Source organism: Typopeltis vanoorti, chromosome 6, assembly GCF_054136105.1.
Source record: "Typopeltis vanoorti isolate ZY-2024b chromosome 6, IOZ_Tvanoo_1.0, whole genome shotgun sequence".
Taxonomy (NCBI): Eukaryota; Metazoa; Arthropoda; class Arachnida; order Uropygi; family Thelyphonidae; genus Typopeltis; species Typopeltis vanoorti.
The window spans coordinates 147,632,950-147,705,038 of NC_143554.1; the positions used below are offsets into that span (position 1 = coordinate 147,632,950).

The following is a 72,089-nucleotide window of genomic DNA, read 5'->3' on the forward strand; positions in this document are numbered from 1 at the left end:
CACTCGATGAGAAAGTTCCACTGTGAAAAAAAAAACTTCAACTTACCCCAACAACTGAAAAAGGAATTCTCTCTGTTGTGAAGATCAACTAAAACTGAAAGTAGAGAAATATGTTTTTTATAGGGGTTATCTATAAGTGATTATGTGTAAATAAAAGTAATGTGTAAATTATAGCTGTTTATTTTCCATTTTGTTATATTAATCAAACCAACTCAAACAAATAAAACTCTTGAAAGGTAACTCAAACTATTCTTAAGAATGGTTTCAGTTTTATTTGTACAAAAACAGAAAACAAATTGCATTCTTTCTGTTTTGAAACGAAAAACACGCGAAACAGATCGTCTGCGCTCTACAGATGGTAAAAATAAATACTTCATTCAATGTAAGCGTTGAAATTTCTATACGCGCACTGACCTTTTCATCTCCTGGTGAAATGTCACCTGTGATTATTGAAGGCGTGATATAGCAAATTCCATGTCTCGCTTCCAGGCCAGGAATTCAAGCTTCTATCTCATCCCTCTCACCTTCATGGAATATGAATGATATCCTTCATGGGCATACCAAACATACTTTGATAGTTTCGAAGTTCTCTACTGGATAATACACAGTCTGATGGCGTTACTTAACACCAGAAGGCTTCGAGGCGTAATAACCTACTACCGAATTTCCACTCTTTCTTTCTATGGTCAAACTATTCTTCTAATGTGTTGATAAAATCAGCACATTAGAATTATTTTTATAATCTGCTTGTAGCGGATTATAAAAATAATTATTACATGCATGAAGGCTTTTTCATTTTCCTACCATAGGAAATTCTCTCCCGCTTTCCAGACATTGATTTAATAACCCGTGCGCGAAGATAATGTAGGAACAAAAAATATAATTTAGCATACTTCAGGTGGTTTCTTATCAATCTATCTGCTGTTTTCTGTGATTGGGTAACGAACCTTCCCTCTATTTATTCACAGTAGGCCGTGGTGGATGGCTTCCATACTTCGAGATTCTCCTCCAATACAGAAGCGCCTACCCACTTTCTCCTATACAGAAATGATCCCTCCTGATTCGCTGCTAATAAGATGTTCCAATATTCGTTCTAATATTGGACAAACTATGAAGTGCTGAAACATCCCAAGATTCAATCAATGCTTTAAACGCTGACTTCCATTTCATTCTCTTATGGGATTAAGATAATCTGTTCCTCAATGCTACCAGAAAAGAGGTCTGCCTTATTTCTCATAACATCTTCACTTATTATCAACAACGATTTCAACGTTTTAACTTACCTTCAGTATCATACAAATGAACGGACACGGTCATATCACTCTCTCTGTTCTTGGAATGACATTTACTTCTAATCTCTGTTGACATTCGATCAATAAAATAAATCTCTACCCATGATGTTACTGGAGGTTGTTAGGAATTTAAATGTATCTTTTCCTGATACTACGAATGCTTCCATGCTTTCCAGCTTTCCGGAAAGTCAGAAATGTTTGAAAAGAAAAAGAGAGGTATTGTCTAAATATGTTTCGTTAAGTTGTCTTCTGAAGAAGGAAAATTGTATGTTCAGGTGTAGTTACTGACAGAAGGGTCTTTTTTTAATATAGTTTTTTTTTCTCATCTTATATCCAAATTACTCCTTATTTATACAAGAAAAAAGGGTTTTCCCCAAACTACCCCAGTTTCCATTTCCCCGAATTCCGTAAATTCCATCTTAGAAGACACAGGTACACAAAAGTAAATGCCCAATTTCTATGATTAGGAACATTGCATTTTATGTAACAAGAGGAAACGCACCGCTCATTGCGATGGTGAAAGGTAGAATCGAAGAAGGGATTTCGGATTGCGGTCTGAGAAACATCGCAGTTCGTCTCTTGGCAAAATTCCACTGTCAGTCGTTTTATAGTTTTCCGTCTACCGGCGTGCACGAAGCCAGTCATCCTAAGTTCACCATGAGAGTTAATGAAGTGCAGACGCCACCATAGGTTTAGCAACTGACGTTCTGCTCAATTTCCTTCGAGTGCTGGAATATCTTAATTACAGCACTCTTTGAACAGCTTATGATGCTGAGAGTTTCCACTCTCAGCATCATAAGCTGGCAAGAAAAATGGCACCATTCAACCGGTACACTACAGTCATGTGCATCAGATCACGGCTCTTGCCCATGTCGATCATCAACTCGGAATAAACTGTACGTCACCCCCCCCCCCCTCTTGTATCATGCATAGTAGCCTTCACTCTGATACCAGCGCTACCTAGCAGGATTAAATGGCTGATTATCGTTCATAAAAAAGGGTCATACCATTTAGCCAGGAGTTTGTAAGTTTCACTCAATGTTTAAGCACCTTCAGCGTCGCGATTTGGACTACCCAACCAAAAAGAAGTCAGTGGAGAGGACTGAATTTTCAGTACGACTGATTGGTTTAGCTGTCTATCCATGATGGGATGATAACTTCATTTGCTAGGTATTCGCATATAGATTTGAAATATTTCTAAAAATGTGAACGTCTGTATTACTGAGCTTCATTTCAGCGACTTTCCTTAAAATTATTAACATCTATATAATTGGTTGTAATTGGTTGTATTCGTTGATCTGTATGCAAGTTATTCCTGAACTCCAGTGAAATAGAATTTATAAAAATTCTCTCGTATTGTGGTAAATTTTGGTAATGATTCGAAAGACAAAATTGTGAAATCATTATTAAATTTGTGTCATACCGTCTGGAATTTTGTTTGAAATGTGCCATTTGAAGAAAAACAAAGGAACAAAGTATTTTCCAATTATACAGTAGTAATTTCGATTTGGGTTTTTTATTTTCAGTATAATTGCAAATGATATTTTGTATTTAGTATCGCTATTACATTTTGGTATTGCTTCGGTTTTATCTATTGACCATTTTTATAATAGTTTATTGGTGTGTATCAAGGTTTAAAGTGTATCAGATGCGATCTTGTAATAGTCTAAGAAAACATTTCGTAACTAACTTCCGACAATGCATATCACAAAACAGGCTGAGTAACGAATATCGTGCTGCTGTAAAGGTGTCTGAAGATTCTCTGTTCATAACCGCCCTCAAAAGAAGACAATTTCGCCATTGTGGAATGATAGTGTTAAAAGTGAAATCAGCCCATTATCGACTAATTCAGATTTCTTCTCTGTAGTTAATAATTGATACAGAGAACGAGACAGACGAGGACAATATTATATCTGAAGGTCAGGTGGGCTTTCTTAAAGGATGCCTTTTATGATAAACTAAATATAATTATGAAAGAATCACACCTACTTCATTGGTTTTCTAGATTTTGCAAAAGTATTTGTTAATTTGAAGAATAGCAAGCTGATATTCATGTTCGACATTTTATTTTAAATATGAAGTTAATGGGATGGTTTGGTAATTGCAGTTTGACAGATATCAAAGGATTATACATGGGATAGGAATTTTAAAGGAGGCATTGATCAGTGCGAAGTAAAGTTGCCAGTGATATTGAACAGTACTCGATATTAATATCATTCCAATGCGGTCTTCATCAACGTAACACACTTCCATCGCGTTGTCTATCGAAGATAATGAAATTTCATCTATGTACAGTTACCTGAAATGAAACAATTTTGGTGAATTAAAAATCTGAATAAAAGATTCAAAAGTGCTCTTATATGTGTACCTTCTTTAAATATTCACAGATTTCATATCACAACACTTTAGTTAAGCAGCATAATAATGTGGTCTTTATCAACGGTGATCTTCACTTGGAAAGACCAATGTTAGAATCCGATCAAGGAGAACAACTACCTAAATAACATACTATGGTTTAAAGTGAAGGCATTAAGGCCGTGAATTGTAAAACAAACAGCATCCCTAAATATTCCACTATGACAAAAGTATTTGTTAAATTTAATGTTGTGTAGTAATATTTGTATGCTCAGTCGCATGAATTTGATACTTCCTTTAAAAACAATTTCTACAAAATAACAGAGCACCCAGTGTAAACTGAAGATTAATTTTGGGGCTTTTTAATTAGATTTTAATATTTGGAAAATACCGAATAAGTTCTTCAGTAGAATAGTCGAATTATATTATTTTGTTCTTCGCATTTTAATCCAGTCCGTACGTATATAGTCGTTCTAACGTTCATGTTTCGGCACTGCGTTACGTTTCAATTAAGAAAAGATAAATCATCGCCGTAACAAAAAATAGACATAAAGCGTAGGTATATTAAGTAAAATTCTGGAAAAAGTACCTGGGCTGTTCAATAAGTAATAAGACTAATTTTACTGTGGCGAAACCACTCATCACAATATTAATTTCTGTGGAATAAAGAAATGTTGCTGTATGTATTAACAAAAGAAGTTGTTAGATGGCGTATACGGGCTGATGTACCAGAGTGTCACGTGACTAAAGGTAAGTGCTCATCGGCGCGTCAACGAGGTGCGACCAGTCTTCGAAATGGAAGCGTCCTTGGAACAGCGTTATGCGATTAAATTTTGTGTGCGTTTGCAAAAATCGGCATCGGACACTTTTAACATGATACGCGAAGCTTTCCACGATGAAACAATGTCGAGGGCAAGTGTTTTTCGCTGGCATAAAACTTTAAGGAAGGAAGGCAATATGTGGAAGATCTTGAACGTCAGGGAAGACCTTCAACGTCCATCACAGAGACAATGATCAACACAACAGCGATTATCATCAAGCACGTCAAAAGGAAGCGTCCATTGCTGAAGAATGGCTTCTTATTGCACCACGATAATGGAAGGCCACATATTGCTGGTTGTGTTGTGAACGTTTTGCAGAAGAACAACACATATCCTATCCTACCACACCCTCCATACAGTCCTGATCTCGCACCGTGCAATTTCTGGCTGTTTCCTTAGCTCAAGAAACCACTAAGAGGCCGCCATTTCGAAAACAACAAAGCAAGTGTAAAAGCTGCGGAGGCGGTTTTGAGAGAACTCTCAAAAAACGGACTCTCACATGTGTTTAAGAAGTGGACGCAACGTTGGGACAAATGCATGGCGTCTCACAGTAGTTACTTCGAAAAAGACCATGTAAATAATGACAATTAAAGATAATCTGTTTTCTGTGTAAATATAGTCTTATTACTTATTGAACAGCCTACGTATTTCCAAAGTGCGCATTGCTTAATAATTGTTAATATTAAAATGCACAGTGATATGCTATCAAAAATCGTATTTATTTTAAAATGTATTTCTTTATAGAAAGATTTAGCTATCAATAAGATGGTAAGTTGCGCAACGCATTTGCTACTTTTAGAATTAAAGGAGATAAAAGGAAGAGAAAAATTACTTTGTAATGCATTCTGAAGAAGAGAATATTGAGGAAGAAAGTTAAAAACAAAAAAAGGTAAAGTTGTTGGTTGGTCGGAAACACCAAAGTTAAATTTCAGTTAACAAAGAGGAATGTGAGTTTTAAACTTGACGTTTGTAATAACCATAATTTGGTTGCAAATTGTATGCCAAGCATATTCACAAGAGGAATTTATTATTGTGAATAGTTATTTTTATTACCTCTATAACTGGACTAATATTTTAGATTATGTTGAGAAATTGGATGAAAAGTAAAAGATTTCCAATTATTGTATTCAATCCATTCACATTTTATCTCTTTGGGAAAGGGTTGCTCTAGCAGATGTATTAAATTTGTAACACTCCTTATATATATATATATAAGTTTAGTAGATTAGTGTCTACCATTTTAGCATGCGTGCCTTAGAGTGAAAAGTGATCCTAGGATGCGCCATGTATATTCCGATGAATATGGGGGAATGCACCTATATAAAACTAGAAATAAAATATCCAGAGTTAATTCGTTTGCGATTCATTAAACCTTATCTTAAAAAAATAAAATTGATAGCAACTTCTTACTAATACCGTCTCATCAAAAATATAGATCACTGAGTTGTACCTGGGTTGTACATATATCGAAATTTTTCGAACTTGGAATTTCATAGATAACACGCCTTTTTGCAACAAACAGTGTAGTTGTCATCTGATATCTGCTGTCCTTAGATTTGGATTTGTGCACTTCAGTAAGTGGAAAGGTTGGCTTCAAAGTATATAATAAGCATGCAATAGACATTAAACCTGAAACTAAAATGTGAATCTATTTGGCTTCATTATGTGTAATACTTGAACATCCGACACTAGCAAATATTCAAAACACAATCAAAGCACCAATCTAGCCAAATCCGACAAATTATCCAATCCAATTTCTTAGTACAAGTTTTCCATGATATACACATTTGCGCGTGTGACAAACGAGATCTAAAAACAAATATTTTTCAACTGATTTCCACAGGAAATCAACGAATTCGCCCCGTTGCAGTGGACCCCATACTCCACTGATTGTAACCCAATTGAACATTGGGGCAAATAGTCTGGAACGGAGTGTGTAAACTGCTAAGTCTGCTCCAAGGAATGAGCTGTAACTTACGAAGATGCAGCAGGGCTCTCATGGGTTGAATTACGCATACAAGATATGTAACAACTTTTGGAATCTGTTCCTAGGTACCTGGGAGCTTCGATTACGAAGAGAGCTGGACCAGCGCATTACTCGGTGGGTGTTCCTACTGCAAAGCTAACCCATTATTCACTATCTACCAATACTTATCCTGAAATTTATATACAATACATTTATCCATCAAAGCAGCACTGAGTTCAGTCGTTCAGTCGATTGGTCCCACAAGTGTTCGATGCCCCTGACATCAGGAATCTCTTTCCATACCATTCCATAACAGATGCAACTTTTACCATGGGACATTGTCGTTTTGATAGTAACATAAGCCCGTTCCATAAAAACGCCACAGTGTAGGCAAATCCTGATTATTCAGAATATCAAAGCACTGAGCTGCCTTCATGGAACCAGGGATAACGACCAGTGATTCCACTCTAAACCAGCTGAATACAACTAAACACCATTACTCCTCCCAAACAAACTATACTCTGAGTAAAATACACAGTGTTAACTAGCACTCACCAGGCTGGCTCCATACCAGTCGCCCACCCATAGGGGGGTGGGGGGCAAGGGACCCGGGAACCCGCAAAGAAAAATGAAAAACCACGCAGGAAAATTTTCCAAGATTCTTATCCTAATTAATAAAATTATAATTTTTTTATTTATGTTGTGTGATGTCTTCTATTTCTATCCTACTTATGAATTAGCGATCATTGCAGATGCTCAGTCATAGATCGTATGCGATGCGTAGTGTGTAGCCTCAAATTGTCTACCAACTCCCCCCCCCTCCAAGAGTAAATTCTGAGTGCGCTACTGTCCATACTGACACCTTACCATCAGACTGGAAACAGATGAACCTTGATTCATCGCTCCAGAGTGCCAATTGGCGTGTGAACTGGACAACTGGCCGAGCAGTTGGCCAGTTCACACGCGCTTTGCACCAAGTCAGAAGAATCTCCTTGTTCTTCATTGTAATGTTCGGTTTATATCCCGCTGCTGTTTCGTGGAAATCCAGTAAATGGAGTTTTTTCCGTACAGTATTATTGCTCACCATAGTGTTTCTGTCGCTCAACAACTCATCACAGATGGTCTGTGCCGATTGTAGCCGGTTTCTACGTGCAACTTGTTTCAACACCCTTCTCTCCCTGTAAGTTATTTTCAGGGAGAGAAGTGTGCTGAAACGGTCAGAACGACTCCATTTGTTGATCATTATATCGCTATCCGTTGATTTTAGATGCTCCAATCGAGCCGAATGGAACTTATGGATATGTTACCAACGTGACAGCCTACGATGATACTTCTCTCGAAGTAACTGAGTTCATGTCGAATTGCACACCACCTGTATTACCATATCAATCTCGATGAAATATTGCTTCATATCATATTGCTTCATATCATCTGCAGACCGATTTTATGTTATTAACAAACATTGAATATTTAATAACATAAAACTTATAGGATGTCCGGACAGTTATCGGTAGAGAGTGCATAATGTAAGAATTGCTTTAAAAATATTAATGGCTGTGAGGAAAATAAGTGTTCAAAACTACTTGAGCATCAGGATATTATTATTACAGTCTCGTCATGTTCACTTTCTTGTTACTGATCAGAATATTATCTTAAAATTTTTATTACTACACGTCCATTATGAGTTTAATGTAATTTTATGAAATTCCAAGAACTAAATAATTACTTCCCATCTTTTTGGTATCGGATTCAAGTCATCTGCAATGCGTGGCGATCCACACGTTTGCCAAATTCAAAAAAGTTTGAATGGGTTTCCTTGTTAGGAAAACATTTCTAATGGGATCCAGATTTCACTCTTATTCCCCACAGATATTTGAGTTCATGGTTTTAAAGTTATGTATTTCAACTCGACAGTATAATTATGAATAACATACTCTCGGATCCTCGATGCTAGGGGAAAATTTGATTCTTGTGTTACTCTTTATTCTTTTCCATAAGTGAAGCGCCATCTCATCAGATATGAATTATTTTCTTTCCATCACAGCAATGAGGCTTTCAGTGGCAGAAATGAAAGCAAACCCTCTTTCAGATCAAACAGATGTGATACTGTTTGTATTTTTGTCCTTTTCGTGTTTTACAAGATAAGCTTACACTCCATGAATAGTATGGAATAGGCAATATTAAATAGGCAAGTTCTGACTGTCAGTATTTCCTTGTGAACGATTCCTTCCCAGTATGACATTAGAAGGCGTCTCTAATCAAAAATTAGATTTTTATGAAGAGAAGATATTTTACTGCGACCATTCCACTAGGCCTGAATCGGCATAGACAAAGCTCATTATCTATTATCAATGCGTCTACGAATGAGTGCCAAAGTCAAAAACTGCAGGACAAATAAACCAGATTTTTTTACTTTGATAAATGAACATGATCATTCAATATCATTGTCCTCCATTGTGACAGTAGGCTCCTGGTGTTAAAAAATATAACGATTTCTGGCAGCTATTCTTGAAGGCGGAGCTAAATGTAAATTCACAAATCCAATTTCTGTGTGTGTGTGTGTGTGTGTGTGTGTGTGTGTGTGTGTGTGTGTGTGTGTGTGTGTGTGTGTGTGTGTGTGTGTGTGTGTGTGTGTGTGTGTGTGTGTGTGAATTATCTATTAAAATATCTCGCAAAGACACAAAATGTCCACTGATTGAAAATATATATACACACATGATACTGAAAAATATGTGACGTCTTACTCATTGAAAGTTTGTTGTCAATTTCGCAAAATTAATATGATCTGATAGACTTTCTGAAGAATGTATGATGATTAAAAGGTAATGTTTAAACGTTGGCAGATACTGGTACTGCCGTTAGTGTAGGTTTTTCGTTGAATGTAATCAAGGTCAAAATGCTCTGGTAGTGAAAGTAGCGTACGACACATCGGTTGCCGCGACAATAATACATACCCAAGTCTCATGGTTTTGAACACAGGTTTTACAGCCGATAGAGGACCCTAGAATAAAACCTGTGGAACAGTTTTCCATGGAATTTAATTAGAGAAATAACAGTGGCGTTTGGCAGAATATAATCTATGCATCGTTTCCTCCTCCGAAGTAGACACCAAGGCCAAGGTACCGAAATAATAATAATAATAGCAATAATAATGAATTTTCCAAAACATCGATGGTATATATATATAACTTAGAAATTATGGTATTTTCATTTATTTCCGAATTAGCCGTCGTTATTTGAAATAGCGATATCACTCGACAACTTCTCTATAGCCCAGCCAGTCAGAATGATGACCTTTGGGTGAAATGACGTGAGTTCACTTCCCATCGAAAACACAGAGTCTTTATAATTGCTTTACTTGAGGTAGTCTAGCCAAGGAGTAGGACGGAACATGAAACTGTAATTTTAAAGGCACTTTGGTTTGATTCTCTTCCAGACGCAAGATATTTTGTATCGACATTTCAAAGCCACTGTGAGTTAGTCTTTATCATAAGGAAGAAGCAAAGTGTTGATTACTTTTTTGGGAAAAGTGACGTTTTTCACCTAAAACAAGACTACCTCCGATCATTTATACGTAAATTAATAGACAACAATACTGTTTACTTGTTAGTACACGGTGTTGTACAAAACTGGGATTCGAATGGGATTGTGTAATATGAAGCGGTCTCTTACAACAATCATGGTAAAAATAATAATATCCGGTTAGTGAAGACCAAGATATGTTACCAAGATATATGGCTAGAGAGATGAGTGCTCGAATCCTTATTCTCCCTTACATTCATGACAATTAAAGTGTAATTCATGCAAAACATTTTATTGTGAATCTTCAGACATTTTGCAATTCGCATTTTACTAAATACTGTGTAATTAGTAATAATATTAAGTAACGCACATAAAAACAAAGTTCGTATAATCAGAAATAAAATTCTTAACGAAATCGTTAAGAATAAAGCACTTCTGATTACATGACACACTGCTACTCTCAAAAATATACTTCGCTCAACTCCACTTTAACTTACATGAGTAAACAATCATTAAAGCCAAATAAGATATTTGAATGAATAAACTTGAAAGAGAGAGTTTGGCCTGAATGACCGTTTATTCATTCAAGCCAAACTCTTTCTTTAAATAAGTTATTAAAGATGAAAATATTCATTCAATATACACTAAGTGGTTAGTAATGTGTTTTCATAAATATTAATATTTATTAATGAATCTACACATAGCGGCCACTGAATAAGAAACTTTTTTTTATATCTTGTTTTACAGCACATATGCGGTTTGAAATCGATTCCGCAAGGTGTTGAATTGCATCTACATATACAAAATACCAACCGTTGTTTACTTGTTCACTGTTGAACAAACATTGCTCAATTGAGAGTAGCATTGTTGTCCCTGAAGCCATCGTCAGAGGATGCATAACATGTTAACATTGCAGGATTGACTTGTCGGATTCAGATATTCCTTAAAGGACATCAAGCATTCTAGCGATATCAGGAGACCTGTTCCATAATAATAGATCATGCCACACACCATGATACCCACCACCACCAGACTTTGAGTGTGCACACAACGAATGCTGATATTCAGTTGTGCAAGCATGGGATCAGTTCATATCACAAAATGGATGTAAAAAAGCACGATCATTAAAATGAATTGTGAATCTTTTACGGTATAACAGAAATTACACATGGATTCGTGAATTGTCATGAGGAGGTTTCAGATGTTTACACTGCATATTTGACTTTCCTGAATTAGTCCCTCATCAGATTACTTTCATAATGGAAGTAAAATAAATAACTGAAAGTTTTAGGCATTTATGTTTTAATTTTAGGTATTTCTTTTATAATTTAGAATTAATGTTTTAGATTTAGGAAATTAGATTTAATCTAAGGTTCGTATTTCAGGTTTAGAAATATTTACTTTTGTCTAGTTCAGAGGTGGGAAACCCTTTTAAGTGTAGGCGCAAAATTTTCTCACGTGCCAATCAAAATTTTGGAAGACATATTATTTGGTGTCTTAAGTATTGGGAGAACCTTTTGAAAGAATCAAAAATCAGACTAAAACGGTAACATCAAAGATATTGTAAGAGTGATTATTTTCAGTCATATAAGATTGAATGAATGTAAAAATTAGTGGTGGACTTTTACATCAAAATCCTCCTACACTGTTGATAGCGTGGATATTTTTGGTTTGCCTTTAAGTGTAATTCTAGCTGCCATATACAGCCACACAATTTAAAGACGCCACGTTTAACATCAACAAAAGAGTAAATAATAATTCTGAATTTTTTTGTTTTTTTTTTTTATAAATGTCAATCAGACATTTTTTTTCAGGTTTTTCCAATATTCCAGTTTTTCCAGTGCACAATCTCATAATCGTTTTACTTGGCTAAAGCACAACAAAAGAAAATAAAATTAAATATTATTAATTCTTAATCCCTTACGTAAAATGACAGATAAATTAAAATATTATTTTACATACATAATATATTAAAAAGAAGTTAATCTTTTCATTTTTAGGAAAACATGAAATCAAAACTAAAGAAAGAAAAATAGTGAACGTTTTATTTATTTAGCATTACTGGGACTTCTGCATCACTGATGACAGATAATTTGTATCAGGTTTATATATCGTAAACCTTGAGAGATATGCATGCGCTACTCCTATTACGAATCTTAACAAAGTTCATCATTGAGAACAAGAATTTTTAAACGTACAAAATATTCTCGAAAATCATTGCAAGTCCATAGTAGCTCGCTTTCCGCACTTCTCTCTGTCACTCTAGTCTCTAATCGCCCATTTTCAATAAATTCCAAGTCAACTCTGATGTAAACAAATTTCTGCCTCCAAATTGAGCTACTTTGAAAATCAATCAACTACATTTCCAAATTCTCCATATTTATCCATGAAAAAATCGGCAAATTTAATTCATCAAGTTTTATAGTATGTGGAAACGTTATGAATTTTGCAGCCTCTTCTAATTCACTCAACTTAATTAATCTTAGCGAGAACTGCTCAATGTAGTTCAATTAAAACATCAGTGTACAAACCCACACGCTGTCATACATTTCTTTATACGACATTTGTTGATTAGTCAAAAAGAGATAAAGAGATTTATCTCATCCAGGTATATTCAACAAATCGTTTCAGAATAGGACCTCGACTAAGCCTACGAACGTTGTTTTATATTATTGGACTCTTTTACACCAAACCCACCTCATTCAATAGATTCGGATATTGTCTTTAATTCAAAGCAGTGCAGAAATATAATTAACAATATTGGATATATTTTGCATCGCTTCTTGAAGTTCCTTTCGGCCAGCTTTTGCGCATAAAGTCTCTTCATGTATTTATATGAAAACCTACCAGTGGATTACCAACATATTTTGCAAACGGATTTACAAATCCTGCTTCCTTACAAATCATGCTTGGTGTATCATCTGTTGTGAAGAATACACTTTTGAAATATCAATTTGCCAAATAGATAATTTGTTCATAACTGCTTTACATATTGAAATAAATGCTTCCAATCATTATTGTAATGACTTGCGATTTAATTAAATCCAAATCCACATATATGCACTTTAGAAAACAGGTAAATTCTTTACGAAACGAAAACATATATGAAATGATGGTAAAGGAGTAGTTCCATGCCTAGATGCCTGGCACACAATTGAACAACTGAACAGGAGAAACATGTGGGTCAGTATATCACAGAAATATTTGTCTTGGAATTAGGATGTTTATTTCATTATCTTATTACTTATTATTACTAAAACATTTGATAATGTTTGTTTCTTAATTGCATTTTTATTTGGTATCGCTCTAAGTAATAAAAGTTTAATATATTAATTTAAAATTTACAACTCAGTGTAGATGTTGTATATATATATATATATATATATATATATATATATATATATATATATATATATATATATATATATATATATATATATATATATATATACACAACATATATATATATGTCATAATAAATAATTATTTATATATCATTACAGAATATAGAATTTATTTCTTATATATTGTGTGTAGCATGATGTATTAACCATAAACTTAAGGGATTTTATGGCCTTTTTCCTCTTGGAAGACGAACTGACCAAAAGTGTTTTAATGTGGGACGATTACATTAGCCATCTTGTGTTCTTAACACGCACAAATACTAAAGTGCTGAATATGGCGTATCTTGTTTTATATTTGATGCGTGAGAGAGAGCGATAGAAATCTCCGTATCATATGGAAATAATATCCTGCTGACGTCAAACATCGAAAATCTTGGAAATATGAAAGAAAAAGTAGTAATTTTTTCCGATAGATCAGCATAATTCGTATATGTCTTCTTCTGATGATCTATCATTATAGAAATTACAAATAAGTTATTCTCTACCTGGATCTCTATTAATTAAGTGATTCTCGAGAACAACTCTCACTTATTCACGAAATATGGCGTCAAACCATATAATTTGTTCTCTAAAACGTATGCCAATAATTGGAGAGCAGAACCCTACTACTCCTCCTCTAAGGAAAAGGGATTCGTTATCTTCAGCAACTAGTCGAATTTTTAAGCAGCTATCACTATTTCTGAAAAGAAATTATATTAAAAACTATCAACGAACTGGTACCTTGAGATTGATCCAACCTCATTGATCCAATCAATGCGGATGCATTCTTCAACATTTAGACTTCAACAAAATATCACGGTAGATTTTGGATATGTAATCCCATTATGAAGATATGCTTAGAAGTACTCAGTATATGGGCTATGTTTATGTATAAGAAATCATTATGTGAAATCGATTAATATCCTTTTAAAGTTGTAATGCGCTCTTAAAGGAATGTTCAGAGCAGATATGTATTTGGTGCTAACGCAGCACAACTTCCTTACTACCTTTAAAATATCTTCTCAGGAAGCTTTCATTTGCTTGCTTTCTTATTATTTGAGTATTGGTAGTGTACTGAACAGATGGGTCAGTAACATGATATTCTATCACAACTCCTTTGAAACTCTGTCAGTTCCCTTCTCGCAACCGTTTCAACAGGATACTCTTGCACTGACTTAGGAGCAGTATATTCCTCCAATTTATACTGTCTACAAACACGTGACTCAATACATCTTACCCATGAGGATGTCAGTTGATTTTAGTTATTTTTATTTCAGATTTTCAGAACAAATTTTTTATAGCTTTTATACAGTTTAATTATAGAATTCTGAACAATTGCACCGGATGTGTTTAAGACTACTATATCATTTATATAAAGCAATCCTAAATTTGATATCTCGGATTTTGACATCGAGTTTAATGCCACTTTCTGTCATAATGCCATACATATATACATATGATAAATGTGAGTGGAGAGAATGTGCATCATTGCCTTACACCTGATTAAACATTAATCGATATGTTGATATGTACGACCAATATCGTGCATATCGACTGCGTATTGCTCTGTATAATGTTCAGTTTACCCCACATAAAAGCAGTGTTTCGAAAAACATTTCTCCCGTTACCTTCTCGTATTCCTTTTCGAAATAGACAAAACTGAAAAACAGATCCTTTGTATATTCCAAAGATTATTCAAATATTTGTCTTAAAGTGACATCTAATTGACACATATTTTCTTGACTTAAATACAGATTACTCTACTGCTCAAATCCAAATTTTGATATTTATCCACATCACTCTGCTTGAGGTTGCCCTGCCTATGGAAAAATTACTCTCGTATTTACTGTGGAGTACTGCAGCTACTACTTCTCACTGATCGATATTGCCTGAATATTCCATCTTGCATTTGTTGTTTAAAAAATCTAACCTGTTGGTGCTTTTTTTTTATTTTGGTAACATCTATTATGTCAGCGTGATACGTACCCAATTCAACCTCATCTGCTAGTCTTGCTATTTCTTTGCCGTTGATGCTTCTTATGCTGATGAGGCCAATCACGAACACTGCTGATGTTGAGCTCTATTTTATTTTAGTGGTTACCGTCCCCTGTATGAAATCGAGACGATGCTTACCTTAATAACTAGCTTTTCGTCTTTCTCCGCACGCCTCCAAAGTATTTTTATGCCACCTGTCCTTTATAAATAAAAATATTCCGAATGTTTTTCCTGAATTCCAAGTCAAACTATAATAACAAATCAGTTTTATTTTTCACTTTTAATTTTAATCTTTTCATTGTCCGATTATTACAACTTAAAAATTGATGTTTTGATCGTGTAGAAGAATCTTTCTGTTCTGCGCATCTTGGAACCAGTAACAGCGACTACCCTGATTTTGTATTTCTCTTATTCTTCTATGTTCCATACTTCCACGATTCTTTTTTTTTCAGTAGTGGTATATGTTTTTTTCTTTCAGTCCAGTAATAAATACTTTGACGACACGTTTTTTTTTTTTTAATAATAAAATCTACCGCAACTGTTTACTGTAACAATATCAGGGGTTACAAACAAAACAAATCATTTTCACTCTATTTTACAAACGTGTTGCGAACATTGTATTTGTTCCACTAATTCTCAAGTCAGTCGATCTCTGTCGGGGGGGAGTATGTTTCCCCTCCTAGAAATTCGGCAAATCATGAAATCGACCATAATATGTGTTGCTCGCACTAGACTGAAGCATCTGTGACAAAACATTCCTCCCAAATGCTTTTATCTCAATATGATCTTGGGTCAACTATCACTGATGGTTAAGCATGAAGACTTACTTGCCATCAGTCTTCAAAGTGTAATACAAAATCATATTAGGCGAATTCCCCTGGGAAGTAAAATACAGATTTTTGTTCTTCTCTTTTCTATACTCCTAGAACATTGGAAAATAATAACTTATTCTTCTTTTAATGTTCACTTTGCTTCTGTTATTCTTCATGTAAAACAAATTCATGTAAACATGAAATTATCTTGATACAGTACCCAAATACGTAATATTCTCTGAAATCTTGTTAATTCTAGAATCGGTGTTTCAGCAACATTATTGAAAAAAGCACGTTTCACATAGAATAAACTCTTATTCCTGTTCCAAAGAGCTAATAATTCGAGATGTGTTTAAGGCGACTTGTAGTCAACGATTAGACTCAGTTCTAATGCGGACTTTTTTTTGAGGGACTAGTAAGGTGGCCCTAGAAATGTTGCGAGGATGCTAAACAGCTTGCACTCATATTATCATAATTCTGACCTTCTTGGACCAATTGGTGTATCGACTGATACATCAACTCCTCCATATTAAGAATATATAATACACATTCATATTACGACTATACAAATATGACACAAAATGATGATTAATATTATAATTCACCGACTCTAAATACTTGCATTACATTTTTGCAGGTGAGTTTTGGGATCAATTATATAAACGCAAATAACAAATCTTATTTTAAAGATAAAAATATCTCAAAACTTGCATTTCATTTTCACTCGGCGATGCGAATAAGCATTTATTGTTTTTATTCAGAAGAAACATAAGTTTCGTTATTTGGAATACAGCTCAAATGTAAGGGACGTCATCATCCACTTATATTCTGGTTGTACACTAAACGTAAAATCTCTACAATTATAGATTATCTTTTCAGGAATGGATCCAACTGTGCATTTCTTAAATTTGTCTTTATATATTGCAATCAATCGAAGATTTTCTCCTGGTCTCACATACAGTGCCGTAGGATTATTTTTATTAGGAACATTTTCATAGATAGTTTCCGTGCCCTCTGAAGAAGAGAGCAATTTTATAGCAGTTTTCTCATTGCAGTACATTTTACCATCATCTTCAACCTTAACGCTTATAAATGGATCCACGAGCAGCATTGAGTTTTTTAGAACTTCTACTTTAAAACAGATCTTGTTATCTGATGATAAAGGAGAATTTATGGCTATCGCAACATCAGATTTTGATGAACTTGTATTTAAATCAAATATTGTAACACGGCTATATAGATATGCATAATATGATCTCTTTTGGTTCATACCAATGGCCTGAGAACATTCCACGGTTGTGTTTCTGTTTATACTTGTGCATAAGAGCGGTCCAATTTCGTCATATGTTAACAACTCTGTTTCGATCACATCAACGAGTTCTTTCTTTGACATGAGAGAAAACGATATCCATTTCAAAAGAGGATCTAGCACGGTTCTTAAACTTTCATTCGTTTGTTCTTCTGCTTTAGCGAGATAATTTACACCCCAATTTCGAACACCCTCAAACAGGCAATATTCTGATTGAATCGCCAGTGTTATCCTGCGCAATATTTCCTCCACTGTGTGTTTCTCACACTCAAAAAAATCTGATGACTTAAGAATGGTTTCCGTGTGTCTGTCAATGATGTCGAGACATTTATATATCAGATTAGAGAGTCTCATCAGTTTGGCAGATTCGTAAACTTTACACACACAACCTGCGTCGACTGTTGTATGTTCCAATAGAAATTCTTCGGTTTTTTTCTTAAGAAATGGAATTTTGTATAATTCTGCAGCAGAATAAACTTCCATCGCTCTGTCTATTGATGGTATTGAAATTTCATCTGTGTACAGATACCTGAAAATAATTAATTTTGGTGAATTAGAAATTAGAATGCAAATATCAAAAGTACAGTAATCTGCTAATGTTCGATGATCTACTTACTACACGATATCTGAAAAGATTATTCATGTTTCTTACCCAATATTTTATTAGAGAGTTTCCAAGTTCGGATTACAGCAATGGCGCCCTCTATTTGAAAATATCCAGGTTCGAATTTCTGCAATGAACCGAGAGCACTAACACTGCAGTAGGCGAATTAGGGTGTCTTTCACCAAGATTGAAAATACTAAGAGTTATTTTCTAACTTGAAGGACTAAATCGTTTATCTGAAATCTTAACATACTGTATATAAACGATATCAAAAATTGGAATGCCAATGAACATTATTGTTCAGTTTATTAATTTAAATCGTTTTCTTGCATAGAATGCGTTCACATTAATCGTTGGTATTTCAGTTACACTTGTGGCATAATATTTAACAAACTAACACGACGATATATAGAAAGTAGGAAAATATATATTTAATAGCCAAATTTTTAAACCTAAAAATTTCAGGTCATTAAGCAGCTTGAATACCTATTAGACCTTGGAAATTGGATTATTTACAACATTAAAGACGATGATGTTAAACACAGGACAACTCAAATGGATGACATACGACACAATGCATTAAGATTAAAAACTGTAAATTATGTTTCATCAGAATAAGAGTAACACATAACTTAGATAGTGGGAGACAATCACTCCTATTAAGGTTCCGACAGTAGAGTAAGTTTTCGACGGTTTCTTTAAAAAAACATTTGAATTACGGCTGCTACGAGGAAGTAAGCATGTTTCAGACCATACGATATTACGGGCAGTATGAATTCGTGGTATGCTAGGGAAGATTTCTCAGATTTTTCTGTTGGCAGTTTGTAGGATAGGTGTTCACGCGTTCTTCGGATAATCAAGTTTATATATCAATATAAGCAGTGGTGAGCTATCAGGGGCTCGCGGGCTCGCCGGAGCCCTTTGTTAATTTTTTCTCAAATTTGCGATTTCCTTGTTCATATTGTTTACTTTTTTATTTTTTTAAAAATCAACAACATAATTTTTTGAAATATATTAAGCAACAAACTCATACGGTAACCTAACAAAGTGATTTTATTAAATAAAATATTATAGTTACTGTTACAATTTTACAAATAATAATTAATTTTTGTAATCGCATATAAATAAATAGGACTATAAAATAATGTCCCTTGATCTATGGATTATCACTTGAAGTTTTAAACAAAGAGAAACAGGGTGATTCAGAACACTTGGGCTAAATTTTAATGGGTAATAGAACACACCTAAACAAGCACTTTTTGTCATACAATGCATGGTCTGAACTCAAGCGGTGGAGCGCTAGAGGGCGCTTTCAAATGAACACTTATAAGCGCTGGTTTTTGCAGTCGTCGTTATTTCTACAGTGGAGTGAAAAATTATGGATTCTTTCACAAATCAGGAGAATGCTGATATGCATTTCATTTACGGGAATGCGAGGGAAGCCCAAAGACTGTACCGAGAGCGCTTTCCGACCAGACGCGTGCCTGATCGTAAAACCTTTCAGCGGTTGCAACGGTATCTGTGTGAAATTGGCTCCTTTGTCAGCAGGATGGAGGGCATGCAAGGAGTGTGAGGAAACCACGTGTTACAGAGGAAGTTCTACGTAGAGTTGCAGATCGTCCCGAATGTAGCACGTGAACAATTTCCCATGCCGTATGTGTGCCCCAATCGAAGGTGTGGCGAGTTCTACGAGACGAACGATTACACCCCTACCATACACAGAAGGATGCACGCCTTGGCACCTGCAGATTACCGGCCTAGTGTGGATTTTGCGCAGTGGTTCCTGCAGCAGACTGCAGTGCAGCCGCACTTTGATGCACATGTCTTATTCACTGACGAATGCACCTTTACACGTGAGAGCATTTTTAATACCCACAATTATCATGTGTGGGAGAGCAGAAATCCGCATGCCACATGTCCGCATTCGTACCAGTGGTGTTTCTCCATAAATGTTTGGGTTGGAATACTACATGACCCATAGCTTTTGCCAAAATAGTTTGACTGAATGGGAGAACGTACCTCGTGTTTTTACAAGAGGTCTTGCCAGAATTACAGAACCCTGTTCCAGCAAATATTCAAACACGTGTGTGGTTCCGAACGATGGGGCGCCACCCCATTTCAGTGTGGATGTGCAGAACGCCTTACATGCTACATTTCCAGGACGATGGATTGGTCGGGATGGTCCCATCACTTGGCCACCACGATCGCCGGATCTCTGATGTCTGGCGATCGTAGTGGCCAAGTGATGGTCCTATGGGGGTTCCTATGGGACGATATGAAAAGCCTGATTTACGATAGCCCCATGGATTCCAATGAGGACTTTATTGTCAGGATTTCGATTGCCGCTGCCGCTGTACGAGAAATGCCTGGTGTTTTTGCCAATGTATGTCAATCACTACGTAGAAGGTGTGAAGCTTGCATTAATGTTGACGGTCGCTCTATTGAGCAGTTTCTGTAATTTGTTCAATAAAATTCTTTAATTTATGTTCTGTAATTTCTGCAATTGTTTCAAATCTCCTCTCTCAGTCTTGTTTCTTCATTTCCTGACACAATAGTTGCTAACCCCTAGCGCTTCAATGGTTGAGTTCGGACCATGCATTGTATGACGAAAAGTGCTTGTTTAGTTGTGTTCTATCAACCCTTAAAGTCTGGCCCAAGAGTTCGAAATCTCCCTGTATAACGTACTTCAATATTATTGTGTTTAGACAACATTTATTACTTATAGATTGTTTGTCATAAAAACTTCTATCGCAAACAAAACAATTTTATTTTGTTTGTAAAAAATGCGGACTATTGCATATGTGCGATTATAAAAGATTTTATTCTTATTATATTTTGATAGTAAAATAATGTTTTTCTTGTGTGAGATAAATTGACAGAGATGATTCTGTCCAAATATTTCATGTTTAAATCATGAAATATTTGTTTAGAAATGATAGCCTTTACAGGTTAATTGTTTTGTCATATTTCTTGATTGGCATTTGTACACAAGCTATATTAATAATTTTTTTGTGAAATACGGATTTTTTTTGCTCGACGATGTGAGCCCTTTGTGAAAATTTCCATAGCTCACCATTGAATATAAGACACTCAATACCGTTGATCGCAATGGGCATAGAAACATATAACGAGACCTGTGTTTATGTTTTGTTCAGTAACTCAAAAATTTAATACGTATTATTTCTTTCATTTTTGAAAAGGATAGGAGGTAGATATATGAATATTAATATATTAGGAAACAACAAACAGAAAACAACTCACGTTATCATAATCTGGAATGCCTCAGGAGTGACGCAAGGAATCTGTATTTCTCCCTCTTCCTTTAAAGGTCCATAAAACATGGCAGCAAAGACTGGACTGGCAATGGCAAGCACCAATTTATGGACTTCTGCTATTAATTTGCATTCACCATCACCAACTACGAAGGTCACATCAGAATATAGGGGATCTTTTAGCAATGACGAAAGTCTTCCTTTCACTGTTTCCATGGTTAACTGAAGAAAGAAAATAGAATGAACGATTAAGAATGATTGTTGTAATTTTTAATTTATATTATCTTATTCATATATCTAATTAATGTTCAGACAGCATTAACACCACTGAGGTAAAGATTTTAAACTAACGCTTGAAATCTTTACAATGATATGGCCAAAGATTCACATGTAACTCCAAATCTTTTACTTTCATGAGAAGCTAAAATACAAGACAGTCCTTTGCCACATGCTTCCTATTCTTAGAAGCTTCACATTCGACTCTTCAAGAGCCATTAGGAACTTAGTATAATGTAGACTCTACATTGAGATTTTGAATAGGATTGTTAATTTAATTTTAATAGTATGTAATTTCGAGAAATTATTTCTTGAAAAGTAGAGAATTTCTTAATAAGGCTTGCATTTTTAACTACGTGTGCAAAAGTTTACAATTCTAGATATCATTGTTTTATATGCCACCGAGAGTTATTTTTATTACATTTAGCATAATGTCATACACGTCAAATATATACTCCAGATAAGTCATGTTTGCTTAACTTTACAAATACAAGGAAACATTACCCTGTTACGAAGCTCAATATCATAACCTTGTGAGAAGAATGCCAGGTAATTAAGCTTGGTCACTGTTGTCAAACGGCTCATCACTCAAGGTTCAATGTCCACCATGTTAAAAATATTCAACCCAATATTCGGTCAAGAATTTTTCAGTTTTCTTAACAATTTTCAATTAGGGTTCTAAAGGATTCAGCAGAGTATTTGGTATGCAACAAAACGGGTTTTTGGGAATGCTAACTAATGTCTATAATGGCTTTTTAACATGATGAACTTTTGAAATTCAATCAACATCGATGATGATCTCTCGATAGATAAACCAGGTTTAAAATCTCCTCTCTCATGCGAAAAACATATTTAAGGGCCTTGCATCTGAAGATGAGTTACCGCAACTCATTCAATATTTTACAGATTTTTCACCACAAAATTCTCAATAAAACGCTCTAGAGTTAGCATATAATGATATAACAACTGCTTTCGACAGAATCTCAAATAACAGTTTGTAATGGTATATGATTATTATACTTACAAAAAATTTCCAGGAAATTAAGAACTCATCGTGTTACTACAAGCACTAATGTAGGGCTACTTTCGTTGGACTACACGAACTATGAAGGTAGTACGTGTCTTTCACACATTACCCATAGCTTTTCTCGAACTTATCCATACTTGCGTTCTCATGCCTTCAAAAACAACCCCTGTTGACACCCATTGCCCTATGAGAGAAATATTCAATTCTCATCTCCTTCTTGAATGTATTCATTCCAAATTTCCATGAATGCCCGTACAGGGAAATCATGGAAAATAAATTCACCCCGCATAAAATTAAAAAATGCACCGTTTCAGAAGAATACATGTCTGTACCACCTAAATCCCCCATATTCTGAATTTTAGCGTTAGTACGTACCACCTAAATCCCTCATATTCCCAACATGTGTTCCTATTTAAATAGCATATTTACTCACCTTTGTGCCTTCTAGACCAATGGGTCTTAACCATTTCGAAGTCACTGAACACTTTTGAATATAAGAAAAGTTGGGGAACACCAAAAGCATTAGGTTCATAAAACTAACAATAAAAATATGGATGAACTTGCTTTTTTAAAAATGGAACTTATTTCAATGCGATACTTTAACTATCGGCTTTTGCAGATTTCAACAATATCAGGCCTAAGATTCGTTATAGCTTCCCTGATCTCTTTGTCTATATTAGTATGTCTTTCACGCTTTATAATTTTTATATTGCTTAAAGCTGAGAAACGAGATCACACAAATATGATGTTGAAACGGTAAGAAAATTTTCAGTGCCCTTGTAGAGAGAGCCTGTATTCGGCTTAGACAAATATCCAAAATTCCTCAAGAGCTGTTTCAGAGAATTTCATTTTTAGAGCACGATCCGTTGACAAAGTAACAAATTGTTCTTCTTCTTTTAACGAAAATTCACAACTCGATGTATTAACTCTGCCAAATGGATTTCGTATCCAGTCATAATTGTGTGTATTTAAGGAAGGAAAGTAACTTAAACTCTTTTCTTGCAATATTGGTAAATATTCTGTTAGAACGGAAATAATTCCCGCGACATTTTTATTATGGAGCGAAGGAAACATATCTACTGTATTGTTTCCTGATATGCGGTTTTTCCAAAGAGATACTTTTGTCTGAAAAGCTGACAATTTGTCAGTGGATGTCAAAATATTTCCAGTTTTCCCCTGAATACTTGTATTAACGCTATTTAAGTAATTAAAAATATCAGCTTAATATGCCATTTTAGAACACCAAATATCATTTCGAAGACATTTTTCAAAAGTATCTGTACCTTCATTTTTGTAAAAAAGAGCAATAATTCATTGTGAAATTCTAAAATTCTAAATAGCATTTTACCCTTGGATAATCATCTTATTTCATGTGCAAAAGCAAAGATTCGTACGTGGCTTCCATAGATATGCAAAGTTTTGTTTTTATAAAGGCGTGAATTTAAAGGTCTTGACTTGATGTAATTTACCATATTTACAACTTGGTCTAGTACGGATTTTAATATTGCCGGTAATGTTTGAGAAACTAGGAATTCTCTGTGCAAAAACAGTGCATAGATATAATATTTCGATTTCTTTTCTTTACAAGGGAAATAAATCCTTTAATAAAGCCTACCATTGATGGAACACCGTCCGTACAAATTCCCACATACAATTCCCATGAAATTTGAACATTTTCTAAATGTGACTTAACAGGGTCAAAATATCTTGTCTTGTTGTACGTTGGGTAAGTTCTCTGCAGCATAGAAATTGATTCTCTGTTTCGTTATCATTAATGAAACGAACGAATTCCAGTATACGAGCTTACCGCTAATGTCAGTGGACTCGTCAATTTGTAAAGAAAGCAAAATGTGGTTCGAAAAGTTTATTGGAAACTGTTTTCTCAATATCATCTGATATATCTTTAATTTAATTTTATTTTTTTATTGTATCCTCCGAATTAGGAATTTTCATAATTTCCTTCTTTGCTTCGTTGCCAAACATAATATTTGCTATTTCACAACATGCTGGTAAACTAATAGACGCTGCTATAGTTTGTGGTTTTAATTTTACAGCAATTAATTCAGCTGCTTAATATGATGCAAGTTGTGCTTTATCGAAAATTTTAACAGTCTTTTCAAAATATTTACTTGTTTAACTTGCATGTCCAACAATCTCTTGAAATAATCGTTAGTTTCTGAAGCATGATGAGCATGCTTGGTAGTAAAGTGGCATTTCAATTTATCAGAAGCCATTGCGTTATTGGATAGTTTTTCACCGCATACCAGATACTGGGGAAATATGAACTCAGTGAGAAGATATCTGATATGAGAGAGAGAGAGAGAGAGGCTATTGCTATTGTTTGAAACTTTTTTGCTTGTTATAGATTTGTTATATGATTGTTTAAAACAATCATATACTTTATAAGATATAGAAGATATCTTATAAAGAAGATGGCAGATCGATGGCAGATTATGTTGCCATCGAGGAAATATTCAAGATAAGTAATAAAGCTACGCTGAAATAAAAAAATATAGATGAAGGATGAAAAAGTAATAAATATTTTAATAATTTTATAAAAATAATTTTTTCACATTATCCTATTATTATTATTCTATTCACATCTACATTATATTTACAAATATACAACAGAAGTATTAATATCGCATTTCCTGTTTACGACATACATATTCAGTACAGGATGTTGATTATATAATGTAATATAAATATGCATAAATATAAAAATAATCTTGCATTTTGTTTCAATTACATATTTACAATAATTCGTATGATATACTAAGAGAAATCTTTTTTCATTATAATATTGTTAGTTATGGAATAACGTTATATATATATATATATAAAATCAGCTAACGCCTTTTTATTCCCGTATACGGGGAGTAGGTGAGGCCATTTAGCCCTATCCAACTTTTGGAGACTGAGTGGGCAGTTCAATCTCCACTGGTACCAATCAAATGGTACCAGTGGAGATTGAACTTAATTAGTGAAGCTTAATTAGTGATGGCCCAAGGCTATCACTAATTAAGCGGTACTCAGTGAAGAGAGACGGCTCAAATGTACCGCCATCTCGTGGTCCCTAACCCTAACACAATATATTTAATGTCTGAAATAATGTGGGTTCTACGGTCGATTTTCTTGAGTTTACAGGACGAAAAACCCGAGTTTCTGGGAGGAAAAACCTGCTTGCCCGTGCCAGAGATCGACTAACACGGGAACCAGTCGAGACTCGAAACCAAGTCTTCCTTCGTGCGGCCAAGCGCCGTGGTTGGCAAACGCCACATCCACTGAGCTACACACACACACACACACACACACACACACACACACACACACACACACACACACACACACACACACACACACACACACACACACACACACACACACACACACACACATATTTTTCTGCATTTTATCATTTATATTTAATTTGCAGTTCAAACTATTTCACAAATTATATTTACAGTTTCTGTTTTTATTAGCAGCAGAGTATGCTGAATGGATTCATTTCACGTTTTTTCACATTTCTTTTTTCTTAAATAATAAGAAAGGAAAAATAAAAATATTCTAAAAGTAATAATTATTGTAATGTTTATATCACCAAGCACATTTTAGTGGATCATTTCCTTTTTTTTTTTTCAGCATTCCACCTAAATCCAATACATAAGCGTTTTGTCCTTCTATCGGTTTCCACAGTTGTATATTTTATTCTACACTTCAACATCTGAGAACTATTTCCCTTTCGTTATTTTTAGAACCTTGACACCTTTTTTTTCTTTATCAAGCGAATGTCATGTTTATCCTTCTGAGCTTTCTATCCCGAATCAGTTTGATATCATGGATTAATCTAAGAGCCTCATTATAAAGTAAAAGAAATACGAATAAGACTTGTTTTATTGTGATATTTGAACTTATATTGGCCAATTTTGCTACGTTAACCCAATTACACAAGGGATGCACAAAGAGAGAAGAGAGAGAGGAGAACGAGGAATCTGTTCTTTGCAAGATACACTGAAACAAATAATTTAAAAAACACACCTCTAGACATCAAGTAGCTGGAAAGAAAACATCTATCCCAAAAGAATTAAAATACTCAAAGTAACACATTTTTATTGTTGCATCACACTGAACCAACGCCATGTATTTGGTGGCAATTAAGAGTAAAAACAGTATTTAGTGGCAATTAGAGTAAGTACAGTATTTATTGCAATTAGAGAGAACTGAGAATTATGACACCGTAGGGTACCTCTCTCTCTTACATTCCCTATACTGTATAGACCTAATTTATGAAATAAACTCATTAATTACCCTAGCAGTGGTGGCGAACCTTCATATGTGCGCATGCGAAAAATTTACAAATCAAGTTGATGATCCTGGGCAGTTTTTAGAAGGGGAAAAATTAATAGAAAATCTATTAATTAATTTATAATAATATATTTTATAAATAATTATTTATAATTTTATAAATAATATATTATTTTATTTATATTTATAATATTTATTTATATATAAATTTATAATATTATTCAGTGTGAAACTGATTATTGTATTATTAAATTGATTTTAATGTTGTTTTGAAAAAAAAATAACGACAGTGATTAAAATATTTCTGCATTGTACCCCACCATAGAAGTCAGCTGAGCAGGGGAAGTGTTGTGTCCGTTCTCAAAATTATTCCTTGAATCACTATATCAAGCCGCTAGAAGTGAGGTGTCTTCTACATGGGTCACGTGTATCTCTATCAAATAAAGAAATAGCCTCAGGGTAGAGCGAAAGTTCAATGAGACAGAATCTTCAAACCTTACCTCTCTTAAATCCCAAGAAATTTATATTTTTAGACTGCGCCACTTAGAATTATTAGATAAAAGGTAATAACTCAATCAAGATGTAAATTAGAAGGCATACCATGTAACCTAGGGTTGCAGTCGTGTCCTCAACCTTATTCAATTAAATTCCCGCTCAGATCCGTAATGAGTTTCACAAGTGGTGCATCGAATTCTATACACAGACACATATATTAGGTTAAAGTCAAGCAAGGTTTATTTGCTTCTAAATTTACAATTTGATATTCAAGAATATTCATCATTCTAAATAAGACACATTCTAATTAAATCTATTAATAAGCTTTACTTCATCAGATATGATCTCTGGACACATTTTTCCTCAAATAATTGATACATAAGTAAATGAATCTATATCATCTAGATTGCTACTAAATTCCATTATTTAATTTCTGTGCTAACAACTGATAACATTAACCATTCTCTAACATACATAGATTCAGATTCAGTCAGTAACCATTCACTCATGACCTCCTATAAAACACACGCGCTATAGTCCTGACCTTAAATTGTATCTGAGTCCTTCACTATTAAATCTACACATTCACATTGCATTCATATAAATAACAAATTTTACTTATCTCTACTCGATGGTACCTCTATCCGTCTGAATCTTCTTTAGTCCAACTTCTGCTTCACTAAGGCATTTCCTTGGTTCCCTCAATCTACCTTATAGTGAATATCAGCTTATACTTCGGTACGCGTGCTTCTGCTGACCTTTCAACGGCATGGCCTGCCACTACTTTCCGGGAATCTAGGACAGGGTTACCCGCTGTAACATCGCCTTAGTCTTTAGGTATCGTTCGGCCATTCACAAACCGGCACCACGTTAAACCTTCCTTACTCGAGGAAAACATGAGAATTTCCACACGACGAAGGACCAAGAGAGACTTGGAAGGGGGGGGGGTTCCTAACCCTTTTATGCGTTCACCCTATCGGTAAACACTGCAAACTCCACTGTTCACCCGGCACCTTGATTTTCTATGTCACATGACCTCACGACGGCCGTTCTCTCCCTGCTTGTTCACTCCACGCGGCAAGCATGTGACCGCTGGGAGCAATCGTCAGCGTGTCCTTGAACATTTGACTATCTTTCACACAGAAAACGTTCTAGTGTTTCTTCTACAAATTATCCTTACATCGAATTTAACACCAACACAAAACCATAACTCTCTGAATTTACACTTTGTCTCAGGCAACTTTCCTTTATACATATCTATCTAATTCCCCTCTCCTTTTTTTTACACTAAAATTTTCTATTGAGCTAATTAATTATTTCTTTCTTCTCAATGAATTCAATATTTTCTAAAGTTTACAACGATACCTACTTAGAAGCAAGCATGTTTACTTAATTATTCTACTGTTTTTTTTTTTTTTTTACTTCTTTGCTCGTTAAACCAAGATAAGTGGAATTTTAACATTTTTAACTTATCAGGGTATAACAGAACTCAACTTGTGGGCGAAATGCTTACTGTGTTTACTCGCTTATAACGTGTTCTCGCGTATAACTCGCACCCCTGATTTTACTTTACGAAAAAAAGACATCAAAATGTTATGCATATTACCTCACACACGAAAAATGTTTAAACATGTTCACGTCGCGGCCATTGTAACTCGCTACCTCCTCGGTTAAAAACACGCCCTCCCCAAAACCGTTATACTGCAGATGCAGAAAAACAAATGTAGTTTTATTGTATTCCTGAATAAAGTACAGGGGCTTTTGCAGTACATGATTTGCAGTACTTGTTTCGACCGTGTAGAAGAATCTTACTGTTCTGCTCACCTTAGGACCAGAAACAACGACTATCCAGACCTCGTATTTCTCTTATTCTTCTTTCAGTTCCATACTTAGTATGGAACTAATATTTTGTAGGGGATTTTTTTATAATAAAATCTATCTGAACTGTACACTATGAGAATATTCGGAGTTACAAACAAAACAAATAGTTTTGATGCTTTTCTTTCCACTCATGATGCGAACACTGTGTTCTTCTAGCGTTCCTCAAGATAATCGTCTCTGTCGAGAAGAATTGGGTTTTTCGCTCCCATATACTCATCATTTAAATTCCCTAAATCATGAAATTGACCATGTGTTTTGTTTCGACCTCGCGAAAGAATGTTCTGCCGTACTCTCTTCCCAAGTGGGCTTTAGATTAATGATAATCTTGGGCTAACTATCAGTGATGGTTAAGCGTAAAGTGACATATTTTCACCGTGATATTTATTTTTTCAATATTGCAAAAATTACCTTTCGAAAGTGTGATACACAACTTCGACCAAATGTAAATATGAAATTATCGCGACACAGAAAACCAACACGCAACAGTCTCTGAAATTTTCTTAATTTTAGAATCGATAGTAGCATGGTAGCCACTACTGACGAGATCAAGATTAAGATAAGATAAGGAATCGTGACGTCATTGGTTGTTTATTTGATGACGTCATTGTGGTCGTGACGTATTGAGATTGAATGTAAGGTATGTCCCTGTGGGCATATGTGTCAATGGCTTCAGTTCTTTTATTTTGGTTCTCGTATGGAATTATGGGTGATGGTAGAGATAAGGATTCGTGTTGTGATTGGTGGGACACTTCTGATAAGCAATATCAAGATAAGATAAGTAATCGTGACGTTGATGTGTGTTGTAATGAGCTGTAGATAAGTGACGTCATTTGTTAGTTGTAAATAAGTGATATTATTGTTTTGAATGGAAAGAATGATATTAGTGGTTAAGGAATCGTGTCGTGATTGGTGGGACACTTCTGACAAGATCAAATAAGATAAGGAATCGTGATGTGAATGTTTGTTGTTATAGAGTTTAGAATGTTTGGAATTTCGCTGGGGCCCTTGTCTGTTGGGGACATCACGTGGTTTGTTTGGTTCGTTTATTGAATTGTGGGTGCTTTTTAGAGATAAGAATCGTGACGTTATGTGTTTGGAAATTTCTGGGGAACATACGTATATCTCTCTGTGATATGACATGGTGTTTTGTTTTGGCTATGGAATTGTGGGCGATGCTTTTGAGAGAAGATATCTTGGAATTTTCCAAGTTTGACACAAATCCGTCATTGTCGTCATGTTTTGTTTGGTTGTGTGTATTAATTTCCAATACATTATGGGGTATTTCTTTCCTGTTAAAGGGTGGGAATTCTTAGAGTAGAGTCGTGATGTCGGCAGTGATTACGCTTTTCTGTATAATTTAATTATATGCTGGTGTTCCACAAACACACACATATTAGACATGAAAACTCGCTAATGTATCCATGTTGATACTCTAATATATATCCTATGATTATTCTTATGAAAAAAAAAACTATTCAGTATTAGAATTACGCTAACCAAAACATACGAGTAGTGATTATTGAAATTACAATTATCAATTGTTATGTTTATGTTAAAAATTAACTTACATTTCTTTCTAGAATGGGAACATATTGATAACTCAAACATACACTTTTTTTTTTTTTTGCTCCGAAGTTTTCATTATCATTTGAAGGTAACAATACTAAAAGATTATTGACAAATGACAATATCTTTTTCGAATTAACGTTATCTTGTTTACAAATGTTTGGGTAATTGTGTTTTTTTTTAGTTTACACGAAGAGAAAAACCCAAACGGTATTTTAAAAATAAACTGAGACTTAAAAGGTTAGTTATAATAATTTTTTTGTATGTAGTCTAGAAATTCTAATGATAATTTAAATTTACTTTGTTTTCCAGAATGATTCTTCTTAATTCAAATAGATATTCCATTTCAAAATAGTTGAATTTTTATCCACACCACAATTCACAAAAATTGACTTTTGTTCCTTAGATTTCTGTGCGCTATGTGTTTTTAGCATTCACATGATTCGTTCATTGTGACACACACATATCCTAAGTCCTGTGTTTTTCATGAGTAATAATCCAGAACTGAGTGGTAATTTCAAATCGCGGTATTCACCTTTTCATGACTCATATTCTTCCTTTAATGTTTTGCGCGGTACTATCAGTTCGGGGAAGTACGACTGTTCTTTTACAGTTGACTATTTAATTTAGATTACTATCTGATTGGTTCTCTGTTTAATTCCTTCCCAAGCTTGGTGGGAAAGTCAGTAGTAGGGGTGACGGTTGTCCGAACTGTTAGAATTTGGTTATTTTACAGAGAGAGAAAGAGAGAAGCATCTAATTAAACCAACAAAACGTGACTTTAACACTTCTTTAAACTTTGGCATAGAGAAAATGTTTGTTCTCTACAGATAACACATATACAAATTTTACCTTTCCCTACACAAAGTAAGATAAAAACACACCAACAGTATATCCAACAGCATGTGAAAACATGTCGTTGAGTCATCTGCGCAAAGGTTCATTTTTGAAGGAACGGTCAGGGTAGGGGATGGTAAGTGTAAACAGTACTATAAGGAAATACCAGAGAGTCGAGTGAGTTTGGACTTAAGGTAATCGTTCATCCACTGCAGCTGCTGTTTTGTGATTTGTGTTTGGTAATGCAAAAATAATGGGTGAGCCACAAATTCATTGAAAGTTTCTTTGTGAAAAGTTCTAATTGTTTAGAATTTTGTAAACGAAAGTTACCATAAAGTATACGATCAGAGCTAATAATCAGTGAAATAATAATAAATAACTATTTATTTGTGGTGCCATATGAAGTAATCGAAGAAGAAGAATGAAGGAAAACGATTATGAAAAATCGACATTGGGTGAAAAATACGAATTTTCACTTATCATTGGGATAATTGATGTACAATTTTTGTTGAATAGCAGTTCAAATTTATTTCCTAAAGAAATTTGTATTTCTGATGGATTTAGTGTAAGATATGCAGTGACAAAATCACCTTGTAGTTGGAAAGAATTACCTAAAAGAGTTAAAAAACAGAATTCTTGGTTAATAAAATATAACCATCAGCTGAAGTGGGAAATTGGTTCACTAGCTTTGGACAAACTAAGAGATTGGATGATAGAAACAACATGCAAATATCATATATTACTTGCCAAAGGAAGAGAAAAATCAAAAACATTAACGAAGTTAATAGGGAGGCCTGTTCTTGATTTAAATGAAATTGGATGCCCAAAACGTGAAAACATAATGTGTACTTTTAAATGCTTTTGGAAACATAACGAAAGATTCTGTGCTTTTAATAATTCTCTGAAGTATACGTATTGGAATCGAAAATATAAATATGCAACCCTTAATTTTACTACTACAGTAATAAATTCCCAACAAACAACCACCAAATGAAAATTAACTTTCAGATGAGAATCACATTGTCAAAACCATACGATGGTAATTCCACAACCATGGAAGAACCTTTTTTATGTATGTATTTTTCAATTTATTTATTTTCTGTATTGTTAGATTCAGTAAATACAATTTGTAAATAATATTTCGTTCAATAAAATGTGTAAATTAAATGAACAAATTGGGTGTCGTAGATGTGTTATACAAATTTAAGAAAGAAGATAACATTTTTTTATTTTTTTTTTTTCCTTGTGAAATTTCATGCCACAAAGTAACCAGAGAATTTTTTTGTTTGATTCATTGAAGTAAAAGTCTTATTTGTTCGTTATCTAGAAACAAGGTTAATGAATGAAAACTAACAGTGTGGGAAAATAATTCATAAATAAAGTCTACTTACAGAAATAGGTTAAGAGCACAAGGAATCGAAGGTAAAAATAATAGTTATATTGGTAATTTCCCAGCGGAAACCAAACGTTCGAAACAAAACACACGATTTCTCACCTACGTACAACAAAAGGCGACCGGATAAGGTTTAATGAGAAATATACAGTGTTGGAAAATAAATTCTCATATACTTTATATATTTATTAATTCTGCTCAGTTATTCTGTTAGAATATGACCTGTAAAAGTAAAATACAGAAAATAACCAATCAATTTGAAAAAAAAATAATAATAATTTCACTTGTCTGAATTCCATACTCTAACAGCAATCGGAATTCGAAACCGGAAATAACACTTACCCTAAACAAAACAGCGCATAGAGCTTCCTACCGAGGAAGGACACCCGTGGGAAAGATTAATACAGAGAACCAAACGGATACTAAAGTAAATTAAGTAGTCCACTAGCTTTTCTGGTTATTTACAGAAATATCTATCAACTCCTATGTTTTGTGTGTTTTGTGGTGTGAATATATGTTAGCCACAGTAAGCTATAATGAAAAAGTGAAATGTTCTTTTCAGATTTGTGTTTGTGTTCTGTGAATACATGTTAATCAACAATTGGAATATTCAGAAAACCTACTGTAAAAGACTTAATGAGAAATATTCAGTGTTGGAAAATAAATTCACAATTTACGGTTGTGACTCATGTCATCCCCTTTGAAGAAAAGCGCTCGCTGGGGGGTATTGCAATGACGAAACCTCACCATCTACGCTCCGTAATCTAAAAGACGAAGTAACTAGTTCAGGTTACAGTATTTACAGAAATTTCATTCTTTGTGGTTTTTGTGTTTGTGTTGTGTTGTGGATATAAAATTGAACTATTTTGGAATAATCGAATTTCGAAGAGTCATCTGGAAAGCTGTAAGTACTTTTTTAACTTAAACAAAACTGATCGCATGTTGTTTGGTAAGCGTAATTCTAATACTGAATAGTTTTTTTTTTTTCCATAAGAATAATCATAGGTTATATATTAGAGTATCAACATGGACACATTAGCGATTTTTTATGTCTAATGTGTATGTGTGTGTGTGTGTGTGTGTGTGTGTGTGTGTGTGTGTGTGTGTGTGTGTGTGTGTGTGTGTGTTTAAGGACAGGTACTTTAAGAATATAATTAATTATTCAGAAAAGATCGAAACACGAGACCCATCACGACTTTCTCTAAGAATTCCCATTCTTTAACAGGAAAGAAATACCCAAAATGTATTGGAAAATTAGTACAACCATCTATATAAAATAAAAAAAAAAAATAAAAATAAAAAAAAAACCGTATGTTTGAGTGACACCAGTATATAATTAATTATTCATAAAAATCTAATCACACCCGCCATCACGACATACTCTAAGAATTTCCACAGACGACAATGACAGATGTGTGTCACATTTAACTTAAACATAACAACTGCTCGTATGTTTTTGGTAAGCGTAATTCTAATACTGAATAGTTTTTTTTTTTCCATAAGAATAATCATAGGTTATATATTAGAGTATCAACATGGACACATTAGCGATTTTTTATGTCTAATGTGTATGTGTGTGTGTGTGTGTGTGTGTGTGTGTTTAAGGACAGGTACTTTAAGAATATAATTAATTATTCAGAAAAGATCGAAACACGAGACCCATCACGACTTTCTCTAAGAATTCCCATACTTTAACAGGAAAGAAATACCCAAAATGTATTGGAAAATTAGTACAACCATCTATATAAAATAAAAAAAAAAAATAAAAATAAAAAAAAAACCGTATGTTTGAGTGACACCAGTATATAATTAATTATTCATAAAAATCTAATCACACCCGCCATCACGACATACTCTAAGAATTTCCACAGACGACAATGACAGATGTGTGTCACATTTAACTTAAACATAACAACTGCTCGTATGTTTTTGGTAAGCGTAATTCTAATACTGAATAGTTTTTTTTTTTTTCCATAAGAATAATCATCGGGTATATATTAGAGTATCAACATGGATACATTTGCGATTTTTTATATCTAATATGTATATGTGTGTGTGTATGTGTGTTTAAGGATAGGTTTTTTAAGTATATAATTAATTATTCAGAAAAACTCGAAACACGAGAGCCATCACAACTTTCTCTAAGAATTCCCACACTTTAACAGGAAAGAAATGCCCAAAATGTATTGGAAAATTAGTACAACCATCTATAGAAGAAAAAAAAAACTGTATGTTTGAGTGACATAGAATATAGTTAAATTAAATTATCATTCCAAACTCAATAACAACAAACATTCGCGTCACGATTCCTTATCTTATCTTGATCTTGATCTGGTCAGAAGTGTCCACCAATGACAACACGATTACTTATCCACTAATATTTCCCTTTCCATTCAAAACAATAACGTCACTTATTTACAACTAACAAATGACGTCACTTATCTACATCTGAAAACAACACACACCCACGACACGATTCCTTATCTAATCTTGATCTTGATCTTGTCAGAAGTGAGCACCAATCACGACACAATTTCTTATCCACTAATATCATCCTTTCCATTCAAAACAACAACCTCACTTATTTACAAATAACAAATGACGATATTTATTTACAAATAACAAATGACGTCACTTATCTACATCTCATAACAACAAACATTCACGTCACGAAATCCTTATCTTATCTTGATCTTCATCTTGTCACTAGTGCACCACCAATCACAACGCGAATCCTTATCTCTACCATCACCCATAATCCCATACGCTAACCAAAACACACCAACTGAAGCCAGTGACACACTTGCCCACACGGAAATTCCAAACATTCCAAACTCATGAAGCCATGCTCACAATGACGTCATCAACCAATCACGTCACGATTCCTTATCTTATCTTGATCTTGATCTTGTCACTACCGTCACCCCTACTACTACTAAAGTCTATGCGCCGTTTAGTTTAGGGTAATGTTATTTCCGGTTTCGAATTCCGAATGCTGTTAGAGTATGGAATTCGACAAGTGAAATTATTATTTTTTTTTTTCAAATTGATTGGTTATTTTCTGTATTTTACTTTTAAAATTCATATTCTAACAAAATAACTGAGCAAAATTAATAAATATATAAAATATATGTGAATTTATTTTCCAACACTTATTTTCCGCATTCACAGAAATAAGAAATAGCTTTATATCTGTGAATGCGGGTAATGTATTCTGGTGACTGTATTCAATTTGCACATCATTCAGTTAAAATGTCCGCAGTGTCATATATATTCGACCCAATGATAATAGAAGAGTTGTTCAGCTTCCGATATAGTTTGCCGTCTGGGATATTATGCAATAAATATAACTTTATACGGTATGTTAACTAAATATCTATGATGGCTTTTTAACATAAGGAGCGGTTGTACTTCAATCAGAATTGATGATGTCCTTTCGATGGATGAACTTGGTTTAGAATCTCCTCTGTGATGTGAAAACCTATATGAGAGTAGTATCTGAAGGTGAAGTATCACAGCTCAATCAGTGTTTACCTCATTTTTATCTAGATATTGGTCCCACAAAATGGCCTGGAATTAAATAATTATCTCATGGTTTATTCAGAATCCTAAATAACTGCTTCGTATTGGTATACGGTTTTTATTATTTAAACTATTTCCAGAAATTGAGGGTCTCATCAAGAAAGGGAATTTTCTTTCACACCATCACTCATAGATTTTATCGAATTCATCCATGATACTTACCCCCCCCCCTTCTAAAAGCAATCTCTGTCAACACACACTAATCTGTGAGAGAAAAATCCAGTTATTACCCCTTTCATGAATCCATTCATTCCCAACGAAATGAATACATTCATGAAACGGCTTTGTACAGAAGCAAAATAACTTTCCTCTACTTAAATGTAAATGTACGTTTCAGCATTACAATTATCATCTGAGTTGTAATGCAATGTTAAAACTGACAGTGCATTGCAACTGACATCTGCGTTGCATTTGCAATCTTTCGTATACGGCCTCATGATTCGCCATGCGCCAAGATTTCAAACTTATCAGTTTCTTCTCGCATAATGCAGCTATATAATACACCACTAGTTATTTCATTAGTTAACGTTATTACAATAGTCAATGCATATAACACAGATTTAAACACTGAACTACTTATGCAAAAAATGCAAACGATTAGATACAAATATCCTTTTAGGAGATTTAGAATGCCGAAAGCCCAACTTCGAGCTCCCCACAACTATTTCGGAAAGAGCATAAATAGTGCACAAGATTGACGATCTAAAACCTTGAGATCATAATCAACAAGCAAAATCATGTCGGTAAAAAAACAACGGGTAGAGAATCAGCATTAAACATCACAGGAGTAGATTATGAAACTGTAAATCTTATCCAATGGAAAATCCTAAATAATGCCATCAGTGATCATAGACCTATTATCATAACCATTAAAACTAACTACCGGCCATGATGTCTATAGACATCATGGCCGGTAGCGGAGTTTTAAGGATAATCGTTATGATAATAGGTTTAGTGGGATTTTAATGTAAATCGTCAGTGATACAGCAGATGGTGGAAGTAAAGTTTTCTCTATTAGTTGCAAAGAAACTGAGAGATTTTCACCAAAATGTATGACATTTATAGTCATTTGCTATTTTGGAAACTGAATTACAATGTTTTCGTATCATGGGAAAAATTATAGCTAACCATCTAAATTCATCAATGATAAAATTAGACTTTCAATACTTTATTCAATTCGAAAAGATTCTTCATTTTAGGATATTTGCAAATAGTATACGAAGACTGCTTGTGTATATCTGGTGACAATAGGATACATGGAAAATTTAGGAAGGCACAGTGTCATATGCAGGCTAACACCTTGTCCGATCTTAAGACTTTTGCATGACCAGCTATTTTGATGTAATACAAACCAAGAAACAGTGATTAACGAACATTTTCTTTATTAGAAAATGTTCGTTATTTCCAACTTATTGGAAAATATTCAGAGTGTAAACTAAATCTTGTGAAATATTTCTCGGTATTTACATGTTCTAATTATTCTCTGTGAATATACTTGTAAATAATATTTCAGCAAAATAAAAGATGCATTTTTAAACTTAAATAAACAAAGTTTCATATTGGTGATGTGTTTTCCACAGTGAAAATTTTACTCTTATTCCGTTTATAATTTAATATATAAATCCATAAGCTTATACCTTAATGCAATTCTGATTAATTATTGTAAAAATTCATACTTTTCTCCCTTAATACAAGTCTGTCACTAGGAACGAAATACGAGTAAGGGGGAAAAAATCAAAATTATTATTCAAACCTCTTCATGAAAAAACGATATTGGTTTTCCATGTGTGAACATTTCCCCCATACACTCGCGCACCAGAAGTGATAATTTCAATCAGAATGATGATGGCATCATTATAATCACAGATGGTCCATGCATAAACATGAAAAGGGAGGATATGAGTCATGATTAGCCACCGTTGATTTTAACACTCACATAAATATAACACTATAGTCTAAATTTTTAAATGTTTGGAACTTTGTAACAGAGAAATTAACAACGTATACTATAGAGCTAATATTCTGTTGAAAAATAAGAATATTATTAAATAGTATTTATTTGTGCTGGCAAAAGAAGTAACATAATAAGAATGAAGGAAAAAGAAAGTGATACATAGGGGGAAAAACATGAAACTTCAGATATGACTAGTATTATAGATGCTCAATTTCTTTATGATAAAGACTCAACTTTATTTCCTAAAGAAATTTTTATTTCTGATGGAATTATTGTAAAACATATCATGACAACATCACCTTTTAAGAGGAATGAATAACCCGAAAAAGCAGAATTCTTGGTTAATTAAATATAATCATTAACTGAAATGGGAAATTGGATCTCTTTCTCTGGACAAACTAATAAATTGGATAATACAATCAACATCCAAATATATATCGAATAGTTCTCATCAAAGGTAAAGAAAAATTATCAAAATTAATAGACAGACCTGTATTTCATATAAAATATTGGTTGTCCAAAATGTGCTGATATACAGGGTGCCCCCAAAATTCACGCAAGATTTAAATTTAGCGCCATTTGTGTGGTAAAGTGTTGCCAACGAGAAAAAAAACCCATCGTGACAGCTGACAGTTCAGGGTTATTAAAAATGACCACACACAGCAGAGAGAGTTCGTTGAATGGATTATCGAACAACAACAAGTGGATGCTTATTTTTCGAACAAAATCATCTTCAGCGATGAGGCTCATTTTCATCTTGATGGCTTGATGTGACAAAATTGTCGCATTTTGGGTTCAGAAAATCCACGAGTGATTGTTGAGAAACAAACGCATCCACAACGTGTCACTGTTTGGTGCAGAGTTTGGGCTAGAGGCATCATCGGTACATTTTTCTTCGAAAATGCGGATGGTTAGGCAATAACAGTTAATGGTGCTCGCTATCGCGAAAATCCAGTTTTTTGTGCCTAAATTGCAAGATATGGATGTGGACGATATGTGGTTTCAAAGCGGTGCCACATGCCATACAGGCCGAGAAACAATTCAATTGCTGCATTCAATTACAGAAACAAATGCATCCACAACGTGTCACTGTTTGGTGCGGATTTTTGGCTAGAGGCATCATCGGTACATTCTTCTTCGAAAATGCGGATGGTTAGGCAATAACAGATAATGGTGCTCGCTATCGCGACATGAAAATCTAGTTTTTGTGCCTAAATTGCAAGATATGGATGTGGACGATATGTGGTTTCAAAGCGGTGCCACATGCCATACAGCCCGAGAAACAATTCAATTGCTGCATTCAATTACAGAAACAAATTCATCCACAACGTGTCACTGTTTAGTGCGGATTTTGGGCTAGAGGCATCATCGGTACATTCTTCAAAAATGCGGCTGGAAAGGCAATAACGCTTAATGGTGCTGGCTATGGTGACATGATAATCCAGTTTTTTGTGCCTAAATTGAGAGATATGGATGTGAACGACATCTGGTTTCCATGTGGTGCCACATGCTATACAGCCCGAGAAACAATTCAATTACTGCATGAGTCATTTCCTGGTCGTGTAATTTCCAGTTTTGGTGATCAGAATTGGCCGCCCAGATCATGTGGCTTAATGCCGTTGGCATTTTTTCTTTGAAGAAAAAACTTTGAAGTCTAAGGTTTATGCCAACAAGCCCACGACCACCCACGCCTTGAAGGAGGAAACTGAGCGCTGTATCAACGTAAATCAGCCACATTTATGCAAAATGGTCATGGAAAATTTCAACAAAAGAGTGCGTATGTGCCAGCAAAGCCGTGGAGGCGATTTACCCGATATGCTATTCCATGCATAACCCTATACTTTATACTTTATGAATCAATAAGAAATTACACTTTTTAAATAAAAACCTATATTTTCTATCAAAATTACTTATTGCGTGAATTTTGGGACACCCTGTAGATCTGTGTATTTACTCATGTTATTGGAAATATCAACAAAGATTTTGTGCTTATATCAATACTCAAAAATATATGTATTGCCTTAAAAAAATTACAAATGTTTGTAATAATTACAAAAATTACTATGTCAAGAGATGGGCAGTATCCACGAAAATCTTCTATTCCACAAGGAGGATCGTTAGTTATCTCAAGGAAAAGTGCTTAAGAGAGTTGTTGAACTAAATGATGAGCCACACATTTTCCTACTGGATAAAGATAAGAACATTGCAGATCTTTTCAATGAATAAATGGTTATTAATACCATGCTACCTAGCTGATATTTTTGAAAAGGTAAATATGCTTAATTTGCCTTTTCAAGGAAAAGGTGATATTTTAACAATGAATGAGAAAATAACTGCATTTCGAAAAAAAATGATGCTGTGGAGAGAGAGATTTGAAAAGGGATGTTTAGAAATGTTTCCATCTTTATCTGATTTAGTTACAGAAAATACTGTAAATGTAAAACAAACAAAAATTCTAATATCTACACATTTAAAAAGTTTAGAGACATATTTTTGTAACTTATTCACAGATCTCTCTTGCGAAGATTTTCAACGGATTTTATACCCATTTGCAGATAATGTAAAAATTGACCACCTTTCGATTATTTTTCAAGAGCAATTAATTGACATTAGATACAACACAACTTTGAAAAACGAATTTCAACAGAAATCTCTTTACAATTGGTAGATGGGACTGAAATCCAAGTATAGCAATTTAATAAGCACAGCAAATGCACCCCTACCGTTTGGTTCTACTTATTTATGTGAGGTATCATTAGTAGTAGGGGTGACGGTAGTGACCAGATCAAGATCAAGATAAGATAAGGAATCGTGACGTGATTGGTTTATGACGTCATTGTGTGCGTGGCTTCATGGGTGTGGAATGTTTGGAATTTCCCTGTGGGCATATGTGTCACTGGCTTCAGTTCTTGTGTTTTGGTTCGCGTATGGTATTATGGATGATGGTAGAGATAAGGATTCGTGTTGTGATTGGTGGTGCACTAGTGACAAGATGAAGATCAAGATAAGATAAGGAATCGTGTCGTGGGTGTGTGTTGTTTTCAGAAGTAGATAAGTGACGTCATTTGTTATTTTTAAATAAATGTCGTCATTTGTTATTTGTAAATAAATGTCGTCATTTGTTATTTGTAAATAAGTGACGTTGTTGTTTTGAATGGAAAGGATGATATTAGTGGATAAGAAATCGTGTCGTGATTGGTGGGACACTTTAAACCAGATCAAGATCAAGATAAGATAAGGAAATGTGACGTGAATATTTGTTGTTAGTTGTAAATAAGTGACGTTATTGTTTTGAATGGGAAGGATGATTTTAGTGGTTAAGTAATCGTCTCGTGATTGGTGGGACACTTCTGACAAGATCAAGATCAAGATAACATTAGGATTCGTGACGTGAATGTTTGTTGTTATTGAGTTTGGAATGATAATTTAATTTAACTATATTCTATATCACACAAACATACAGTTTTTTTTTTATTCTCTAGACGGTTGTACTAATTTTCCAATACATTTTGGGTATTTCTTTCCTGTTAAAGTGTGGGAATTCTTAGAGAAAGTCGTGATGGCTCTCGTGTTTCGATCTTTTCTGAATAATTAATTATATACTTAAAGTACCTGTCCTTAAACACACACACACACACACACACACGCACACACACACATACACATTAGACATAAAAATCGCTAATGTGTCCATGTTGATACTCTAATATATAACCTATGATTATTCTTATGGAAAAAAAAAACTATTCAGTATTAGAATTACGCTTACCAAACAACATGCGATCAGTTATGTTTAAGTTAAAAAAGTACTTACAGCTTTCCAGATGACTCTTCGAAATTCGATTATTCCAAAATAGTTCAATTTTATATCCACAACACAACACAAACACAAAAACCACAAAGAATGAAATTTCTGTAAATACTGTAACCTGAACTAGTTACTTCGTCCTTTAGATTACGGAGCTTAGATGGTGAGGTTTCGTCATTGCAATATCCCCCAGCGAGCACTTTTCTTCAAAGGGGATGACATGAGTCACATCCGTAAATTGGGATATTGTTCAAAAGGCAGCATTTCCTCAAGTTTGGATATTTTTCAAATACTTACATATGACTAAGGGATTAGTATCCACATGTTTGAATGAAAATTATTCATTCTTCGTTACCGTCGGCATTCATTGGTGTAGTAAATTAATGCTAACATTTAATGTTAATTTAGATTGCTGTTAGAGTATGGAATTCAGACAAGTGAAATTATTATTTTTTTTTTCAAATTGATTGGATATTTTCTGTATTTTACTTTAAAAGTCATATTCTAACAGAATAACTGAGTAGAATTAATAAATATATAAAGTATATGTGAATTTATTTTCCAACACTGAATATTTCTCATTAAGTCTTTTACAGTAGGTTTTCTGAATATTCCAATTGTTGATTAACATGTATTCACAGAACACAAACACAAATCTGAAAAGAACATTTCACTTTTTCATTATAGCTTACTGTGGTAACATACATTCATACCACAAAACACACAAAACATAGGAGTTGATAGATATTTCTGTAAATAACCAGAAAAGCTAGTGGACTACTTAATTTACTTTAGTATCCGTTTGGTTCTCTGTATTAATTCTTTCCCACGGTGCCCACCTTGGTGGAAAGTCTATGCATCGTTTTGTTTAGGGTAAGTGTTATTTCCGGTTTCGAATTCCGATTGCTGTTAGAGTATGGAATTCAGACAAGTGAAATTTTTGTTTATTTTTTTTTTTTCAAATTGATTGGTTATTTTCTGTATTTTACTTTTACAGGTCATATTCTAACAGAATAACTGAGCAGAATTAATAAATATATAAAGTATATGAGACTTAGTTGAATATTTAATTTAGATTACTATCCGATTGGTTCGTTCTCTGTTTAATTCCTTCCCACAGTTGCTCATGCTATGTTTCCTAAGCTTGGTGGGAAAGTCTATGCGCCTTTTTGTTTAGGGTAAGTGTAATTTCCTGTTTCGAATTCCGAGTGCTGTTAAGGTATGGAATTCTGACAAGTGAAATTATTTATTTATTTTTTTTCAAATTGAATGGCTATTTTCTGTATTTTACTTTTAAAAATCAGTTTAATTACATATTCTAACAGAATAACTGAGCAAAATTAACGAATAAATAAAATGTGTATTTATTTTCCAACACTGTACATTTCTCACTAAGTCGTATCTTAAAGATATCTCTTATCCGGTCGCCAACTTGTTGTACCTAGGTGAAAAATAGTATGTGTGTGTGTAGTAACGTGTTGGTTTAAAATATCTAATGGCTCTGTAAAATAACCAAATTCTAGTAGTATTGTAATTTCAGGTGAAATCTTCTGCACTAAAATTCTGGTTATTAAAATAATACTCGATTTGTTTTTTTTTTTTTTTGCTTCCAAGAGTTGACAGTTTCTTGATATATTTGAGGGCTTGCATGAACAAATAAGACTTTTAACTCACTGAGTCAAAAAATAAATAAATAAATAAAATAAAATAAAAAACTCTAGTTAGTTTGTGGCATTAAATTTTACAAGGAGAAAAAAAAAATGTTGTGGTCTTACTTAAATTTGTATTTTGACTGTTGTCCTCTCAGCCCGACTCTTTTCTCTTTTTTTTTCACAGTTGGGATATTTATATATTTTAACACAATTATTATATTAGATATTCTTTCCAACACAAATAAATAATTATGTATTCTTATTTCAAATGAATATTAGCTCAGAAAGAAAGAAAGAAAATTGTAAAGAAAAAAAAAATGTTTACCTTCAAATAACTATTTTGGAATCACAGCAAACAAGAAATTCATCACCTTTTCAAATTTTTTAAATTCCTACCGATAATGTTTTCATCATTTGGTATCATTTAAATGAAGAACGGTTCTGGCTATAAAGTTTGTTAATGTTATTGATTTTTCTCTTCCAATGGCTGTAATTTTTTTTTTTTTTGATACATTCATGCTGATTCCTTGTTATCTGCACGCTACGATACCTTTTTATTTTCTACAACAAACGTTTTTTGAGTTTAAGTAACGTGATTGGCTAAAATATCAGCTGTTTGTCTCTGTAAAATAATCAAATTCTAACAGTCGTATTGTTAGAATTTGGTACGACTGTTTTTTCTAGTCTGGTGAAGGTATCTACTTCAGATGTAGTAACAAATTGTCACTTATCACTTCATTTTTACTTTATTCACAAAACTACAAATCCGTTATTTGGTATGATCTCTGTTTTTAATTCCCCCATTACTAGAATGTACGGGTGGTAAAGTTTTGAAATAAGTTTCGACTCGCAAGAAAAATAAAATGTTTACATTCAAATAACTATTTATGATCACAGCAAGCAAGAAATTCATCAGCTTTTCAAAGTTTGGAAATTCATACCCATTTTGTTTTCATTTGGTATCATTTAAATGAATAACGGGTATGGGTATTAAGTTTGTTAATGATTTTGATTTTTCTCTTCCAAAGGCGATTATTATTTGATATATACATGTTGATTCATTTGTTATCTGCATGCTACGATATCATTTTTATTTTCTACAATAAACTTTTTTAGAGTTTAAGTAACGTGATAGACTAAAATATCAGTTGTCTCTCTGTAAATAACCAAATTCTAACAGTCGTATTGTTTGAATTTGGTACGATTGTTTTTCTAGTCTGGTGAAGGTATCTACAGATGTAGTAACAAAATTGTCACTTTTCAGTTCATTTGTACTTTATTCACCAAACTACAAATATGTGTTGTCAAGTTTTGAAAAAAAAAAAAAAAGTTTCGACTAGTAGTGATATGTTTTTAAACTCTTATCATGTACAAATATCTTAAAAGAAAAGAAAAATGTACCTTCTTTTCTTTTTTACATCAAGCTTTTTTAAGAGTTTGGTAACGTGATGAGTTAAAATATCTGCACTCTGTAAAATAACCAAATTTTTATCTTACTTTGTGTTGGGAAAGGTAAAATTTGTATTTGTGTTATCTGGAGAGTATAAACCTTTTTTCTATACTAAACTTTAAGAGTTTAAGTTATGTTTTGGGTAACATTATCTGCTTTCTCTCTGTAAAATCACCAAATTCTAACAGGTAGGATTTTCGAGTATGCGGACGAAATGTTTACAGATAACTCAAAAAAAAAAAAAATGTCAATAGGTAGCATTAGACAAATTTCTAAATACTTAATTACAGGATATCAGGTTTCCCATGGTCCTTGCATTAATTTCACATTAGTGATTTTTTACAATAATTAAACAGAATTGCATTAAGGTATAAAGTTATGGATTTAATTATCAAATTCTAAACTGAATAACTGAGTAAAAATTTCACTGTGGAAAAACACAACAGCAACACACATCTTTGTTCATTTAAGTTTTACAAATGCTTATTTTATTTTGCTGAAATATTACTTACAACGAAAAAAAAATCGAAACTTGTAATTACCTAAAAATATTTCACAATATTTAGTTTACACTATTTTCCTGAAGAAAGAAAATTTCAAAGACTTTTGTGGTTCACTCATTATTTTACTTTACTGGACCTAAACACCACAACACAACACAATACGATAGCTGCACTGGACGAACGAATTGCAGTAACTGAAAAGACACTCGACTCGATTGTTTTACTTTATAGTACTGTTTACCTGACCCTTTACCCTGACCGTTCCTTCCAAATGAAACTTTCGCGCAGGTGACTCACAGACATGTTTTCGCATGCTGGTGGATTGATGTTGATGTGCGTTTATCTTACTTTGTGACATTATGGTACAAACTTTATCTCTGTGGCTCGAATTCATCCAAAGGAAGATGAGCGAGCTACCCATTTGTAGATATCTTTTAGTGATGTCACCTCAAACTGATAACCAATGAGATGAACGATCTCGCCATTGCGGATGTCCGAAATTGTTTGGATGGAAAAAAAAAAAAATAGCTTTATGTGTTGGGTGTGAAAGGGTAGTCAAGAGGTTGACAGTGGTCTTCCCTGCAAGGCTCCCCCACCCTCCCTATCCTCCAGAAGATGTCTGCTCATCTAAGGGAGATGAGCTATTTTGCCGTTGTCGGATTTCTTTTAGTCATGTCACTTCTAACTGATGCTAAATGCTCCCCCATCCCATACTCTAACCCATCATCCCTCTCTCCTCCAGCAGATGTCTGCTCAGGCTAGCGGAGATTAGCGAGCTTATCATTCGCGGATATCTTTTAGTGATGTTACTTCCAACTGATACTGATAAATTTGGAGGAAAAAAAAATAGCATCAGGTTGTGAAAGTGAAAAGGTAGTCAAGAAAAGGCAGTGAGTGAGGTCTTCCCTGCAATACTCCCCTAACCCCCTCTCCTCCAGAAAAAAAATAAAAAAACGCGTTTTTTTATTTTTTTTCCAAAAAAGTTTTCATTAAAAAACGTGTTTTTTCGTAAAAAGTTATCATAAAAAACCAGTTTTTAATTTTTTTTTTTTTTCCAAAAAAGTTATCAGTATCACTTGGAGGTGACATCACTAAAAGATATCCGCAAATGATGAGCATCTCCACGAGGCTGAGCAGACATTTTCTGGAGGAGAGGGGGTTAGGGGAGTCTGTTTTTTCTTTTTTTTTCAAAACTTGACAACACATATTTGTAGTTTGGTTAATAAAGTAAAAATGAACTGAAAAGTGACAATTTTGTTACTACATCTGTAGATACCTTCACTAGACTAGAAAAACAATCGTACCAAATTCAAACAATACGACTGTTAGAATTAGACTGTTTGGCTATTTACAGAGAGACAACTGATATTTTAGTCTATCACGTTACTTAAACTCTAAAAAAGTTTATTGTAGAAAATAAAAATGATATCGTAGCATGCAGATAACAAATGAATCAACATGTATATATCAAATAATAATCGCCTTTGGAAGAGAAAAATCAAAATAATTAACAAACTTAATACCCATACCCGTTCTTCATTTAAATGATACCAAATGATGAAAACAAAATGGGTATGAATTTCCAAACTTTGAAAAGCTGATGAATTTCTTGCTTGCTGTGATCATAAATAGTTATTTAAATGTAAACATTTTATTTTTCTTGCGAGTCGAAACTTATTTCAAAACTTTACCACCCGTACATTCTAGTAATGGGGGAATTAAAAACAGAGACCATACCAAATAACGGATTTGTAGTTTTGTGAATAAAGTAAAAATGAAGTGATAAGTGACAATTTGTTACTACATCTGAAGTAGATACCTTCACCAGACTAGAAAAAACAGTCGTACAAATTCTAACAATACGACTGTTAGAATTTGATTATTTTACAGAGACAAACAGCTGATATTTTAGCCAATCACGTTACTTAAACTCAAAAAACGTTCGTTGTAGAAAATAAAAAGGTATCGTAGCGTGCAGATAACAAGGAATCAGCATGAGTGTATCAAAAAAAAAAAAAAATTACAGCCATTGGAAGAGAAAAATCAATAACATTAACAAACTTTATAGCCAGAACCGTTCTTCATTTAAATGATACCAAATGATGAAAACAATATGGGTAGGAATTTAAAAAATTTGAAAAGGTGATGAATTTCTTGTTTGCTGTGATTCCAAAATAGTTATTTGAAGGTAAACATTTTTTTTTTCTTTACAATTTTCTTTCTTTCTTTCTGAGCTAATATTCATTTGAAATAAGAATACATAATTATTTATTTGCGTTGGAAAGAATATCTAATATAATAATTGTGTTAAAATATATCAATATCCCAACTGTGAAAAAAAAAAAAGAAAAGAGTCGGGCTGAGAGGACAACAGTCAAAATACAAATTTAAGTAAGACCACAACATTTTTTTTTTCTCCTTGTAAAATTTAATGCCACAAACTAACTAGATTTTTGTTATTTTATTTTATTTATTTATTTTTTTTTTTGACTCAGTGAGTTAATAGTCTTATTTGTTCATGAAAGCCCTCAAATATATCAAGAAACTGTCAACTCTTGGAAGCAAAAAAAAAAAAAAAAAATCGAGTATTATTTTAATAACCAGAATTTTAGTGCAGAAGATTTCACCTGAAATTACAATACTGCTAGAATTTGGTTATTTTACAGAGCCATTAGATATTTTAAACCAACACGTTACTACACACACACATACTATTTTTCACCTTGGTACAACAAGTTGGCGACCGGATAAGAGATATCTTTAAGAAACGACTTAGTGAGAAATGTACAGTGTTGGAAAATAAATTCACATTTTATTTATTCGTTAATTTTGCTCAGTTATTCTGTTAGAATATGTAATTAAACTGATTTTTAAAAGTAAAATACAGAAAATAGCCATTCAATTTGAAAAAAAAAAAAATAAATATTTTCACTTCTCAGAATTCCATACCTTAACAGCACTCGGAATTCGAAACAGGAAATTATACTTACCCTAAACAAAAAGGCGCATAGACTTTCCCACCAAGCTTAGGAAACATAGCATGAGCAACTGTGGGAAGGAATTAAACAGAGAACGAACCAATCGGATAGTAATCTAAATTAAATATTCAACTAAGTCTCATATACTTTATATATTTATTAATTCTGCTCAGTTATTCTGTTAGAATATGACCTGTAAAAGTAAAATATAGAAAATAACCATTCAATTTGAAAAAAAAAAATAAATAAACAAAAATTTCACTTGTCTGAATTCCATACTCTAACAGCAATTGGAATTCGAAACCGGAAATAACACTTACCATAAACAAAACGGCGCATAGACTTTCCGCCAAGGTGGGCACCCGTGGGAAAGAATTAATATAGAGAACCAAACGGATACTAAAGTAAATTAAGTAGTCCACTAGCTTTTCTGGTTATTTACAGAAATATCTATCAACTCCTATGTTTTGTGTGTTTTGTGGTGTGAATATATGTTAGCCACAGTAAGCTATAATGAAAAAGTGAAATGTTCTTTTCAGATTTGTGTTTGTGTTCTGTGAATACATGTTAATCAACAATTGGAATATTCAGAAAACCTACTGTAAAAGACTTAATGAGAAATATTCAGTGTTGGAAAATAAATTCACATACACTTTATATATTTATTAATTCTACTCAGTTATTCTGTTAGAATATGACTTTTAAAAGTAAAATACAGAAAATAACCAATCAATTTGAAAAAAAAAAAAATAATAATTTCACTTGTCTGAATTCCATACTCTAACAGCAATCTAAATTAACATTAAATGTAAGCATTAATTTACTACACCAATGAATGCCGACGGTAACGAAGAATGAATAATTTTCATTCAAACATGTGGATACTAATCCCTTAGTCATATGTAAGTATTTGAAAAATATCCAAACTTGAGGAAATGCTGCCTTTTGAACAATATCCCAATTTACGGATGTGACTCATGTCATCCCCTTTGAAGAAAAGTGCTGGCTGGGGGATATTGCAATGACAAAACCTCACCATCTACGCTCCGTAATCTAAAGGATGAAGTAACTAGTTCAGGTTACAGTATTTACAGAAATTTCATTCTTTGTGGTTTTTGTGTTTGTGTTGTGTTGTGGATATAAAATTGAACTATTTTGGAATAATCGAATTTCGAAGAGTCATCTGGAAAGCTGTAAGTACTTTTTTAACTTAAACATAACTGATCGCATGTTGTTTGGTAAGTGTAATTCTAATACTGAATAGTTTTTTTTTTCCATAAGAATAATCATAGGTTATATATTAGAGTATCAACATGGACACATTAGCGATTTTTTATGTCTAATGTGTATGTGTGTGTGTGTGTGTGTGTGTGTGTGTGTGTGTGTGTGTGTGTGTGTGTGTGTTTAAGGACAGGTACTTTAAGTATATAATTAATTATTCAGAAAAGATCGAAACACGAGAGCCATCACGACTTTCTCTAAGAATTCCCACACTTTAACAGGAAAGAAATACCCAAAATGTATTGGAAAATTAGTACAACCATCTAGAGAATAAAAAAAAAACTGTATGTTTGTGTGATATAGAATATAGTTAAATTAAATTATCATTCCAAACTCAATAACAACAAACATTCACGTCACGAATCCTAATGTTATCTTGATCTTGATCTTGTCAGAAGTGTCCCACCAATCACGAGACGATTACTTAACCACTAAAATCATCCTTCCCATTCAAAACAATAACGTCACTTATTTACAACTAACAACAAATATTCACGTCACATTTCCTTATCTTATCTTGATCTTGATCTGGTTTAAAGTGTCCCACCAATCACGACACGATTTCTTATCCACTAATATCATCCTTTCCATTCAAAACAACAACGTCACTTATTTACAAATAACAAATGACGACATTTATTTACAAATAACAAATGACGACATTTATTTAAAAATAACAAATGACGTCACTTATCTACTTCTGAAAACAACACACACCCACGACACGATTCCTTATCTTATCTTGATCTTCATCTTGTCACTAGTGCACCACCAATCACAACACGAATCCTTATCTCTACCATCATCCATAATACCATACGCGAACCAAAACACAAGAACTGAAGCCAGTGACACATATGCCCACAGGGAAATTCCAAACATTCCACACCCATGAAGCCACGCACACAATGACGTCATAAACCAATCACGTCACGATTCCTTATCTTATCTTGATCTTGATCTGGTCACTACCGTCACCCCTACTACTACTATCATTTTCTTCAATGGCAGGTATTTAAACCAAATATCGAAATAAATTAAACTTGGAACCAGACCGTATTGCAGTATCAGAAGCCATCAAACCAGAATTTCAAGAAATTATGAAATAAATTTAAGGCCATTGTTCGCATTAAATATTGTAATTAATGTTTGTAAACTGTTAATAATAAAAATAATGTGTAAAAATATCTAGCTATTTTAATTATTATATGATGATACAAGGCATATTTCCTCTTTATAATACTTATTACAATAGATTTTTGCTCAATCAAATGTGGTTACGCGCTTTTTATTTTTACTGTCTTGGGGTACGCGATAAAAAACGTTTGGAGAACACTGTACTAGAAGACAAAAATCTCTCGACAGTTAAATTCACTAATAGAATCAGGACCCAAGAACAGAATCATATCTCACTCAAAACTTTTGATGATTTACAATACTTTACAATATGATTATGAAATTAGAAAACAAATCCACTTAGAGCACCTGTCCATCGAAATAAGCAAAGAGCCATTCTTATCCACTATACTACCAAAAATACAATGATTAACTTAAATCTCATAGAACCTTGTTCAAGAATGGATTCACAGCACGAAAATGAAAGAAAAGGACATGATACTACACATCCCTTAAATAATCTAAACCATGATATTGCCTATTCTGATGGATTGTCTATGGATCTTCTGATGAAGCACTCAACCAAGGATGAGCAGGGGTTTTTGAACACTACCTGGAGGCAAGGAAATTAAAATCAAACCTTCAGCTGGCCAAATGGCTTCCAACGTCACTTGTGAAACCATACAAGCAAACCCTCAAGTTCTCTCTCTCTAATCCAATAATAAACATTATAGAACGAATACCCATCTACTAAGACTCAAAATCTGCTCTTGAGGTATTAAAAAGAGAATAACAAAACTCACATAGGAAATTCGTGAAAAACTAACAAATGTAAATTTGAAAAATAAGAACTGTATATTACAATGGATATCAGCCCATATAAATATTGAAGGCAATGAGAAAACAGACAGACTAGCGAAAGAAGCAAGATACGTACCTCAAAAATACACCAACTATCACTAACTGATGCAAATTGGTCGAAAATTAAGATTAGTAAAACAAACTATCAAGAAAAAGAAGGGAATAGATGAAATTAATGAAAACAGAGAAATAACCACAATCATCACTAGACCAAGGACGGGACATTTTAAAAGCATGAAAATTCAGTCTGATGGTAGTAGAAACTACGAAATATGCAACAACTATCCAGGAATCGAAGAAACACTTGCCCATATTTATTCTTGTCCAACAACTGCTGGTTAACAAAAGATATGCATACAGAAAATTTATAATAACCCTATGAAAAAGCTCTACTTCATCAAAGTCCAACAGATTGCCAAAACAGTTCTACAGGCCCATGGTTATACGTAGAAGCTATTTAAAGGGCTCGACAACATCATTAGTGGTGTCTATGCCTCCATTCATTACAAATAATTTTGTATGTTCTTCATCTCAGTTGCATTCGTGATTATTCTGCAAATCATTACATCAGCAAATACCGAAAATCCTTAATGTAAAGAATAAATAACAATGGACCAATGACTATTCCTGCGATATATCACTAGTCAATTTAAATCTCGCGGAGTCATATTTCCATTAACTACTTTTTGATAAGTCAGTCATCCTATTATTCAAGTAAAACTCGGACTCGTGGTGAGTGGTAAAGCTGGTGAAAGTGCTGATCATTACGCAGAATGAATGCTCGCTGAGATTAACTGCTAAACCTTTATTGACATGAAACACATATCAGCATACCACAAACGGATAATAATAAACAAAAACACATACATTCACAACTAAACGTCGCCATCCATACAGAACGCGCACACTCCGCACCCTTCTTACTCAAAACCAAAACCAAAACTAAAACTAAAATGTTTTTCTTCTCTCCTTCTCACTGACGCTCCCTCCGCGAAAACAAATGACGTCAGTGGCGTCTCCTCGCCGCAAGTACACCGTTTGAAGAGAACTCGCAAGCCTTCGTTACAAACGTCCTTACATTCCATAAGAACACCACTCATGCTTTATTTTAAGAACTTTGGTTTCACAATCAATCTCGTTTGATATGGTGCTCCTAACACCATTTTCAAACTTTTACCAATGCTAGGAATACCTACAAGCCGACATTAGGAACAGCAGTTCCGCAGTAACAGCTGAACCACTCTAGTGGAAAGTAATTATTGTACATTTTTTTTTACTCCTTTGGAATTTTTTTTGTTCTGAGACTCACTTCTGAAAGTGAAGTTTAACAGTACAGACACTTCAGATGAACTGAATGGTTGCATTCGTGCTGGTATGCTATCAGCCCCTAATACCGAATTCATAATCAGTTTTGTGTAATATTTCTAGTACCATCTCTACAACTGAAATGATTAATCCAACGTAGCGTCAACAGCAAGCTTAATGCTGCAAACTCTCATCTAATTCTTAAGAATCTCTAGTTTCATTAGACTGCACAACGTTTTTTTTTTTTTTTCGTTTCTTGTTTATTCACTGAACTCTACTGACCATTCTGATATTGAATCCTTATTGTATTTTTTAATACTTCCCATGTACTGGTGTTATCCTTCTCATCTAGCAACCGATATCATGGCTCACTGCTTTGTAGTTCTGCATGCAACGTTTGCCTTCCAAAGCCATTTTAGTATTATCATAAACGGAAGGCAGAGCAGTTAATCTTTAAGGGAAACCCCTTGCGACCGTGTAATTAGACTTAATATGGTTTGACCTCGGGTTCATTCTGTCATATTATACTTAAGGAAGTGGTGCCGCTACAGCTCAATGCAAGATAACTTTTAAATGTTTGTTACGCATCTCTATGAAATAATATTTTTGAAGAGTGTATACATTTCTAGAACTTGAAAAAGATAACAAATTATCATTTCTGGACACTTTAATTAAGAAGCTTCCGAATGGTGGTATGAACCTCTCAGTTTACCGCAAACCTACCAATACAGGACGTTATTTATATTTCACTTCCTGCCACCACATTTCTCAGAAACCTAGTATTGTACACATGTTGAAGAATCGTGCCTCTCTCCTAACAACAGATCAACAAGACCTCCTGGAAAAACTATCCCTGATATCCACTAACATTACCATGAAAGGATTTCCTCGAAGACTCGTCCACAAGATACTTTTCTCTGAACCCCGACAAAGACAACAAGATGATGTACGTTATATTTCTACCATCGTCATTCCATACTTAGGGACAGTTTCCAATAAGATTGCAAGTCTCCTTAGGCCACATAAAATAAGAGTGGCCTTTAACCACAGAAACGATTAGACAATTCTTAAGATCTCCAAAAGATAGCCATTATTTCTCCAAATATGCTGGAGTTTATAACATACCCTGCTCGTGCTGCTTGAATTACATCGGCCAAACTTCAAGGAGCCTTGAAATTAAGCAAAACGAACACATAGGTGACGTCAATAATAACAGAGAAGAAAAATCGGGGTTAGCTTTTCATTTCTCAAGAACGAACCATACCATAGATTGGGATAGAAGCACAATTCCTTACATGGAGGAGGACTTCCGCTCCCGAATTTTTAAAGAGGCCACAACAGTTGCCCGCTATATACAAAACCTTAACAGGAACCAAGGACTAATCTTGCCCGTGATCTGGAAGACCCTTATCAGATCCTTCAACTCGCCAGAACTGAATTATAGTGCCAACTATCAAACGTTCCTAAATAACAACAAGTGATATCATCCACGCTCTATGAATGTATTGTACGCGCTGTTCTTTGTTTAATATAATTGGAATCGGTTGATTATAGTTTGTAACAGTTTTTTACTTTTTAGTGCCTTACATCAGTTATGCACCCTGAAGATGCCAACATACTTAGTTGGTGAAACTAGTTGGTATAACTTAGTTGTTTATTATATACACTTGATCAATATAATCCCAATAAAAGTCTTTCCTGAGCTTTATGGTCAAGAAAATTAAACGTTTTTTAAGTGCACATTTGGATTGTACCAGTGCATAAGCGTTTCGGTTATTTAACCTTTGATCAATCATTTCTAAATCCTCTCCACCACTTCCCCATTCCGCCTAAACCCACCAATTAATTTTAAATAATTTATTAATAATGTTAACAAAATTTTAATTATATAACCGTAAATCATTATATATATCTATAAGGATTAAAATAAATGCGCCGAACTTCATTTTAAAATGAGGATAATCACAATCGGACTGCGAAGTTCAAAGCTAGTGGTGTAGTAGACTAGTAAAAAGTTTGCCTGCGATTGATTCCCGAATGAATTTTAAGGGTGATGATTGAGGTGTCACTTTGAAGATTTTCTCGTTTTACTCCCTTCATTTTCACTCACTTGAAAAAAAATGAGTTTTTAGCAACGTACGGCATTAATCTATAGCAGGAATGTTTTGATTAGGCTAGTAATCATGTTATCCTAATCAATGCTAGCCGGGCATTACATTTTGAAGAACGGCCGGTTGAAACAAGAACAGGAGGACCTTCATATTATCTTAATTTCTTCCTAAGAAGGAGTAGGTAGGAAAACACGAATTAGAGAAATATAATAATTTTTCCATATATATTGGTGGGATTTTGCCGTGATTTGTTTATTGAACTTGGCAATTAGTTTAAGAAGAAATAATAAAAGGAAAACAAATCATTCAAAACACTTATAAACGGATGCACTGTTCCTCTATCACTGGAATATGACAATGTAGTTAGCTTATGTGTATAGAAACAAAGTAGGGGGTATTCTTATCATAGTCCGGTAGTACATCAGTGCAAAAATGAATTTATTTTAAGATGGTGTATCCCATATTCTATAAATTCTATATAGGATTATTTTTTACACTTCAAATGCCTGGAATGTCAATCACGACCGTCCTTATGTATACACAAGAAACTGTCCATAATCTCATCATCATTAGCATCTTCAAATTCCTGACATGTACCCTCCAGGGGTGTACAGAATATAACAGTACTATGAAAAATTTGAAAACAATTATATATTTTATAATAAAATATAATATAAATTAAATTTTATGTTTTGGTTTAAGTCAATAAGAACACAGTTTGGTAGACTAAATCGCAAATTGCCAACCCATCCTCATTTGTTCAGTATCCAAATAGATTCCTAACCACGAGAAGGTGACAATTGGACATTTGGTGAGAATCTGTGGTCTGTTCAACTCATTCCTTTAAAGCCTATGTGAAGATCTCCTCTTAGTTACATATCTTTGACTCTTAAGCACCCCCTCCATAATCTCCGAATTATGTATTAATCGTGATTTAATTCTGAATAGTCCGGCTACTGTGTAACAGAAATCTGTTACACTGAGTCCAACAGGAATGACAATGGATGCCTGCTGAGGAAGGTAGAATTGGTTCAGCGGTGCAAGTATGGACCAAACTTGTTGCACACGGAGTGGTACGTAGGAGAGGAAAAGAGATCCGAAGTATAATGCAATCTTTATAGTTTGACTGATATCATTGTTCGTAGAAATCGATCATAAATTGGTGAGAGAAAAGCGCAAATGTTTTTGGGGGAAGGCACAGATTTTACAATTCAAGTGGAAATTTTGAAAGAGTAAAAGTTAATATATTAGATTATGAAAGTCAGTTGATGTCAGTGGTTTGCCAGAGGATGATATTAAAAAAACTAATTTGTTTGCATAATGAAGAAATTATGTTTTTAATCTACATGAATAAAACTAAAGTTTCATGATATTCCATCTACCAAAATCTTTAGTATATTATTATTATAACGGTGTCTAGATGGAGTCAAAAGCCTCTTCGCGGGAGACAAGACATTGGCACACTAACCATTATTTACACAATACTTATTATACCTCTTAAATTCATTCACAGATGAAGCATTCACAACCATCTCTGGCAACGCATTCCACCCATTCACAACCCTCCAAGTAAAAATGTAGTCCTAACACCCTAGTTAACCACATTCTTACATAATCTCCAGGGAAGGTCCCTCGTTCTCTCCCTTCCTACACTAGTCTTAAAAATGTCATCAGTATCAATCCTGTAAAATCCTTTTAACAATTTATATGCCTCTATCATATCTCCTCTCCTACGTCTATCAACTAGTTTTTGGAGCCCACAGATCTTTAATCTATCCACGTAGGGAACATCCCACAGACCTGCAACAATCTTTGTAACTCGTCTCTGAATCCTCTCCACCATTTCCTCATCAGCAAGAAATCCAGGTTACCAGATCTGTGCTCAATTAATGCCTTATAAAGTGTAACAATAACTTCTTTATCCTTTTATTAAACAAAATATTTTATTAAATTAAATATCTTTTATTAAATAAAAGCAAGAAATCCGATCTTTATAATTAATATTGTCTGATTTATAAAATACTTAAACTCGTCCGACTTATCATAATAATCTACTTAAACTGCACACATCCTTTGAAAATTGCGTGAAAAGTGAACCGAAAGGTGATCTGTTCTTGCATATTGACAAATCAGAAGTGCTCACGTAAGCGAGTAACTGATACAGATGCCAAACAAAAACTAGCAAGACGGAGATGGTGTGTGGTCAGGAGGCTGTTGCTGATGTCAGAGCATTATTTTATGTTTAAACCATACTCGAACTTGATATCTTCTAAATGCAGATTATGTTGCCAGTGATGATATCCAAGATATGTAATAAAACCTCGCTGAAATTAAAAAGAGATGAAGGATGAAAAAGCAATAAATACTTCAATATTAATAATTTTTTGCCATTTTCAAAGTTCATTATCCTGATCACATCTGCAGTATGTTTACAAACATACACCGGAATTATCACTATCACATTATCTGTCACTACAAATATTCAGTACGAAAGTAAATAATGTTATATAAATATGCATAATAATTATATTCATAATGTATTTTATATTTTTCTCATAGATATTTGCAATGATTCGTTTAATGTGCAACAGACGTTTTTCTTATAAACAATATTGGTTATGGACCCTTTTTATATAAATATACATATTTGTTTCGGCATTTCATCATTTTCATTCATATTTCAATCTGTAGTTCATTTTAATTTACAAATTATATTTAGAGTTTAGTTTTTGTTAGCAGTAGAGAATGATGAATGGATTCATTTCAATTTTTCACTTTGCCATTTTTTAAATAGCAATGTGAAAATTATTTAATATAATAATTTATATTAAAATAATTTATATAACAATAATTATATTAAAATTTCCCATCTGTCGTATATGAATGACTTCAAGTTATATGGAAAATTGGCCCAACAAATACTCTTTACTAAACTCAGTTCGTATTTTCAGTTAGGACATCAAAATGGAATTTGGTTTAGATAAATGTATAGTTTTATGTATTACACGATGAAATATTAATGATACTAGCAAATTTAATTTTGATCAAGAGAAATATATTAAAACAATTTTCATCCGGCTAACTAACACTATAATACCTAGGAATATTAGAAGCCAGTGATATTCTCCACTAGAAAGTTAAAAACGTGCAGCATCAGATATAGAATTAGAAATATCCTGTAAACCAAATTAAATGGATTAAACACAATTAAAGCAATGCATTCTTGGGCTATACCAGTGATTCAATACACAGCTGGCAGAATATATTGGATAAAAGACGACCTGGACCGCAAAACTAGAAAACTAATGATTATGCATCATGCTTTACATCCACGAGTGATGTTGACCTGTTCTACCTACCAAGAAGAATAGGTGGGCGGGGCCTGCAGTAAGTGAGATAGACTGTGGAAGAAGAAGATATTAGCTTAAATAGTTACATTGACAATAGCGCTGAACAAATGCTTCAAGCAATTACACAAGATGCTCTTCTAAAAGCAACAAGAAACAAATCCGATTTCAAAAAAGGAACAACAAATAACCGATATATGCGCTTGAAAAATAAACCCTTGCATGGCCAATTTCATCGAGATACTGAAGGAAAAATTGACTGAACAAGAATTTTCAATGACTACAATATGGATATATTAAAAAAGAAACAGAAAGATTTATTCTAACAGCTCAAGAACAGGCATTACATACTAATGCAATGAAAGCAAAAATTTTGAACATCAGTAATAACAGCGAACACAGATTATGCAATCAGATAGATGAGACTGTAGAACATCTAATCAGTACCTGCAGCAAAATAGCTCAAACTGACTGCAAATACCGCCCTGATCAAGTTGCCAAAATAATTTATTGGCATGTATACAAAAAATATCTTTTTCCTACTTCTGATAATTGGTAGCAGCATAAAATAGAGAATGTATTGTAAGACGAAACTGCAAAACTTCTCTGGGACTTCAGAATACACAGTGATCGGCATGCATGCTCGCCCATTTTTTCTAATTTTACTTTCTCAGAAGAAGTAATTTAAACGGATCTCTCAACACTTTCTTAGGAGGTATTAAAATCCTTAGAAAAATAACGTCCGCTTTACGGATGGTTCATTAAAGAATAGCGTGGATTCGAAATATTAAATTCAAAGCAAGCAACCATTCACATTAACAAATCGTATATTCCTAACTTACCATTTAATAAACTGCAAATGCTTCTTGTTTACTTCGAAGACAAATGAGAAATGGAATATCCACCCAAGAGGACATGACGTCATTTGCTTCCTGTCTTTTGCGAAATAACCTTAAAGAGTAAAAAGTAAGATAACAGTAACGAATTGGGAGCGAGAGTAACTGATCATTTGCAGATACAGAAGGGCACATGATTGGGAGAATAACGGTTTTTTTCTGGTCCAGTAAAAAGTGACAATTCCAAGTGGTTTTTCGTTCCTTGTCTGCAAAATAAAATACACTATCCCCTTCTTTGGTGAGACCTGTGCAATGAACCGATATGAGGTGCGTAATTGGAATGGATTGCAATTGGATGTTGTGTGTGTGTAAAATCAGTGTGAATGTATTCGAGAACTAGAAAGACAGTTCATTCGGATCCTATTCCCGCCCTCAATGAGTCTCTGACTCCTTGCAGGTATCGTAATAATACGAATTGTTACTCCTTTTGAGTAATTCGCAGCAATACACCCAACATTTATCATTTATTTCTCGATTACATTATTTTTGATGCTTCTGTTTTACGGTGCATCGGATGATAACAGCAATAATTTACTTCGATGTTGATTACAATTTCAAAAAAGTCCCATTACTATCAGCAAAGCCTATTAAGCTTTAGCTTCTTGACGATTTCTTTATATCAAATCAAAATATAATACTACACGTGTTTTCACTATCCACTTACCCACTGCTTGACCAGTACACGTATCGTTCAAACCGAAGTTTTTCCATATAGAAAAGCACTTTCAGATTTCTTCAACAACTCGGAAAAAGCGAAGCCATTTCAAATTCCTGAATTAGCTGAATTGTATTACGTAATCAGCAAACTATTGAAGGAAGAGGTAACAGTATCACCGTTTAAAATCAGTCACCAAAAATGTTATGCTGTGCGGGTGTCATCTAAATTATACCAATATTCGGTTTAATCGTCGAACTGCTCGTCAATATGCGTGAATCACCATTGCGACATTTATTTAAATCTAGCCGACTTGTTCACAAATATAGTACAACGGTAAAGATCTCTTCCACTTCAGGCTGTCATCGACCTTTTCATGAATGATTGATGTAGGCCATATAGTATTAGAGCACAGTTTCATTCACATTATATCTTGTATTTCAACCCTATCATAAATAAATAGGGTTGGTTTGAAATATTGTAGTATGGAACGTTTAAATCTAATAAAAACTAACAAGTATTATTTATAATTATTTAATATAAGACATTTTTATAACCGAAACAAACATCTTACTCTTAACGTGATAAATTGCAAATTGCATATTATATTTCATATTACAAAGAAAGGATTTCTTTCTTCTTTGCTTTTGTCATAATGTGCTCAAAGCACATCATGACATGATTTTGCTTCAAATGACCATGAGAGCCTGCCGCTTAATTGGTGTAAATTTCAATCTTTCTAGCAAAGAAGTTATGTTTGTATTGTAAAAAATGCTCGCTTAGTTTTTCAGATTCCCTTTTGTGAAAACAGGTTACACTGTAAAGGGAAGAAATGGAGGACACACTGCGAGCATCGGTTTGTTGTGCAATCCAACTCAATATCAGTTCAATTTATTTTGAAAAATGTCAAAGTTGGGTTGCAATTATTCATATGGAAATTTCAGTGCTTATATTGATTCCTGTATTTATTTTTAGCAACGGAATTTGTATTCGTATTTTATAGGTTTTTCGTTGTTAATTTCAACAGAGAAATTTTCTTTCCAGTTTTTTTCGGTAAGATGAAGATTTTGATTCCATAGCAGTAATTTCTCAAGCATTTGTATGCAAAAGTAGTGATAAATATGTTTCATTATATTACACATAGCTATGGAAGTAATTAATAGAATTAGACATTTCAATTTCATTTCGAAGTTATTTTTAAACATCAGATATTCAACATCATTTCAAGCATCTCCTTCTATATTTTGGTTTTAATATTCGTGAGCGGAAAATTTAATAATTCTAGTTAACCTGGCTCCGTCACACAGTCCCCATTTAACCTATAAATGTCATCCACAACTCATTTTGCATTATCGCCATAGACAAATATATAGTCTCATTAACTTCGACTTAAAGGCATTCACTTGAATACCTTCAAGTCGAAGATAAATTTTATCTCCTGGTGTGAGATGAGTCTATCTCTCAGTATCTAGACGGGGTTACAGTTACCTTACTAATGTATTGTAACATTACATTCCGTGGTGAGAGTAATTCCGATAAAAAGATCTGAATTCTATAATAAAATGCAAGCAAGGTTTCAACGATGCATCCTTAAAATAGAAAAAAAATCAAACTGATATGAAAAAATGTCCTGCTCTTTCCATCGAAAGAGCAGGACATTTTTATACCAGTTCTCCCACTACACCCAAAATGTCACTTAATCAACAGGAAAATCACTAAACTGCTCGAAAATCTTATTGTACACTAGCACATAAGTACTGTGAGTTGACTCACTTGTCAGCGATATAAAATTTTCGTTATATAGTCCCTAATATAAGTTCTACATCTTTTCTACAGTTTTACATCATTTCTGAAAAATTAATGACAGAGTATGATGGCTGTCCTTCAGTCACACACACACACACTCACATGCACGCACACAAACACACATTTTTTTTCTTTCATGTTCACATTTCTAAAATAATTAATTACTAGCTATCACTGGTATCCTCTCACCCCTCAACCACACACACTTTTTATATATATACATAACTCATCCGAATATTCTGATTTGTCTAAAATTTAAGATCTCAAAGTTCATTACTTTTTCTAATTAAATGTTATCTTTATCACAATTTTAACCAGATTTTAACCAGAATAACTGAGCAAAATAAATAGTTAAATAAATAAATTGCGTGTGAATTCATTGTCACTTTAAAAAAAAAAAAATATTATATATATATATATATATATATATATATATGTGTGTGTGTGTGTGTGTGTGTGTATGTGTGTGTGTGTGTGTGTGTATATGTGTGTGTGTGTGTGTGTGTATATGTGTGTGTGTGTGCGTGCGTGTGTGGTCTTACTTGAGTACTTTTGATAATGCTTCCCACACGACAATCCAAACTTCACAGCTCACAAGTATAAAACCAATACTATAAATATAATATAAAATACTATAATATAATACTACAATACTATAATATAAAACTACTACTATAAAACCAATGAGTTGACGTTTTTGCAATGATTCTTGATTTTCACATGCAAAGAAAAAAATCTTACTAACTCTTCTTCCATATAGGTCCATCTAGAGATAAGATAGAGTATGTAATCCTTATAATTTCCCAGGGGGACAACCATCCATTACTGACGTCACGTGCAATGTTTGAAGTATGGAATACACGAATTTTCCCGTATAGGTATTTCATTCCTCTTTCTGACTATGGGAAGTTTTAGTTTAGACTCTTTCTAAATAATTAATTACACCCTATCCTTGCTGTCTTGTAGTGCTGTTCAAAGGGTATGCTTTCCCGGGGTTGTTTCCAATGCTTACTGATGTGACTAAGTGATTTTAGCATTCACGTGATTTTCTTGATTGTGACAGACATATTCTAATTTTTATTCAATTCCTGATCATGAAAAATTGTTACTCTAGTAAAATTAATGCTTAGATTTTTTTTTTAAAACCAATGCATATGTTTTGAGCATAGACATAAACACAAAATCTTTGGTTATGTTTCCAATAACAATTAAATGCACATGCTATTTTTCACGTTTTGGGCAACCAATATCTTTGCGTTCTGTTTCAAAGTTCCAAACATTAGGAATTACAGTAAAGTGTTATCTTTAAGATGAGCCATATCCGCTCTTTTGATCTTTGCATGGCGGGTGTGTAGTGGTATTGACAACAATGACACATGCATTCTAAGGATTTTATAATCACTTCTTGTTTTCCAGTAGATGGATTATTTGTTTACATTAGTGTAGTTACCAAGGTGTGGAATTTGACCTCATGTGAGCAATAAATTCTATGGTTATAGGATGTCATGTGTGTTCTCGTTGTCAGTTTTTCATTAGTTATGATTTTTTAGAAATACACATTTATGGAGATTCGGAGACATTGCTCTTATTTTCTGCTATTTTTGAAAATTTATTTGCTTTCAGAATTTGGCTAGTTCCAAGATGAGCCATTCTGGAGAGAAAGTAAGTTATGTTTCTTTTGTGTACTTTACTTAAGTTTAGTTTACTGTTGAGTTTACTTAAATGCAACAGTTGTCATTTGATATATTAACATAAGTAGAGGTTTTTAGTGACAATATTAGTGAATGTTTTGTCTAAGTTACTAATATAAGATTATAAGGTGTTTTGCAATGAAAAAAAAACATGTTCATGAAAATATTTCCAACTGTCTTGTGTTAAGTCAAATACCCATAAGCCATAATTCTTTGCTTGTTAGGGTGATTGGGAAAAGTTTTGGGGGCAGCTGGTTAGTAAAATTGTGTTAGAGAAAGGATCACGTAGTATCAAAATTGCAAAAACACCTTATGATGAGTAACATTTATTTATTTTCTAAAAAAGATCTCTAAAATCTAGAAAGTTTGTTTTTTAATAGCGATCATCTGTAATTCGTTATGTTGATGGTGATGGGATTGTCTATAATCATGTGCACATTTTTTGTAGAGGTTGATTTGAGAGATACATCTGCAGGAGAAAATGAACAACACACAGGTCATGGAGTTAGTCATTGTGTAACAGTCGGTGGTATGGCAGGAGGGAGCTGCAACCCTCCCAAAATTTATATCCACATTCTGGATGTGAAACTAATGTCTCGTCTTCTTCTTCTAGTACTGAATCCTCACTCTATGGGCATTTTTATACAGTTTTCGTGGGTCAGTCATGATTCTTTATCAAATATCAAACTCATCAAATGGAGTACCAAATTAGATTTCCTGACTTTGAACTCCTCCAACTGGAGTCGTTTTTCAAAATGTTTTGAGATATGCTTAATGAGATCATTCATCATTTATCGAGTTTAGCAACTTTTTCTCATGTTCGGTTGGATGTTAGTGCATCCAGTTTAGAAAGCAACATAAATTTATCATTTATTTTGCTTTGTGAATTAACTATCCAATGGATAGTTGATGCCTTCTATGCTGTCACCCAATTGAAACGTGAGTTCCTTCAGGCAAATAATCTTTCTATTGATATTGTACTTATTAATATCAATAACCTAGGTAAGGGAAGAACCAATGTGAAACACAGAATGATGCTTAGCCTGGATGAATTTCTGAAAATAAAAAGAGCTGTTGTGGAAATTACCAACAAAGACAATCTTTGCATGGCCCAAGCTCTTGTTCTGGGTGTTTTTGCACACATTGGTGATGCCAAAACATATAGACAAGTGGGATTAGATTGTAAAAATATACAAACAAAGAGGGCTATAACTCTTCACAAAATTGCAGGGGTTCAGCTCAGTTCTTGTGGTATTCAAGAAGGAGGTCTCTTTCAGAAGCATTTGACTCTGGAATACCAAATCATTATTTTTTCGGTAGTTGCTGATTTTTCTGTGGTGTTTCAGGGATTAAATGCCAAAAAACAGATCTGCCTTTTATTTCACTCTCCTCATCATGATTTTGTGTGTAGTGTGCCAGCTCTGTTTGGGGGTATCTATTATTGCCCCAGTTGTTTGCTAACAAAGAGTCTAACAGATTACAAATGCATAGATGTATAAATGTATGCATCTGCTGTTGCACAAATGTCCTTTATAGTATGCAGGACCTTCTTTTGTGTGAGTCATGCAATATATTTTGTCTACGGCAATGAATGTCTGAATTTGCACATACAAAATAATATTTGTTCAAAATTCTGTTGTTGCAGACAGTATTTAGTTACTTTCTCTACAGATAAGAGCCATGTCTGTCCACCTGAAAATTAGTCACCCCCTGCAAGTTGAAACAACCAATACAAAAATATTATGTGCAAACATTGGAGGTCTCAAATAAGCAAGTTTTCATGATCTATTTTGACACAGAAACTATTGGTAAAAATCATTGTCAGGTTCCAGTATTATGTATAGCTTATTTTGGTAGTCACAAACGTGAGTTCTTTGGTGAAAACTGTGTGGGTCTGAGAATGAGAATTTGAATGAGAATGTGGATGAGAATTTCTAGACGAGTTGTTTTCTGTCAAGAATATCATTAAAAGGGGACAAGTTGGTAGGATCCTTTGGACTCTCAATCCAAAATACGAAAATGTTCATGTGATTGCACACAATTTTCATGGTTTTGACAGGTATTTTATTTTGGAATATTTTTTTGCAAAACATTTCCAGCCCTGTGTAGTTTTTGATTGATCAGAGATACTTGCTATCTATTATGACCCATTAAACATCATATTTCTTGACATTATTTCATACATTAGGGTCTTTCTGAGGAAACTACCAGCCATGTTCAATCTCTCTGAAGTTCGTAAGTGTTTCTTTCCTCATAAGTTCCACACATCCAATTTTCTGGATTAACAGAGTGTCATCCCCAAACAATCGTATTTCCAGCCAGAATATGAACAAAGGTTCATCCTTACAGAGTTTGAGATTTGGTACAAAAATCGGCTAGACACCGAATGCTCTTTAAAATTGGAACTGTATGAAAGATGACATGCATGTTTTGCATGACAGTTGTAACACTTTTTGCACTCTCTTCATGAAGCTCACCCAGATTGACCTATTTCTTCATGACATAACAATTCCAAAAGTATGTTTGAGAGAATTTCTCCAGAACTTTTTAAAACCTAGCACTTTGGCCATACTTCCTGCTCAGGAGATACAGGGGGAAACATGCAAAGTCGAAAGGCTTTGGCTTGGTTCAAATGTCAAGAACACAACAGAACAACATAACCATACAACATGCATGTTCTGTTTTGGGGGGAGGAGTACACATCGGACCTTCATTTGTCGATGGAAAAAGTGGAAACATTATATATGAATTATCAGGTTGTTTCCACCATGGATGTCAAAAAGGTTACAGACCAAATACTTTCCAACCATACAGAAACACAAATATGAATCCCTTTTTGAGGAAACATAGGATCGCAGAAACGTTTTTCATAGGAAAGGATTCGATGTGATTTCAATTTGGGAATGTCAACTAAATACAGAAATTTCAGAAAACATAGCCATGAAAAACTTTATTGCTGCTCTTAAAATTCCAGATCCCATTTTACTCATAGTGATCTGCATGGCGGCAGAACCGACTACTACAAAATGTGTCAAAAAAACACAGCCAGAATGCGAATTTATTTGCTATTTGGACTTCAGTAGCTTTCATCCATGGGTAACAAAATATCAAGTATACCCTATGGGACTACCTGAAGTTATTCTTGATAATTTCAACTGTAGTTCTCAGGTATACTTTGGTATTTGCCATACAAAAGTGGAAGCACCTACTGAACTCTTTTTACTGGTGTTGCCTATCACATTGAATGAAAACTTAACCTTCCCCCTGTGCAGTATGTGTTGTTCTGAAATGGTCCCATTGTGCTCTCATACAGACTGATTGTTTACTGGTATTTGGTGCATTCCAGAATTAGATCTTGCCTATGCTCGTGGTTATAAAGTTTTATAATTTTACAAGGTGTGTCACCTTTCTAAAAAATTTGAAGGTGAACAAAATGTCTTTGCTCACTACATTGATACCTTTCTGAAGCTGAACTAGGAAGCATATGGATGGCCTGAAAGTAAAAACCAACAAGCTTATCTGGATGAGTTTTTGCTAAGAGAAGGTATTATGTTAAATAGTGAACACATTATTAAAAACCCTGGCAAGCCTTTACTTGCTAAGCTTTGTTTGAATTCCCGATGAAGAAGGCTTGACATGAGAATGTTAAGAAATAAAACCCAAGTGATTTCCTCTTATTAAGACCTCATAGAACTATTCCTAGATATCAGTAAAGTTATTCAACTTGCAAGGTTATTTTTGGAAGAACAGATGATGGTTGCCTCTTCTATTGAAGGCACCAAGCCTGAAAATTGGAAAGGGGATGCTGACATCTCTTCATTTGTAGCCGCCTATGATAGGACAAAGTTATATTAGGTCATGGAACCTTTGCATAGATGGCTTTTGTACACAGATACCGATTCTGTCATTTTCAGTGAAAAACCAAGAACCGAGTGATTACTCACCATTCACTAGTCAATACCTTGGGGAGCTAGGCAATGAAATCAATGGTGATGTTATTGTTGAATTTCTTACCACAGGCCCCAAATCTTATTCCTACAGAATGCTGCGGGGGGAGTAAGATTGTGACCAAATGCAAAGGTATTACTTTAAATTCTTGCTCAGTGGCCATTAATTTAAATGGCCACTGAGATTAAATCTGAAATCGATGCTAGCAGCAGTAAAGGAGGAGCCACAAAATATCCAAATTCCTGTGCCATATTTTGTCCATAGAGAAAAATGGAGCTGTCAACTCAAAACAACCTCTGTAACAAAAAGATTTGGATACACTTTTGCGAAGCGCATAATGTCAAAAGACACATGCAATTTTCCCTCTAGGTATTTTAAAGGACAATTACTTACATACCCCATAAGCAAAAGATGCCATCTATGGGACAGAAAACTAAACAACATTCTACCTGGAAGGTAAAAAAATTCCATGGTTGTTTCCCACACGACAATTTGCAGTGTTGTCCTTCTCTTTTGCAATTTTCACATTGCTGTTATTGTTTCTATTATTCCACAATAACTCTTTTTTGTTCATACATCATACATTTTTGTTCATATTATGTTTATAGATCTATTTACATGCATAATTTCAGGAGCTATTCAGTCAGGAAAAACAACCTTTGTGTTGTGTCTCATAGAATTGTAAACAACTAATCAAGCCACCACAGGAGCGAATCCTATACTGTTACAGTGAAAATCAAGATAAATTTAAAACAATTATCAACATAGAATTGGTGAATGTTTTGAAGTTACCTGAAATTTATTCAAATGTGAGAAATTTACTCATAATCGATGATTTGGTTCACCTGGCTAAGGACAGAATGGAAACAGCTGATACTTTCATAAAAGGTTCACATCACTGTAACCTCAGAGTCATTCTGCTGACATAAAATTAATTCAGGAACACACACATTTGCAGACAATTTCTCTCAATATCCATTATGTTATTGGATTTAAAAATCCCTGAGACTTATTAAAAAGTTCTCATTTAGCTTTGCAAGTGTTTCCAGGGCATTCAAGTGTGTTAACTGATATTTATAAAAATGACCCGGGACCACCACTCATATTTCATTGTAGACTTTAGATAGGAAACACCTGATATTTTACATCTACGCTCACGGATATTGCCAGGAGAAGAACCCAATACAGTCTTTTTCCCGAATGGCTGATAGATTCAAACGATATGAATAACTCATCAATTACTTATCTTATTATTCCTCTCCCAAACAGGCAAATGATGCTGTAAAACACTGTTACTCCCTCCAAATCATGACGCTATGTGAAATTTGCAAAAATATTATATCTGGAAATATACCACTAAATAATCACCAGAAGTCAAGTTTATGAAGGAAAACAAAATTATAAGAGCACTAAGCAACAAATCGGTTCCATTCATTACTAAAAGAAAATTGGATTTACAGCACGGAGGAGCACTGTTCCCATTATTAGGCAGTATCATTGTTCTTTTGTTGAGTTCATTTATTATAAAATGAATCGTATGTTTAAAACATTTATGCTTCTCCAACCACCAGAGCAGCCTGAGATGTATAATCTAGATGATGAGATGAGTGCCATTTAAAAAGGGGTAATCAAAATACAGATGAAAAAGTAAAAGCATATTTAAGTGTTTGCAGAACTCGTTAGGTTTGAAAAACCAACTGGCTCACAAAGAAGGAGAGCAACAGGAGCATCGGATGTCACATTATGAAAAAAAGCATCCGGGTCCTACAGTGTGCAATCAGAATACCAAGCCCCTTTCCTGTCAGCCATCAACATCAGTCACTCCCAATGAGGAAATGTTTCCAGTCCATTCCCCATCCAGATGAGAGCTCGAAGAGCCAATGCCAATTTCGTCTTTTTATCTCCCCGAAAACTGTGTGGGAATAATAAACTGGTGTGGAAAAAATAGTAAATGAAAAAAAAAAATTATTAGTTTTTATTTTTAGTAAATGATCTGTTACAGCATAAGTGACAACAATATCATTTAACCACAAATATAAATTTGTGGGTATCATCACTTAAAACCACACTATTGCCTACGTGAAATTTTGGTTTGGTAGCCTCCTTTTCAGTTCCGTACAAATATTTCCAAACACTATCCTCGGTGTGAAGGTTAACTTCCAAAGGAGCCTTACCGATAGTGCGGTGTGGGCTGAGGTTATAAGTAATGTACAAGGGTCGGAAATACTTTCGTATAACTTTTACTTTCATTATACATCATCCATTTGTAGATCTTTGTTGTCAATGTTATGATAAATCTTTCTGCAATGGGTGCATTCATTTTGCTCCTGGTCGTGTAGAAATGAATATTATGATTCTTAAATAATGCACGAACTTTCTTGTTGAAAAGAGTTTTTTTTGCAACAAAAAACCATATTCGAACGCACGAAAATCGGGAAAAACACTCAATGCATACAAGAAAGAAACACACTTCCCCATTCTTTTTTGCATGGGATGACATATCCGCCAAATCACATTGAAAAGCGTGTAAAAGTTTCGGATTGCGTTTAAACTTTCTTCTAATGGGTTTATGTCTCACATAAGTAGGCTGTTTTACTAACCAACTTTCCACTGTTTCATGTGGCAAATTTGTTTGTTTTCTGTAAATCTTTGATACTTTCAAAGCTAACTACTGTGGCAGGATTATAGTAATCTACTAACTGTTCCATCTCTAAGAATAAGATTTTTTCTTTGCATGCGAAAATAAAGAACCATCGCTAAACATCAGCTGCTTGTTTTTATTGTACTGCTGTTTATGTTAATGAGCTGCGAAATGTGTATAGTCATATGGGAAGCAGTATCAAAAACAGCCAATCACACATGTCTCATCAGTGAAATGTTTTACAACAAGATAAACACCACAGGCAAGGTGATGTCAGAAAAAAATTCCTCTTTCTGTATGTTAGAATCAGAAAGGTAACATTGGAAATAATATCTGTCAAATAAAATGTGTAAATTTAGATGAACAAATTAGTGTCATCGATATGTTATGCAAAATTATGTAAGAACACACACACACACACACACACACACACACACACACACACACACACACACACACACACACACACACACACACACACACACACACACACACACACACACACACACACTATATATATATATTTTTTTTAAGTCAAAGTGAAATCACACGAAATTTATTTATTTATTTATTTTGCTCAGTTATTCTGGTTAAAAACTGTAATAAAGATAACATTTAGTTACAAAAAAGTAATAAACTTTAATATCTTTACTTTTAGACAAATCAAAATATTCGAATGAGTTATGTATATGAAAAAATGTGTGGGGTTGAGTGGTGAGGGTACACCAGTGATAGCCAGTAATTACTTATTTTAGAAATGTGAACATCAAACAAAACATTTTGTGTGTGTGTGTGAGCTTGTGTCTGTGATTGAAGGACAGCCATGATACTCTGTAATTAATTATTCAGAAAAGGTCTAAAAGGTGCCTCCACTCTTGACTCTAAACTAAAAATTCCCATACTCAATAACAGGAAAGAAACACCCCAAAGCTATATTGGAAAATTTCCCAACACTTCCACAATCGAACCAAATATCCTCAGAATTCCATACTCTAAACATCACTTGAACCAAATACAATATGTAACATCAATAACGGTGGGTGTCACCCTGGGTAATTCCAAAGATTACTTATTCTATCTTATCTCTAACCAGTGCCCACAATCCCATAACCGAACAAAACACCCAACATGATATCACTGACATATATGTTCCCTAGAAAAATACTAAACCCATAATATCACGAATCCTTATCTTTAACCATTACCCACAATGCCATATGCAAACCATTCACTTATCTACATCTCATATCAACATACATCCATGATACTGACCTCGCTTCCCCCCATTCATCCTACCCCTATTGGGTTTAATGTGTCCCACCAATCATGACACGAGTCCTTATACATTAATATATCTTCCTTTTCCATTCAAATCAATAATATCAATTATATA

At 33.9% G+C, this 72,089-nt stretch overlaps 1 protein-coding gene across 1 annotated transcript; it reads right to left on the reverse strand.

Moving 5' to 3' along the window:
* Positions 1–16,858: 16,858 nt before the first annotated feature.
* Positions 16,859–53,194, reverse strand: LOC150106060 (BTB/POZ domain-containing protein 6-like). The gene is made up of 3 exons (XM_090393807.1): positions 53,164–53,194; positions 21,321–21,553; positions 16,859–17,984 (listed from the first exon to the last, which is right to left on the reverse strand). Exons 2-3 carry the CDS (start codon positions 21,545–21,547, stop codon positions 16,925–16,927), a joined length of 1,287 nt encoding a protein of 428 aa, XP_090249933.1. The 5' UTR covers positions 21,548–21,553; positions 53,164–53,194; the 3' UTR covers positions 16,859–16,924.
* Between the last annotated feature and the right edge of the window lie 18,895 nt (positions 53,195–72,089).

What these genes read in the sequence shown, in the direction of transcription:
- LOC150106060 (XM_090393807.1), bottom strand. Translation starts at nt 21,547, where the DNA reads ATGGAAACAGTGAAAGGAAGACTTTCGTCATTGCTAAAAGATCCCCTA. An exon ending in GCATTCCAGATTATGATAAC is followed by an intron (nt 17,985 to 21,320) that starts GTGAGTTGTTTT and finishes AATTATTTTCAG; the next exon opens with GTATCTGTACACAGATGAAA.